At 35.2% G+C, this 63,205-nt stretch overlaps 7 protein-coding genes, 3 long non-coding RNA genes and 1 pseudogene across 28 annotated transcripts; 4 read left to right on the plus strand and 7 right to left on the minus strand.

Moving 5' to 3' along the window:
• Positions 1-2,070: 2,070 nt before the first annotated feature.
• LOC117625483 (receptor like protein 22-like) lies at positions 2,071-4,110 on the minus strand. Its single transcript, XM_034357032.1, has 2 exons — positions 2,538-4,110; positions 2,071-2,330 (listed from the first exon to the last, which is right to left on the minus strand). The coding sequence occupies exons 1-2, from the start codon at positions 4,108-4,110 to the stop codon at positions 2,071-2,073; spliced, it is 1,833 nt and encodes a 610-aa protein (XP_034212923.1).
• A 15,491-nt stretch (positions 4,111-19,601) lies between these two features.
• On the plus strand, positions 19,602-22,048 carry LOC117626256. 2 transcript variants are annotated; one of them, XR_004585529.1, is made up of 5 exons: positions 19,602-19,987; positions 20,206-20,337; positions 21,082-21,166; positions 21,376-21,568; positions 21,861-22,048. It is a non-coding gene; the product is annotated as an uncharacterized LOC117626256 (long non-coding RNA). The 2 variants fall into 2 exon arrangements; XR_004585528.1 differs by having other exon boundaries at positions 20,206-21,166.
• Positions 22,049-27,564: 5,516 nt separating this feature from the next.
• LOC117626254 lies at positions 27,565-28,606 on the minus strand. The gene is made up of 4 exons (XM_034357920.1): positions 28,244-28,606; positions 28,088-28,137; positions 27,913-27,994; positions 27,565-27,766 (listed from the first exon to the last, which is right to left on the minus strand). Exons 1-4 carry the CDS (start codon positions 28,491-28,493, stop codon positions 27,720-27,722), a joined length of 429 nt encoding a protein of 142 aa, XP_034213811.1. The 5' UTR covers positions 28,494-28,606; the 3' UTR covers positions 27,565-27,719.
• A 3,311-nt stretch (positions 28,607-31,917) lies between these two features.
• On the minus strand, positions 31,918-32,591 carry LOC117625484 (putative receptor like protein 25). The gene is made up of 2 exons (XM_034357034.1): positions 32,369-32,591; positions 31,918-32,261 (listed from the first exon to the last, which is right to left on the minus strand). The coding sequence occupies exons 1-2, from the start codon at positions 32,589-32,591 to the stop codon at positions 31,918-31,920; spliced, it is 567 nt and encodes a 188-aa protein (XP_034212925.1).
• A 1,469-nt stretch (positions 32,592-34,060) lies between these two features.
• Positions 34,061-35,930, minus strand: LOC117626259. Its single transcript, XR_004585534.1, has 2 exons — positions 35,603-35,930; positions 34,061-34,261 (listed from the first exon to the last, which is right to left on the minus strand). It is a non-coding gene; the product is annotated as an uncharacterized LOC117626259 (long non-coding RNA).
• A 465-nt stretch (positions 35,931-36,395) lies between these two features.
• Positions 36,396-39,453, plus strand: LOC117625485 (annotated as a pseudogene). Its single transcript, XR_004585431.1, has 6 exons — positions 36,396-36,457; positions 37,015-37,171; positions 37,794-37,985; positions 38,077-38,769; positions 39,038-39,230; positions 39,414-39,453. The product of XR_004585431.1 is annotated as a transcription termination factor MTERF9, chloroplastic-like (transcript).
• A 656-nt stretch (positions 39,454-40,109) lies between these two features.
• On the plus strand, positions 40,110-42,529 carry LOC117626255. Of its 11 annotated transcripts, none has more exons than XM_034357924.1 (6): positions 40,112-40,536; positions 40,984-41,067; positions 41,415-41,499; positions 41,674-41,720; positions 42,162-42,238; positions 42,410-42,529. In XM_034357924.1, exons 2-6 carry the CDS (start codon positions 41,020-41,022, stop codon positions 42,429-42,431), a joined length of 279 nt encoding a protein of 92 aa, XP_034213815.1. In that variant the 5' UTR covers positions 40,112-40,536; positions 40,984-41,019; the 3' UTR covers positions 42,432-42,529. The 11 variants fall into 11 exon arrangements, 3 of the variants coding, with proteins under 3 accessions (XP_034213815.1, XP_034213812.1, XP_034213813.1); XM_034357921.1 differs by lacking the exon at positions 40,112-40,536 and adding an exon at positions 40,776-40,906; XM_034357922.1 differs by lacking the exon at positions 40,112-40,536 and adding an exon at positions 40,776-40,906 and having other exon boundaries at positions 41,683-41,720.
• Positions 42,530-44,423: 1,894 nt separating this feature from the next.
• LOC117625486 (receptor-like protein Cf-9 homolog) lies at positions 44,424-46,832 on the minus strand. Its single transcript, XM_034357035.1, has one exon. The coding sequence runs from the start codon at positions 46,830-46,832 to the stop codon at positions 44,424-44,426; it is 2,409 nt and encodes an 802-aa protein (XP_034212926.1).
• Positions 46,833-49,152: 2,320 nt separating this feature from the next.
• LOC117626258 lies at positions 49,153-50,892 on the minus strand. Its single transcript, XR_004585533.1, has 2 exons — positions 50,570-50,892; positions 49,153-49,351 (listed from the first exon to the last, which is right to left on the minus strand). It is a non-coding gene; the product is annotated as an uncharacterized LOC117626258 (long non-coding RNA).
• A 1,500-nt stretch (positions 50,893-52,392) lies between these two features.
• On the plus strand, positions 52,393-55,889 carry LOC117623783 (transcription termination factor MTERF9, chloroplastic-like). 3 transcript variants are annotated; one of them, XM_034354758.1, is made up of 5 exons: positions 52,394-52,763; positions 53,386-53,577; positions 53,669-54,361; positions 54,620-55,336; positions 55,549-55,664. In XM_034354758.1, exons 1-4 carry the CDS (start codon positions 52,476-52,478, stop codon positions 54,935-54,937), a joined length of 1,491 nt encoding a protein of 496 aa, XP_034210649.1. In that variant the 5' UTR covers positions 52,394-52,475; the 3' UTR covers positions 54,938-55,336; positions 55,549-55,664. The 3 variants fall into 3 exon arrangements, with proteins under 3 accessions (XP_034210650.1, XP_034210651.1, XP_034210649.1); XM_034354759.1 differs by lacking the exon at positions 54,620-55,336 and having other exon boundaries at positions 52,393-52,763; positions 55,549-55,889; XM_034354760.1 differs by lacking the exon at positions 55,549-55,664 and having other exon boundaries at positions 52,393-52,763; positions 54,612-54,766.
• Positions 55,890-59,013: 3,124 nt separating this feature from the next.
• Positions 59,014-62,976, minus strand: LOC117626624 (zinc finger CCCH domain-containing protein 18-like). Of its 5 annotated transcripts, none has more exons than XM_034358401.1 (8): positions 62,752-62,976; positions 61,039-61,966; positions 60,778-60,945; positions 60,496-60,675; positions 60,189-60,265; positions 59,851-60,021; positions 59,624-59,741; positions 59,014-59,521 (listed from the first exon to the last, which is right to left on the minus strand). In XM_034358401.1, the coding sequence occupies exons 2-8, from the start codon at positions 61,950-61,952 to the stop codon at positions 59,473-59,475; spliced, it is 1,677 nt and encodes a 558-aa protein (XP_034214292.1). In that variant the 5' UTR covers positions 61,953-61,966; positions 62,752-62,976; the 3' UTR covers positions 59,014-59,472. The 5 variants fall into 5 exon arrangements, with proteins under 5 accessions (XP_034214292.1, XP_034214293.1, XP_034214291.1 ...); XM_034358402.1 differs by having other exon boundaries at positions 59,014-59,516; positions 61,039-61,917; positions 62,752-62,974; XM_034358400.1 differs by having other exon boundaries at positions 59,014-59,516; positions 59,851-60,012; positions 62,752-62,974.
• Positions 62,977-63,205: the final 229 nt, after the last annotated feature.

The following is a 63,205-nucleotide window of genomic DNA, read 5'->3' on the forward strand; positions in this document are numbered from 1 at the left end:
GGACCACAGGAGTCCAAGAGATTGTGGTCACCCACCGTTGGATATTAATCCAATGGTTCAAAATGATATATATAAATGCAATATGACATAAATGATTATTACCCGATTCAAGTCATAAATGAGTGAACCATTGAATTTACATCCAACGGTGAGTGACCATAAATCTCTTGGACTACAGGGGTCCAAGAATAAGGACTGGCCAACTTTATCCTTATTAAATGTATTCAATTTATTCAAAAACTTTCACAATTTTCTTACCATCATTTTTTTTTTAACGTCAATTATTTTATTCAAGAAAATGTCTAATTTTTTCAAAAAAGAGGAAATGTCGGTTTTTTTTTTTTTAAAACACAAAGGACTTTTTTTTAAAATAAATAATAAAAATATCTAAACCCTTTATGTTTAAAAATAAAAATTTTAAAAAAAACTAGACATTTCCTCTTAAAAGCATATATTTTCTTTCAAAAAATAATTGATGTTAGAAAAAAAAATTAATAAGATGGTAAGAAAGTTCAAAAAAAAATTTGGATAAATTGAATACATTTAATAAAGGTAAACTTGGAAAGCAAAAGTTAGCTTGTATAATATATTAATGACATTGTTTTAAGTGTAAGGAGAATGAGAAAAGGTCTAAAGGAGAAAGTTAGAGAGAAGGTTGCTAACATTCCCCTATAGCTAATGGCTCCAACTATATTAGCCTAGTTATGGAGGTCGGTTTGTCTTTCTGTACAAATAATACATGTTTTGAGAATTTTGATAGTGTAGGCGTAGAGCCTTCTTCTTATCCAGATGTCGCAATGTCCTTAAAATATATTCTATCTACACAAGTTCAATATATATAAAAATTTATAAAAACTTACATTTTCTTCAAAGTGTTCAGAAAACTAAATGGGGAGGTGATAATTGATTCTTTTTCTCCATAACATATTTCACGGATTCATTACTGAGATTTGTTTTGAGTAAATTAAAGACTTCAATTATATGAAAGTAACAAGTTGAGGACTTATAGTCAATTTTTTTAAAGTTCGTCCAATTTGCTATCAAAACATGTCACCCACACAATTACTTGTGGTGGATTAGTTTTTTTATTTTTCCTTTTAAAACTTTTGAACTGTTCAAAAATGTCACATGTTCTTATAAAAAGAATACACATGAAAATTTTTGAGTGATAGTATCACCAACTGACATAGTAATACCGTACTATTCAATAATTTCTGCACATTCTCTCTCTCCCCATTCATTTAATGCAAATTTTTATATAACAAAAATTCCAAAAGGTAATACTTGAGACGTTGATATTTATAACAAGCTTAGTTGTCCTGCATTTAAAATTTCCACTGTGCTAGGATGGCAAGTACTTGAGCTTCTTTCCTACAAAATCAGCAAGCATCTTTTGACATCGAGGGTAAAGCATCTATACTGTCACATCGAGGGTCCCAGTTTAGCTAGCTAGGAAATTATTGTAACTAGTTACCATTTTTTAGCATGGCAAGTACGCAATGAGTTTGTTTCATGGAAAATCAGCAAGCAAGCAAGCAGCTTTTGGAAAATTTTGCAACCAAGGCTTTGATTTGATATTTGGTCTATGGTCTTGGTAGGTATAATTTCTGCGAGATCAAATGGTTTTCACGTTTTGCCTCCAATTCCTATTAGTCAAAACTTGTTCAAATATCCAAAGGGCATGCCACGTACACTCCTCAATCAGAATTGATTAATTAATTGTCAATTGCATGGTCATAGTCAATTTTTAAGTTGATTCGTATTGTACCCTCAGTTTTATGGGCAAATACTAATCAATTATCCATGTTATTTAGTGATTTAATTTTTTTCATTTCCTCGTATTTTTTGAAATGAGAAGAATTATAGGAGTATATAACATAGTTGAGCCAAATTGCGTGTATTGATTGAATTGATTTGTCAATTGTATTTGACAAATTACAAGATGCACGAGCAATTATTATATTTTAACAAAAGTAAAGAGGATCCTCTTTTCAAACTCATGCATAAACTATGAAATACATAAAAAATGAAATACAATATGAAAATACATAAACTTTTGGAATGGTTTCTTCAAGCACGTTGTTGTGTCATTTTCACAGTTCTACGATATTGCTTTTTTCCTACCACTTTAACAAGCCAATCTGGTGTTCCATTAGAGAGTACAAGATATCCCACAGATATTCCAATTACCACCCCAGATGCATACCCCATCAACACTAGCTTCCAATCAAAACCATTCCCATGCTCCAAATCATCCTCTTGTTGGAATGACGATGGCGGTGATTGATGTGGTGCACTGCATGTTTTAGAAAGTGGAAATCCACACAATCCTGTATTTCCACTATATGAATCATTTTCAAATGTATCAAATTGCTTGCCATGAGGTATGGGCCCCACAAGTTGATTTTTTGAAACATTGAACTTTGATAGTGACGTCTAATTTGCCAGTTGCTCCGGAATATCCCCAACAAGTTTGTTTGAAGACAGATCTAACCATTCAAGATTGCTCATTTCGCCAAATGATGGTGGAATTGTACCTGTAAGCTCATTATGAGAAAAGTTAAGCCCCTTCAATGATTTAAGCTTACTAATTACACTTGAAATCTCTCCTCTAAAAGTGTTGTTTGAGAAATCAATAATTGTGAAGTATGTCAGGATCTTCTTCATTTCAATTTCGAAGCCTTTAATTGTCAATACCACAGTATCCTGATAGTAGAGCCCTCCCATATATTTCAGTCCATGTTCTTGCGAGTTTATCATGGCCGTCAAATTTTCAAAATATTTTGTTGGCAAGAGACCGCTAAACCGATTGTTGGAGAGGTCTATGATATGCATTTTTTGGAATGGAAACTTAGTTTTTGGAAAGCATATTTCACCAGAGAATTTGTTAGACCTCAAGATAAGAACCTGCAACTTCGGAAGAGATTCCAGCCAATTTGGGAATGTGTCTTGAATTTTGTTGTTTCCAAGGTCTAGAACTTCCAACTCTCTACATGTGAGCAAAGATTTAGGCAACGACCCTTCCAACTGATTTTCATTAAGATCAAGATTTCTCAAAACGTTTCCCTCTGAAAATGTGTCAGGAATCACACCATGAAATTTATTATTCCGTAGATTCAAAACAGAGAGGCTTTGACTGAAATTCCCTATGCATTGATGAATTTTGCCACTCAATTTATTACTAGACAAATCAAGGATTTGAAGGCTACTCAGGTTGCAGATCCTTAGAGGTATCTCTCCAGTGAATTGATTATTTGATATGAAAAAGTAAGATGCGGAAGGTGATGGAATTGGAAGCTCTCCTTGGAGAGAATTGTTGCGAAGGTCAAGATAGTAAAGATTTTTCCACCAAAGCGGTCCTACAGTGCCAGTCAAAGAGTTGTGAGAAAGATCCAAATAACTCAATGAATCTTTCCCCAAATCCAACAACCATTTGGGAATGTTGGCTTGGATTCGGTTGTGGGAAAGGGATAACGTGTGCAAATTTGGTGCGGCCCTTAGAAAGTATGGGAACTCACTTATGTTACAAGATGACAAATCTAGTAACTGAAGTTGAGGCCAGGTGTTGTTTCTCAAATGGTTGAAGCTCAAGGATAGATGATTAAAGGAAAGATTAAGCCGCCTGAGATTTTGGAGTTTGGAAAACTTTTCAAACTCCACAGTGCCACTCAAGTTATTGGATGATAGACCAAGGTACTGAAGATTCTCAAGTTCATAGATTGATCCTGGAATCAGGCCATCCAGCTTGTTATTCCTTAAAAAAAGCCATGACAAAGAACGAGATTGGAACTCAATGATATTACCGCTGAGTTGGTTATCTCCGAGGCCTAAGCCCTTCAATGATGGCAAACTACCTAACCAAGATGGTATTGTTCCGTTGAGTTGGTTCTCATATAAAATGAGCTTGGTTAAGTGTCGAGGAATATGACCCACCAGTTGTTTTGAAAAATCATATAAAGAAGAGTTTGATGTCGGGTTGCTATCAACTTCTGGAAATTGACCGACATAATTGTTGCCACTAAGATTCAACTCAACGAGGCTCTCAAGGTTTAAAAAGAACGACCATGGGATTTGGCCACCAAAACTGTTAGACGAGAGGTCCAACCGCATGATTTGTGTGAGGTTACCAAGAAATGCAGGATATGATCCTACAAAACTGCAATTTCTGAGAGACAAATCTCTCAAAGACTTGAAATTTCTTGTCAGGTGATGCCAATCTACTGAGATTCTTGTAGAAGAGAGATCCAAGGCATCTCGAGTGGACTGCTCCAGTTAGACTCGGGGAAATAACCTGTGAGGTTATAGTTGTAGCCTAAATCTAGGAGTCGAAGATTTGGTCGGTGGAAAATGCTTTCTGGGAATTTTCCTTGCAAGTGGCAATCAGAGAGTTCAAGAGTTTTCAAAGAAGAAGACAGATTTTTGAATGAATCAAGGTACAACTGATGACATATCAACTTCGTTTAGAACAAGCTCCCTAAGATTGGTTAGGTTTTGAACAATTCTGTTAAAAGTAAGAGTATCAACATGTGTCACAACTGGAAATGAATATTGCGAAAGATTGAGTGAAACCAAGGTGGAAAGGTGGGAAATTTCGGAAGGGATTGGGCCACTGAAATTGGAGTAAGAGAGGTCAAGGTGAGTCATACTTACAAAGCCACCAAATTTGGATGGAATTGGGGAACCTCTGAAATCATTTTCAGAGAGGTCTAGCCTCTTGAGATGGCCGAGAGAGAATAAGCTGCTATTGGAATGGATATTGCCTTGAAGCCCACCCGAACCAAGGTTGAGACCGATCACATGACCAGTCATCTTTTCACAAGTGACTCCACTCCATGAGCAACAGTCCTTGCCTTTCTGCCAAGAAATTGTCCTATTAGAATAGGAGTAATAAAGAGTATCAATAATAGAAAAGGAGTTTTTGAATTGAAGCAAAGCGGAGCTGTCTTCAGGATGGCATAAATGCCCTGAAGAAAGAGAAGAGGAAGAGTTTGATGATGAACAAGTAGAGTTGAATTGACAAGTAGTAGAGAGCAGGAAGAGGAGGAAGAACCATGACAACCAACCCATCTTTCTTTAAAAATCTAAAGTATATAGTTATTGTGAGCAATTCTATACTAGATATGTTGATATTTATAACAAGCTTAATGAATAGTAATTTATCATCTTTAAAGATAATCAAGTATCATTGTGCCCATTGTAACGATTGGATCCCATTGTCACACCGGTGTAGGTCCCAATTTGAAGTGCTGATAATTGACATTGAGGGTGAAGGCCTCAGTCTTTTTGGATTCGAGTATTTATTAACCTTAGTTGGATTCCACGGAAAGCCATTTGCAGCTTTGTATTTATTCGGAGACTTGTGCCTCCTAATAATGAAAATAAGCATTTGGTAGGCCTCAGTCCTTTAGTCCAATTTGTGAATGAACTTTTAGAGAAAATTCATAAACGAAAAAGAAATAAAAAAGGTACCAACTTTGCTTGTAGGAAAAGGTGGAACAACTTTAACGTTATTGCTTGCACATGAAGTGTTTATCACTCTAGCATGGGATTGGGGTAGGGGAGAAAGGGGTAGAGAGAGATGTCTCTTTTTTCTCTCTTTTATTTTCTTAAAAATGGAAAGACTAAAATACCCTTAAAAATAGATGAAAAGTTGGATTTTGCAAAATAAATGTGACATTTCTTTTAAAGTTTTCTTTAAGGTGACAAATTGAAATTGAGGTACAAGTTCAAGTGACATTTCTACCCCAAAAAAAAAAAAAAAAAAAGCACTAATGCTAATCACAATTAAGAATTGTACAATCACAAAATAATTTAGGAATCATCCATTATATACGTCAATTAACAATTGTAAAATACAACCATATTTTATTTTATCCTCTTCTTTACGTTCTTTCTGCTCATATGCTTCTATACGGCTTTGGTTGTTTTTCCACTCTTTGCCCTTACCCTAGCATTTGGTAGGCCTTAGTCCTTTAGCTTCTACACCAATTTGAATTGTTGATAATTGACATTATTGAGGGTGAAGGCCTAAGTCTATTCATCTAATTGGAAAAAATTTGCCCCAAGTCTTCGATATTTGGTCGTTTTTTGTCCTGGTACATACGTAGGCATTTCTGCGTATTAAAATGGGCACTTAATTTTCATTGACTTGCCAATCTGGGTTCATAATTGACCATCAAAATCGTTCTTATCTTCATTAGTAGTCACCAGTGACTTTTGCCCCCTTCTTCACGCTCTCATTAATTCTTCTCATCTGCTTCTCCATGGTTTTGCTTGTCTTTTCACATAGTTGGGTGTCCTGCAACATGTACTGATCAAGTTTTCCAAATATGATTAGTATTTGCGTATTGAAGAAGATGGGAACGAGTATCCATAAATTGATCATCAAAATCGTTCTTCACTTTTCCCCCCTTCTTCACGATCTCATTAATTCTTCACGGTTTTACTTGTCTTTTCACTTTATGTCTCCACCCTTAAGCATTTGATAGGCCTTAGGCTTTTAGTCCAATCTCTAAATGAACATTCAGAGTAAATTCATTAACAAAAATTTCTTTTAAATTTTCATTTATGAAAGTCCATTACATTTCTCTAGGGATAAAGAAAAGAAAGGAGTTAATAATTAAAGTCATCAACATAAATGTTTACACCATAATCAACCGAGCATACCCAGCATCAAAACAACTAACACCAAGGCAGACACGCCTCCTTCCCTGCCAAAGGAAGACACTCTTCCGAAGCGGCAGCCACCTATCGAAGCTCCTAACTGCCGAACCTAATCTCCAAGGACACGTGTACAAAGTCCCACATCAAAACTTTGTGCAAAGCTCCCATTTTCATTTCCCTATAAATAGGGAATAGTACTCAAGTAAAAAGGATAACTACTTTATCACCTTTATTATTACTCTGCCAAAGTTACCACTTATAGTTGACTTAAGCATCGGAGAGCCTTCGACAGGCACCACACCGGTGTCTGAAGCTTGACAACTGCTTCTTCCATTTTGTCTTCTGCAGGTTCTTCCCTTTCCGAAGGTCCTCACCTTCTCCCCTGTTGAAGACTCACAACATCTCTCTAAGAGGTATGGGCCCTACAAGTTGGTTTTCCGCAACGTTGAATTTTCAAGTGTTGTCAAATCTGTCAATTGCTCAGGAATCTCACCAACAAGCATGTTTGAAGAGATATCTAACGATTCAAGATTGCTAAAATTGCCAAATGAGGGTGGAATTGGACCTGTAAGATCATTATGAGACAACTTAAGTCCTTTCAATGACGTTTTAGGAAGGTCCAGAGAAAGCTGTTCTACTTCTTTTTGTGTTCGAGTATTTATTAACCTTAGTTGTATAATTAGGAGTTCATTATTAAAGAAATATATACAACAATTAATTTGTGTAAGTACAAGTAATTTGAATTTGGAAAAGAGTTGGCAATGTAATGTAATTTGGTTTGTTTCTTATCAAAACCAACAAACGAGTGACTTTAAGCAAATTTAGTGAAAATGCAGAGATGTTTGCTCAAGATAAATTCAAGCAAATGAAATGGAACATATTAATAAAACATTGACGGAGTCATCAAACTGGTCCAGAGAAGTTGTAAGAAGAGAATTGCTTGTCGCACCACTAATTAAGAAAATACAAGAGGGGTTTTTTTTTTTTTTTGGGGTCAAAAGTGTGCAAGAGGTTCTTTGCCATTTCCCCATGAGGCATGAACTACCAAAGCATTCAGAAAGACTAAATATGGCAATTAAATCTTTTAGCACTCACATATTAACGTGCTAGAGCTTCTTGTGCCTTCCATTCATTAGCGACCAAATTCCAAAACATGCCCTTCTCCCTGAGATACCTGAATATCAATAAAACATACAAAAGATTATAATACTAACTTTGAAAAAACATGACTGAAAAATTAAACACTACTCTCAAGAAACAATGGATGTACTGGAGATGCATTCTTACATTTGCCTCTTTATATCCAATTCAACAATTTGCTTTTACAAAAACCAATTAGAAGATTAAACCAAATTTTAAAATCAGAAATTAAAAATTGAGAACTTCATCACTTTTATGCATCTGGAGGTCCAATTATTATGGATTGCCAGTGTTAGTGTTGGTTTGTATTATTTGTTGAAGTTTGGCTCGCTTAAAACAGTGCGTATTAGGGAGGAGATGCAAGAGGCAACTGGTCGTTGGTTCTGGAACTGATCGATTTCGTCTCTGCAAAGAAGCAACCGGTCTCAAGGTAAAAGCAACCGGTCACCGTGTGTTTTCTAATTCGGCCTTTTTTTGGTATTTTACACGGGTTTTGGAGTTTTTTCTAGTCTCTTTGGGCTATGTTAAGTCTTCTATTCCTGTTAGGTTTGTACTTAAGTCCTATAAACTATAAATAGACACTTTAGTGCTAGGTTTTATTAACGTGAGAAAACTAAGACATCAAATTGGATTTGAGCCAAGGGTGAGAGAAAAGATAGTTAGGGTTTGATAGACAGCAAGATGAGTTTTTCATTGTAACCAAAGGTGTTGTTTCTTACTAGTGAATTTCTCAAGGATCACCAAAGAGGACGTGGGCACAAAGTCGAACCTCTATAAGTTATTGTGTTCTATGTGTGCGTGTTTAATTTTTGGTTCGTGTGTGTGCTTTATTTTTGCTTGACTTGTGTGTGGTAGTTGCGTAGTCCATCAACGACAAGTGCTCTTATAACTTTAAGAGCAACGGTGTGTTGACGATGACAGACGACAAGGAGGGAGGAGAAAGCTCCAAGAAGACGACACCACAAGTGGCGAGTATGAAGGTCGAGTTGAAGCTGTTCACCAGCAAGGAGAACTTCATGCTTTGGCAAAGAAGGATGACACACATCCTTCAGCAGCAAGTCTCAGCATAGTCTTAGAGTGTAAGGAAAAGAAGCCAAAAATCATGACGGATGCTGAGTGTGAAGAGCTTGCTAGAGGATTCATCAAACAACATCTTAGTGGCGAAGTGTTGTGTAATGCGATAAAAGACGCCATGAAGCATACATGGGAGAAACTTGAGGAGATGTTTGAGACAATATATTTGTCCAATAAGCTCTTCTTGAATGAGAAGCTTCACTCTCTAAAGATGGAGGAAGGCGCAAACATGATGGAGCATGTTAGTGTCTTTAATAGGTGTATTTGGACTTGTAGAGTTTGGATGACATTTATAAGTCAGAAGACAAGGCCGTGATGTTGTTGACATCCATGGCTCTGTCTTATAAGCACTTATGCATGACGCTTATAGGTGAAGGTCTTATAGCAGAGTCCAGAGAGAGAGGTCGATCAAGTAAGCGCGAAGGCAAGAAGAGCAATAGGGAAACATAAAAATCAACGGCGAAAGACGGTTGTTTTGAATGTGGGTCAAAATATAATTGGAAGAAGAATTGTCCCACATGGAACCCCGTGAAACCATGAAACCTCCTTAATGGTTTAGAGGGGAGACAGAAGCAATTCACTATGCTTTAAACATGAGTGAATGGATCCAACCACATTCCAAAAAGCAGTTGAGAGTTCGGAGTGGGAAAGTTGGATGGGTGCTACGATGGATGAGATGGACTCTCTACACTGGAACTCCTTTTGGGAGTTGGTTCGTAAACCCGAAGATCAAAAAGTGATTGGCTGCAAGTGGGTATTTAAGAAAAAAGAAGGGATAGGGATAGATGAGAAAGAGCCAACTAGGTATGAAGCTCGTTTAGTGGTCAATGAATACTTACAAAAGGACAGAGTCGATTATGATGAGATCTTCTCTCTAGTTGTGAAGCATGCTTCTATACAGTTGTTACTCTCCATAGTGGCACAATGGGACATGTAGGTGGAGCAAGTGGATGTGAAGACGGCATTCCTCCATGGACACTTAAAGGAAGACATCTACATGAGCCAACCTCAAGGGTTCATTGAAGCGAGTAAGGGAAATACGGTTTGTAGGTTGAATAAGTCTTTATATAGGTTCAAGGAATCTCTAAGACAATGGCACAAGCGCTTTGACACCTATATGCTACGGATTTGGTATAGAAGATGTGAATCGGATTGTTGTGTGTACTCTCATGATGCAGCAAGATATGAGGGATAGGGAGATAGAACGATAACCCTGCAAGTAACAATATCAAAATCCACCAACAAACTGGAATCCACCCGAGAAAATGAGTAAACCTCAAATATATTAATTGAAAATAAGATGAATAAACTGACAAATACAACACCCTGAGTTGGCTTAAATAGAAAACAAAGAAACCCTAAAACCATAGGAAACCCTCCATTCTAGAATATTCCTAAACTGAGCTAACACGAAAATAATAAAAATCATAGCTAAAATCATATTAGGAAAATAATATCCTAATAGATAACTTATTCTTCAAAATATAAAATTAAATATTAAATTAAATACAAATCTCGATAGAATCATAATTGCTTCAAAATTCCTCGATCAATTAGAAAATCCCAACGATACGCCTTCCTTCTTTTCCTAGCGCCATAATTGACATTTAATTGGAATTCTCCTCTCTTGCACGATTTCCTTCCAACTTTGAACCACTTTATTTTAATTAATTTTTCATACCATAATTGACTCATATTTCGTCTTACATGAGACCCCTTCACTTGTAAAGAACTCGACCTCGAGGTGTCTTTAAAATGAACTTGAGTAACATAGAACTTGATGTGTAAATAACCTCTTCAATTTGTGGTGTCTGAACTTGCTCATATTTGGATGGAATAATCATATAATTAATTCCATAAACAAGATTAGTATATGCCAGTTGAGAATCAAACTCCTTGTATAAATTATTTTCCTCTCCAAATTCAAATTTATCCATATCTTGAATTTCAAAGGAAATCCAATTGTTGTTCTTTATCTTTTGAAATATCGGTTTCAACGACAATAGGAATCTCTTCCTCCGTCTTGTGGATTATTAGATCTTCAATTAATTCAGCATCCATCACAGTTTCTTCCTTTTTGAGATCTTCCTCTATCTTTTCTTAAGTCACCATGATATTGGGTTGAGCAATCTTGTAATCATTCCTTAACAAATATATATCATATTCAAAAGGAAAGAATTTTTTCACAAAAATCTCTTCATCCAACGTCAGGAACTGATAAGATTCTTACTTTGTTGCTTCCTAGATTTTCACATCTGATCCCACCAAGAAGCGACACGGTCTTCTAAACATGACGCAACAATTTTCAACATCTTCTCTTTTGGGATCGCTATTGAATCAAATATTTCCTCCACGTCTGCAACACATTGCAGAAAGATTTCAATGCAGTCACTCCCCATGAAGTATGGAACAACTACAACATCAAATTCTCTAAGAGTGATTGGTTCCCCGTCTCCACAGGTCCTATCTTATTCGTCTGAACAAGCTATTGGAGGCACCTCGAGTTAGATAAAACCTGCTATGATAACAACTGACACAGCGAGATATAAGGGATAGGGAGATCAAATGATAACCCTACAAATAACAATTTCGAAATCCACCAACAAACTGGAATCCACCAAAGGAATTAAGTAAACCTCAAATATATTGATTAAAAATAAGATGAATAAACTAACAAATACAATGCCATGAGTTGGCTTAAATAGAAAACAAAGAAACCCTACATTCTAGAATATTCCTAAACTTAGCAAACAAGAAATAATAAAATCATATTAGGAAAATATTATCCTAACATATTACTTATTCTTCAAAATATAAAATTAAACATTAAATTAAATACAAATCTTAACAGAATCATAATTGCTTCAAACTTCCTCAATCAATTAGAAAATCCCAACGACGCATTCCTTCTTTTCCTAGCACCACAATTGACATTTAATTGGAATTTTCCTCTCTTGCACAATTTCCTTCCAATTTTGAGCCGCTTTATTTTAATTAATTTTTCACACTATAATTGACCCATATTTCGTCCTACATCATGTCATGTGTTCAAGGATGGGAAGGTCATCATGTTGATACTCTATGTGGATGATATACTAATCGCCTGTCAAGACATGTCAAAGGTCCAAGAATTGAAGACTTTGCTTAGGAAGGCGTTTGACATGAAGGATCTTGGTGCCGCACAAAATATCCTAGGAATGGAGATAATGAGAGATCGAGATAAGGGCAAGTCGTGGTTGTCACAAGGCAAGTACATATTTAAGGCACTTGAGAAATTCAACATACTAGATTGCAAGCCCATGAGTACTCCTTTGACGGAGCATTTTAGATTAAGTGCTCAAGAATGTCCTTCCAGTGACAAGGAGAAGGATGAGAAGAGTAAAGTTTCGTATGCAAATGCGGTAGAGTGTTTCATGTAATCAATGGTTTGCACGCGCCCTAACTTAGCTCAACTGGTTAGTATGGGTTCAAAATACATGGCGAATCTGCGTAAACAACATTGGAATTCGGTGAAGTGGATTATCCGGTATTTGAAGGGCACTAAGAAGTTTGGGATCTTGTTTGAAAGACGACAAGGAAAGGCATGTGTGTCGAGTTATGTGAATTCAGATTATGCAGGGGACTTAGATAATAGGAGATCACTATGGGGTATGCTTTCACTTGTGGTGAAGGACTGGTTAGTTGGAGAGCGGTACTACAATCGGTTTGTGCCTTGTCTACTATCGAAGTAGACTACATCGCGTTAACGAAGGCTTCTAAGGAAGCAATGTCACACCCCGGACCGGCTCCGCCGTAATACGATATTGTCCGCTTTGGGCCTGGCTACATTCTCACCAGCCCGCACGGTTTTGTTCTTGGGAGCTCACGAAGCAACTTCCCAGGGTGGTCACCCATCCTGGGATTGCTCCAGCCTCCCACTCGCTTAACTTCGGAGTTCCCAGTACTCTGAAGCCAGTGAGCTCCCAAAAGGCCTCGTGTTAGATGGATGCGAGGTGTGCCATATATAGCACATCACCCCCTCTCCGTTGGTCGATGTGGGATCTCACAATCCTCCCCCCTTAAGGGATCCGACGTCCTCGTCGGCACACTCGCACCCCACGGCAGAGTGGCTCTGATACCATTCTGTCACACCCCGGACCGGCTCTGCCGTAACACGATATTGTCCTCTCTGGGCCGGGCTTACCCCAGCGACCCGCAAGGTTTTGTTCTTGGGAGCTCACGAAGCAACTTCCCAGGGTGGTCACCCATCCTGGGATTGCTCCAGCCTCCCACTCGCTTAACTTCGGAGATCCCAGTACTCCGAAGCCAGTGAGCTCCCAAAAGGCCTCGTGTTAGATGGATGCGAGGTGTGCCATATATAGCACATCACCCCCTCTCCGTTGGTCGATGTGGGATCTCACAAGCAATATGGCTGCGAAGATTAGCACATGAGTTCAGGATAGCTTAAGACTTAGTAATGATTCAAAGTGACAGTTAAAGTGCTATATGCTTAGTTAAGAATCAAGTGTTTCATGGAAGGTCTAAGCATATTGATGTACGGTACCACGAGATAAGGGATTGGGTGAATCATGTGGATATTGCAATAAAGAAGGTTCATACATATGAGAATGCTTCGGATTGCTTGACCAAGCCAGTCACAACTGAGAAGTTCAAACATTGTTTGTGCTTGCTCAATCTTGCTGCATGCTAAATATTGAGGTGGAACTCTTGAGAATGACTAGAACGATTTCCAAAAGGTTTGAAGAGGTTTTAGGGGTCAATGATTTTCACAAGGAGTTGAAGCTCGCCAAGGTTGAGATTTTTGAAGTTTGGCTCGCTTAAAATGGTTTGGATCAGGGAGGAGAAGCAAGAGGTGACTAGTGGTTGGTTCTAGAAACGACCAATTGCATAAATCAAGGAAGTAACAGTTGCAAGTATTAGAGCGAATTCAAGTCTTTGCAAAGAAGTGACCGGTCACACGGTAAAAACGACCGATCGCCACGTATTTTCCTACTCACCGTATTTTCATATTTTACACAGGTTTTGGAGATTTTTTTCTAGCCTATTTGGAAGTCTTCTATTCCTATTAGGTTGTACATAAGTCCTATGAACTATAAATAGTCACTTTACATATGTCCTATGAAATATAAATAGGCACTTTAGTGCTAGGTTTTCATAACGTGAGAAAACTAAGGCATCAAATTGGGTTTGAGTCAAGGGTGAGAGAAAAGAGAGCTACGGCTTGAGAGAGAGAGCAAAGGGGATTCTTCATTGTAACCAAAGGGATTCTTTCTTACTAGTGAATTTTTTGGGAATCACCGAAGATGACGTAGGCACAATGCCGAATCTCTATAAATTCTTGTGTTCTTTGTGTGTGTGTTTAACTTTTGGTTCATGTGTGTGCTTTATCTTCGCGTGGCTTGTGTGTGATAGTTGCGTAGTCCATCAACAACAAAGTGTTGGAGTGTTTTTCACACAACATTATCTTCTACTTGCTAATTGAATGAAATGTCAAATTTGTTATAAATTTGGTCAATGGCAGCCTTAATATCTCTCAGCAGTCGTTTCTCGGTTAAAGCAGTCTTATTCACTCTCAAGGTTATGAAATGTGGTCTATTATTTTGTGTTTGTTACTGTATTTTGTGTTTACTCATCCCTTTCTCTCTTTATTTAAATTTTAAATTTGTGCTTTTACACATGTATATTATATTAATATGCCTCATTCTTTTTTACTTATCAAAATTCCTTCTTGGAGATGAAAATCTGGAATTTGAAGGTATGCTTGATTCTATTAACAACAAAAGCGTGCTCCGATCGCACTAGAAATTAAAAAAAACTTTATTAATAAGAGAGATTCGCTTAGCTTTGTTGATTTTAAATAGAAAGGCCAAATTGAAAGGGATTTTCTAAAGCAACTTTATTATCTATATTTTGAGATATTCTTAAATACTTTCATAGAGTTGATAAAAGTCACTAGTAAATTGGCAAGCTTTTTGCTCTTAACAATTAGCCTTGAAAGTATGCAAAAGTCATTCCATGAATAAGCTTTTTAAAAGTCATTAACTTTTTAGATACCACCAAAGCTTTAAACACTTTTTAAAAGTCACAACTGAATATAATCAAACTTTTAAATACATAAAAGAAAAGAAAATATTAAATAATTTTAATTGATGTGGCTGTCCACCTCAGCTGCCATATAAGATGGTATAAAAATGTGGTATAAAAATGTGGTATTCAAAATACTATTAGGGACAGATTGACAAATATTTTGGTACGAAGATGCTTCTTTGAGCCTGAAAATGCAAATATGTTGACCAAAACCAATGAATAGGAGAGATAGGCAGGAGTACGAGTAGCAACAAAATAGTCATTTACTGTTTAAGCTAATTTTGAGATATTAACTGCAGCATTATGATTAAATATCATCTTCTGGTTGTTGATGAGCACATTTTATATCTTAATTTATATTCCTAAAATATATTTATTAGTCCTTTTTGTCTGATAAATTTAGTATTGAGTAGAGTTAGAGACATAAGGTTAAATTTGGTGCACTACTTTGACCAACTTTGGCTTCTATTTGTTATTGTTGGTATTTTGCTTTTCTTTCTAATTTCATGTCTTTCTTTTTAAGGTACAATAGACACGCTGGCTGCACACTTATTTGGTAATATGTTGCAGGTATTTTTCTCTAACAACAAATGACTTGGAGAGATAGTCTAGAGTCCTGAATCTTTGCATCGTGAGGAGGATATGTTCAGTGGACAGAAAGTGCTGAAGCTTTATAGGCTGTTCTGTTTGAAAACCGCAGCTAGGTTGGTGCATATCTGTGTGTTTTTACATGGATTAATCAAAATGTTATTGGTTCTTGAATGCTTATGTGATCTTGATTTATCATTGACTAAAATAACTTCAAGAGATTATCTACATTGATTCCCATTTGTTTCTTCAATGCAAAATTTAACTGTTATATTGTCATGCTCATTCAAATCAGAAAGTTACTTCTTTTGTAACAATGGGTAAATAATCCTTTTATTATATGGTAAATAATCCAAGAAAACTTACTCTCTCGAAAGCATGATACCTAAGGAAAGGAGAGAATTGACTGCTTCTAGTTCTAATTTTTCTTTGGGGCTAGTTTTCATGGTTGGTTGTTTTTGGTACTATACTTTTGTCATCGTTTATTCCTATACTTTTGTCTGCAACTTTTTAATCGAAGTCCTTTCAGTTTCTCTGGTCATTGGTCTTTTGCCAAGTGAAAAAGAATTATCAGGGTCTTGATTGCTTCTAGTTCTAATTCCATAGGTACCAGAGAAGTGTCTCCACAGGAATATATTGGATTCAAGCTGATTGATTATATTAATTCATTTGCCAGCTAAGATGCTTAAAGCTAATACCTTGTGTTTATAACCAGAAACATAAACCAGCAATACCTTGTGTTTATAACCGTTATTGTGTTGCCTTCTAACTTAAGGCTGAAAAAGAATAGCAAAACTACTTGTCAGGAATAGAGCCCTTCCTTTCCTTGCTCTGTAGTTGTTTGCTAGGTTTATCAATTTTTGTCTTCTCTACTTTCTATATCGTTTCCTTGCTCTGTAGTTGTTTAATTCACACATATAAACACGTATGGCTATGTTAATGTTGATAACATGTTAACGAGGTTAAGACAGAAGCGTGCTATAGTGAAGAGAAGGAAAATTATTGTTTGTACAATGATCTCTTTTATGGTTACGGTAGTACAATGGTATTATGATAATTTTCGTGTTAACATGATTGGGATGAAGAAAGCCGATCTTATTTGAACCGTATGTACAATGGAAAAGAATTGATTGTATTGATCAATTTTGAATTAACAAAAGTGCATTAAAAAAGTTATGCAGAATTTTAGAAGAAAATGGTGGTTTGGTTCGAACAAGAAATATTTCAATTGAAGAATTTGTAGCAATATTTTTGAAAATAATTGCTCACAACTTGAAATACAGAGTCATTGGTTTTGACTATTACCGTTCAATCGAACAATTAGTTGGCAATTTAACAGAGTCTCATATGCCATGATGAGAATTAGTAAAGAATACATAAAATTCCAGCCAAGTATTGTTGGGAGTTCCAAAAGAAGCAAATGGCAGTGGTTTGAGATACTTATGTAACTAGAAAAAAAAATATTTTTATTTTATTTTTCAACTAGTTATCTTAAGTTTCGTACTTATACTTTTTTATATTTCATATTTAGAATTGTCTTGGGGCACTTGATAGAACTCACATTCCGGTAACAGTATCAGCAGAAGAAAGACCAAGATATCGAAATAGGAAGGGCGATCTCTCCACTAATGTTTTAGGGGTTTTTGCTCCAAATTTAAGATTTATTTATGTATTACCTGGATGGGAGGGCTCCGCATCTGATGCTCGTATATTGCGAGATGCTTTATGTAGGAACAACCGATTTCATGTTGCAAGAGGTAATTTTTAATACTAGTTTTAAATTGGATTGATATCTCCTTTCCTCTTTTTTTTTTTTTTTTTTTTTTCAATACAAACTCTTTATATCTAATTTGCTTTTTAAAATTTCTTATTGTAGATAAGTACTATCTTGTGGATGCGAGTTATACATGGACCGGGATTTTTAGCACCGTATAGAGGAACTAGATATCACTTGAGTGAATGGAGTGGGAACAATCACCCTGAAAATTACAAAGAATGATTTAATCTACGTCATTCAATTGCAAGGAATGTAGTTGAAAGAGGATTTGGACTATTGAAGAAACGATGGAGTATATTACGTACACCTTCATTTTTCAACATCAAAATGCAAGTTAGAATCATAAATGCATGCTTTGTATTGCATAACTTCATTCGAACTGAGCAAGCTAATGATCTTGTTTTAGAAGTTCAAGATTTGGAATTTAGCTTCTGTGGATCATGACATATCAAATCATTCGACATTGGAGGGAAATAATGTTCATGATAGGATTGCAAGTGTTCAAGTTACTTATCAATGGGCGAACTTTCGAGACACATTGGCAGTAGAGATGTTCCATAATTATCAAGTGCAACGAGGCATCATTAATTCTTGATTTATTGTTCACACTTGGACCTTTGTTTCTCTTGTTTCGTGTATTTCATGTTTTTTGTTTGTGGTAGAAAAAGTTAATTAGAATGATCATTACTTCTTAAGTAATTTGTTTCTATGAGTACTTGCCTATTCTATCACATGTTGTCATGCTTACTGATGTCCAAAGTTGGGATTCTTTACCTAATTTCCTTTCTAACGTGCAAAAGTGAACATGCAGGGGCTAAAGTCATGAATGGATTTGGAGGAAAGAGGCTTACAAAGGAAAGTCAAGGAAAAGGAAAGACAAACAAGGAGTTGAACCTGAAGGAGAAGACAAAAACTATTTTTGGTGGAATATAGCTATGGAACGTAAATTAGCTGTATACTTCGTGAGGAGCATAGCTTAGGTCACAAAGGAGATGGTGGATGGAAGGCAGTTGTTACAATACTGCTGCAAATATATTAGCTGCACAATTTAATCTCCAGATGAGTGCTGATAATATTAGAAATCGTGTTAAGTCATGGAAAAAGTTCTATGGAGTAGTGAGTGATATATTAAGTCAAAGTGGATTCAGTTGGGATTCAACAAAAAAGATGATAAGTGTAGATGAAGATCACGTTTGGGAAGAATATGTGAAGGTAAATATATTAAAAGTTTTTTTTCTTTATGTTATTAAAGAGTACTTATAAGATTCTTATTTGACTTTGATTATTTGTTTGGTAGTCTCATGATGATGCTAGAGGTTTCCGATTTAAAGTTATAGAAAATTAGGATGATATAGTAGATTTGTGTGGCGAAGATAGAGCCACTGGAGAGGGCTCTGAAACAGGTGCAGATGCTACTAAGGTTATGACTCCTACTAATGAAGTTGATCATGTTAATTTGGATGGTGATACACAAGATTTAGAATATATTCATGTTATTGATAATATTTCACCAACCTCAACAAATGGTCAAAAGAGAAGAAATCGTGCATCAAATTCTTCTGATATTCTTCCTACGAAGAAAAGAGGTGCTGTCAAAGATGTTATTACTGATTTGATTGCTAGAATGGCTTTATTATTTGAAGAGTTTATCCGTGCTGATACTAAGAACCTTGATCCAGCAGAGGTGTATGCTAAAGTACAAGCAGTACTAGGTCTTAGTGAAAATGAATAACTTAAAGCATGTGAGTTGCTGATGTTCTGATGTTCATTGCGCGTGGGGATTGATTTGGTTTGCTAATATGCTTTGTTTGTTTAAGTTGAGTTATTTAGTTCATCAAACGATATGTTATTTTATACTTCTAGGAATACCTTCTATGTCGGTTATCAGTTTTTTTGTTCTTTCGAAATATTTAATTTCTATCATTTATAATTTACATAAGCTATCTAAACATTGAAATTTTCAATTTCTGTCATTTACAAAATTCGACATACATAAATCCAAACACTGAAATCTTAAATTGCCAGAAATTGAAATGATGGAAATTTAAATTCCGTCATTTTAAAATTCTATTTTCCATCATTTTAAAATTCTATATAATTTACAATTCCTTCACCTAAACGGAACATTAAGGCACGGATAACTTAAAAACCATGCCTAAAAGCCCTCCACCGTGTCATCGTACTAAGTACCAACTAAAAATTTATACGTATACATCAGCGTCTACAACCACCCTTCTTTCTTTTACCCCTCAGATTTTAGATTTCTATTTTTTTCTTTTTCTTTTTCTTTTTTCAGCCAAGCAGAGCTCTCTCTCTCTCAAATCTTGAACCACCTCCTCCTCCCTCCCTCCTCTCTCTATCTCACTCAGATCCTCCGTTGTCTCGGATCGTTTGTCGTGGCTTCACAAGTTTCAATTTTTTCGATAACCTTTATGACGATATCCATTGGTCTTCGGCAATTGACACGCCGCTTCTCCATCTTATTCTTTAGTATATTCTCACAGCGCAGTCTTCCCTCGGCCTTCTCTCTCACCCTCTCAGTCCCGTTAATTGCCTCTTGCACCATCGAGTGACCCCACTGAAACCCAGACGAACAACCCTCAAATTTGACCCATAAATCAAACTCAGACCGCTGCCTCCTCTGCTCAAAGGCGAAAGGTATAGTTGTTTCTTTTCTCCACTTCTTTTTGTAATTTGATATGCATATTATAATTTGATAACTTTTGGAATGTTTGAAAATTTGAAAGCAGAACTATCTTGTGTATTTTAACGATTTCCTACATCATGACCTTAAATTTCCAGATTAATTTACGAATCCCTAGATCATGAGTTTCAGTTTCGAGATTAATGAACCAGTATCTTGTGGATTTTAACAGGTGCGAAATCTCTAGTTGTTTGGAACTCAGGTAAATTTGGTGTCGAAGCCACTTTTGAATATGTGTTTGTGATTCTGTCGAAGCCACTCTTGGCCTCTCCTTCTTTTCATTGTGAACTTGGACTCTTCAAAGGTGACATGTTTGAATCATTTCTAGGGTTCCATTTGACATCGCATTCGCACTAGCCCAAATTTCTTTATAATTAGGGAGTCTTTGAATCATTTTGCAATTCAAGTTATGAACTTTGCCCTTATCTACATTTGCACTAACCTTCAGTTGTCATCATAAATTTGCTACATTTTCCTAATGCTTGAATTCCTTGTGTTTTTTTCCAAGGTATTAACTGCACCATTATGATTAAATGTCATCTTCTGCTTTCCTCGAATTTACTAATTCATGACTCTTAGATTCTCTTCATTTTTGGTACTTCCTTGAGCTTGTGGATGTATCTTTTAAAAATATTCATTGTAGTACACATGGATGTTGAGGTAACCTTTCCTTCTTTTTGCTTTCCAAGGGTATGTTGAGGTAATTCATAAATTCATATAACAGGGGCACAAGTGCTCTACATGACAATCTTTTGCGATATTCCAGAATGCCTAAACTATACAAACTACAGCTACAAGCCATGTGTTATAATCCTTCACTGCCAATCTTTGGTAACAATAATTGTTTTGTCAGGTGAGAAGAATACATTTTGGGGTCATGTACATATGTATTTTCATATAAGAATGCGACATAACATCCTTCTATTAAATTTAGTTTCGTTTAAAAAACTGTAAAATTATAAACTCAAATTCTGTTGGTACCATTAGTTTTTACTACAATTGACATTAGGTACAATTTGTCTTACTATCTTGGAAATATTTGGTGTAGAGGAATGGAAAAAGGCTTGAAGATGAGCTGCCCATTGAAGCAAATGGAGACTACACCAAGTGAAGGAGGAGGAGCTTAATTAATGGTATTTTATGGTTGTTGATGAGCACATTTTATATCTTAATTTATATTCCTAAAATATATTTATTAGTCCTTTTTGTCTGATAAATTTAGTATTGAGTAGAGTTAGAGACATAAGGTTAAATTTGGTGCACTACTTTGACCAACTTTGGCTTCTATTTGTTATTGTTGGTATTTTTCTCTTCTTTCTAATTTCATGTCTTTCTTTTTAAGGTACAATAGACACGCTGGCTGCACACTTATTTGGTAATATGTTGAAGATATTTTTCTCTAACAACAAATGACTTGGAGAGATAGTCTAGAGTCCTGAATCTTTGCATCATGAGGAGGATATGGTTCAGTGGACAGAATGTTAAGGCCATGGGCTGAAGCTTTATAGGCTGTTCTGTTTGAAAACCACAGCTAGGTTGGTGCATATCTCTTTGTTTTCACATGGGTTAATAAAAATGTTATTGGTTCTTTAATGCTTATGTGATCTTGATTTATCATTGCCTGAAATAACTCCAAGAAATTATTTACATTGATTCCCATTTGTTTCTTCAATGCAAAATTTAACTGTTATATTGTCCATTCTCATTCAAATCAGAAAGTTACTTCTTTTGTAACAATGGGGAAATAATCCTTTTACTATATGGTAAACTGATATGTGATCATTGTCTTTTCCCTTTTTTTTATTCGTTACATTTTCTGGATGTCAGGAAGACGACTGCATAATCAATCAAGTTGGGAGACTTGGTGCTAAAAGATTGTCTGTTCTTGCAAAGTTCTTACCAGAGTGAGTTATACTGTGAAAACTCACTTTCAAATCTTGAGAGAACCACTCAAATGCATGATAATATGCAAATTAGACTGGTTTCCAATTTATAAGCATGCTGTTTGTATTTCATTTATATTGATAAGTGATTTATAATTCCTTTGCTACAAGCCACAACGCATCATCATGGCAAGCCATTCATGGTCTTATCTCCCGACTAATATCTTAACCAAAGTCGCCGAACGTCTCTCATATTGAGTCCGCAACTTTATTAAATTGTTTAAGAATGATTAACTTTTTTTTTCTTCTTAATTTTTCTTGACATTATTTTTGTTTCAATACCCATGATTTAATTTTCTAAACATTTTAACCTAAAAAAATTAAAATTCCAAAACATAATAGAATTTCACCTAAAAATAAAAACAAGTACAACACCATACGTATGCCCAGAATAATTTGAACCCTTCATTGAAGCCATTGCCATAATTTTCTTCCATTTTTTACTTTTACTTTTACTTCATTGGATTCCTTTATCCTCATTCAATAATGTTATGAACTTTTGCCCACCTCCACTTGTGTTCTTTAATTATTTTCTGAACCTCGTCCTATCTCCTATTGTCTTGTTTCAATCATGCTCTGAACCACTGCTCAACTTTGTCCATCTCATTTTATTAGATTCCCTTATCTTTCCTTATCTTTTCCTATCTTCATTCAATTATTTTCTGAATCATTTCCCATCTTGTCTTGTTTCAATCAAGTTCTGAACCATTGCCCATTTTTGTTCATCTCACTTTATTGGATTCCCTTATATTTCCCTATCTTTTCCTATCTTCATTCAATTATTTTCAAACATGTAGGTCATTTCATTCTCTTGTCTATTTAAGAAGTGTTATTCTACTGAATTGACCACACAATCTCCTTCAATTCTCCTTCTTACAATGAATTCACGTGGGAAGGCTATACAAAATTTCTTCAATGATGATTTTGATGATGATGACCTTCATCAACAGAGGGTTGCAACGGCTGTTCAACACTATACGTTTTTGCTGGAGCAATATGCTCAACAATCCAAACATGGTGGTTCTGTTGTAGGCCATGAATACAAGAATCGGAAGAGAGAAAAACATCATAAGAGTCTCATGGAGGACTACTTCTGTGAAAGATCACTTTATCCCCCAGTGGACTTTTGCAGGCGGTTCCGCATGAGAAGAGAGCTTTTCTATCGCATCTTGAATGATGTTGTTGCACATGAGCCATACTTTACCCAGAAGATAGACACTTGTGGACAACAAAGTCTATCCTCAGATCAGAAGCTAACATCCATTTTTTGAATGCTCACATATGGATGCTTGGCAGACTTCATCGATGAGTACTGTAAATTGGGTGAATCTACAACCCTTGAATGTTTGCGAAAGTTTTGTTTTGTTATTAAAGCCGTGTATGGTCATTGGTACCTCCACTCCCAAATTCGGCAGAACTTTACAGGCTCTTGCACAAGGCTAGTCGTAGAGGATTCCCATACATGTTAGGCACTGCATGCATTGGGAATGGAAGAACTGCCCCACTACTTGGACATGCCAGTTTATCAGCTACAAGCATAAGCCAACTATCGTTCTAGAGGCAGTGGCCTCGTATGACACTTGGATATGGCATGCCTTTTTTGGAATCGCTGGATCGAACAACGATATCAACGTCCTAGCTCATTCCCCGTTATTCAATGAGGTAGTCAATAGAGTGTCTCCTCATATCCAATATGTTGTCAATGAAAAGGAATACAATCTAGGTTATTACTTGGCTGATGGTATCTACCATTATTAGGCTATATTGGTTAAGACGATTTTCCAACTGGATACTCGAAAAAAAGACTATTTGCCCAAAAACAAGAAGCTTATAGGAAGGATGCCGAAAGAGCCTTCACAATACTTCAGGCTCAATGGGCAATTGTTAAGGGATTTGCACGTATGTGGGGTAAAGAACAACTTTATTCCATCATGATGACGTGCATAATATTGCACAACATGATTGTTGAGGATGAGTATGAGGATTTAGATGCAGACTGATGATGATTATATTTGTCTATGAACATCTAGAAGAGCAAGAGCAAGACTTGCTTATGAGCTTGAGCCAACTATCACGTACGATATAAACCGAGACAGACAAACTATCTCAGACTACATGGTCCGTCATAATAAAGTTCGTGCTTCACAAGTGGATCACAATCTAATAAATGATTTGATCAACCACATTTGGAGATGCGAAGGAGAGGGGCAATGAGCTATGTTGTGTGTTTTAATTATGAAAGTGCGTTTAAATTATAAAAGTGCTTGTGTGATTTTAATGAATTATATGGTTTATCATTGAATTTTTTTATAAAAAAAACTAATCATAGAAAAAAAAAAAAATCATAAAAAAAAGATAAACGATAATTATAAATAAAGATAAACAACAATTACAAATAAAGATAAACGATAATAAAAATAAAGATAAACAAGAATTACAAATAAAGATAAATGACAATTATAAATAAAGATAAACAACAATTACAAATAAACGTAAATTAATAACCACTATGTGGAGGGCTTGGATAATAGTCTCCAGAGTTGTCTTCTGGATTGTAGGGGGAACTTGTATTCATCTGGGCCTCAATAATTTCGTCTTGCTTATTCCCCTCAATAATTTGTGCATTGCATCATATTGCATTCATTAGATTTCTTAAGATTATGACTAGTCATCTTGTTTTCGTATGACTAATCATTTTTTGCATCAGTAAGTTTTCCAGCTGGATCCTACCAAACCTTTTTGTCTTATTCTACGAATTTTCTCAGTTGCCATGTGTACTATTCTGACCTAGGAATTTTTTGGTAAAAGCCAAATGATTCCTCATTTGGTAGGGGTCAATTTTGAGGTGAGGTTTTGAAAAGGTTTCTCTATCCTTTTGCTTCTTCTTCTTCCTCAAGAGAAAACCACCATTTTCATCTATGAGTTTTCTAAATTAATTTTCGAAAACTGCTTTTGAAATATTAAATCTGCATCTAGTTAGAACAAACACATTCTCTATACATCTATGTCAGATTCAAGATTGGTTTCTTCAAGAGTATGGTTTCTTGAAGAAATTGGTATTTTCTCCTTGAATTCAAATTGTTGGTTTCTGTTCAAGTTTGAGCTGGCTAGTTGGTACCGTGGGATGAAAAAGCCGAAGAAGGAGCTGCCATTGCCATGCAGGACTAAACTACTAGCTTTGTTAAGTTGGAGAAAAAGATTGCACAAAGGAGGTATAGCTTATCTTCCTAAATAGATCTAGGATCTCTTGAGCTTGCTTGCATTTTTTTTGTAAGAATCTTCTTTGCTTAGTAGATTGCCTGGTCGGTTGATGACCCCCAAGTTTTTCCAGTGGTGGGTTTATAGGTGGACAATTTCTAGTTTGCAGCTTCATTATTTTCTGGATTTTTGTTCTTGATAGTTGACTAGTCATATTGCATGATGTTCATGCATTTCTGGGTTTGTGTTTTTACGGTTGACTAGTCATCATTATTTGCTGTTTGTTGTTTATTTGATTATGATGTTTTTTTCACACACTTTCACCGTAGTGATTGCTAGCACCTGGGATGCCTAGACTGAAGGGTCCTTTTGAGTGCCTAGGTTGTCACTAGTAATTTTCTAGGCTTGCAGGTACATATTGTTATGCTCTTTGTGTGTGTTCTTCGTTATGGTTTATCATGACTAGCAGTTGACTAGTCATAAGTATATTTGGTCAAGGTTTAAAGTGTGTGAAATCATTGTGTTTGCTTGAATAGCATTTAAATTTACCCATCGTCACCTAACTACCAATTTCATATTCATCACGAAAAGATTGGACTAGAGTTAAAACTTTGGGAAAGAGAGTATTGTTTTTGCGGCGTTCTTCCTCAATTGCCAGTCCAGCAATCAGGGTGGTGAGTGAATTTGCAAACATGATATTTTGGCGTAATTATGATGGTTGCTACAATTCTTGTACTTGCAAAACAGAAGGAGAATGGAGAGGTCATCAAAGATTTTAAAGAAAAGTTGATATAGATCCAAATTTTCATTGAGGAGTTGGGTTTAATCATCAAATTTAGTGACTTTGATCTAAGTCCTTTGACTTTTGTGCCACATATGATTACATTTCTTTTTAAATATTTTCTGATGTAATCTTTTTATTTATTTTTGTTCCAATGTTGCCCCTTATAACTTGAATCGGGTCATAGTCATTTATGTCATAATAATTAGCTATTTACAACATTTGGCATTGAATAGAAAAGGAAAATATAGCAAACATATCCCAAAAATCACGTTTTTTTACCAACAATCATGCTCCTTCGAACTCTAAATGTTTTGACAAAGGAAAAAATGCATTTGTTTACGGTGTCCTATTGCATAGGTATATATGGTTTTGTTTTTGTTTCTCATATTTTCGACAATGTTTAATTTATGTTCTAATTTTTATAGGTAACATAAAATTTTATTTGTCTATTTTTGTATCTGACTTATAGGTAGTCTTCTAATTTATGTTCCTAATTTATAGGTAGTCTTGTAATTTATGTTCCTAACTTATAGGTAACACGATTTATCAAGAATATAATTCAAAATTTAAATTCTGAAATGTAATTATAAGGAAATAATGCATTAAATTTATATTTTAAATGTGTTTTCCTTATTTACATTGAAGAGTAAAATCGAAACAAAAAAGAAGAAGTAATAAACGTCAAAGGATCTACATCTAAAATAAAAAATGCATGGACTAAACCCAATGATAGCTAATCGTTTTGGACCTAGATCTAAGAAGCCCAAGATTTTATTCTTTCGATAGCATAGTAAACGTAAATTGAACCTTTTGAATTTTTATATGATCATATTCATTTATTTTTTATTGTAATTATATGGCCACAGACAATTGTCTATCTTAAGTTGATTCATATATTAATATTCTTAGTACCATTCACAAACTCAACTTATTTTACTCTTGGTTTTATTTTATTGAGAATTTAGCCAAAAATTTAGCCATTATGGGATTGCATTCATAATTTAGCCAAAAAAGACACTAACTATAAAGGGCCAAAAAGTCACTAGCCACAAATTATGGGATTTTATATATGCTGTTTAGTAATTTAGTAATTTAGTAATTCTTTTAATATCCTTCTATATAAGATCGAGGGACCCAAAAAAAACCACACATTTTGACACACTTTCTTAGCCTTTAGATATACTACAATCCATGACAAAGGTTTGGTGGTTGGCGGGCTATCATCCCTTAAATTGAATTGAAGAGGACTTGCTACTTAAGACCATCGCATATGACTTTATTCAAAATAGGGAGAAACTCTATAACTTATTTTTTAGATAAATAATATTTGTCAAAGTTTGTTAGAACCTCATTGGTGAGTTCAATTGTCACATTCCCATTTTTCCTTTATCCACCCTATCGTTTACTTTTAATTTTTAGAACTAAAAATTTGGAAAACGTGGAAGTATCATTCTCATAAGAATGGCTTAGATGATAATTTGATACTCCATTATACTCCTTCAATACAAGATTTTAAGTTAGAGAAAAGAAAAGGGTGAGTTGAGGATTAGAGAGTTAGCCAAAGAGTGGGAGTTAGTTGGTGGTTCTACAATTTGGGTATCCAACATATTTAATGTTTATTTTTTTATACAGATGAGTATGACTGTTGTTTTCTTAAAAAATAAAAAGAAAAATTTTATGTTGAAGCATAACATTGAATAAAACGTCCCCAGTCGAACTTTATGGAAAATGTATTAAGGGTAGGAAAAAAAAAAAATTATCTTAGCCAGAAAAGAATCTTTTCCATGACTGCCAAGGGAGAAATCCACCTGGAAAAAAAATTTACGAAGAATGTGAATTAAGTTGACCAAAAAAAAAAAAAAAAAACCGAGGGGTTCAATCCAGAAAAATTATAAATAATAATGAGAAACAGATTTTTTTCAGCCCTTTGAAAGCACGGGATCTGAACACATACCACATCCAGGACATTTGACGTAGTCTTCTTTGGTCAAAACAAGCCCTGACCCTCCACATACCTCACATCTTTTCTGTGCTATCTAATATATATATAATATATATATGCATAATCATCAATACCATATTATCACTAACAAAAATAAATGATTAATTATGAACTCTGGAAAACTTACTATTCTTTTGCTGAATTCAATCCCAGCCACCACAAAAGGTGTAACTCCAGCTGCGCATGCACAAAAAACAAAAAAGAAAAAGAAAAAAAGAAATTCAAAATTCAATAATTCAGAAAGAATTTACAGTAGTTATATAATTTAAGAGTGAAAATATACCTATGGCTCCAACAACAATTTGCCAAGTGATGGCAACCGGCGTTGGATCCGCTACAACCGGAACATGATGAATTGCTGCAACCCTCCAAGCTTTTGTGCTTGGTTTTTTCATAGCTAGCTGCTGGTTCTGGTTGCTTGGTTTTCTGGTAAAGCTTGCATGTTTTGAGATGTGAAGGCTTCTTCCTAAGAGAGTGTTGTTGGAGGAACTTGGAGTCGCCATTTGTGTGAAGGAAGAGACTGAGGCTTCCATATTTGGTCGTGTGATGAGTTGAGAGAGAGAGAGGGTATCGGCTGAATTGAAAGTCACCACTGCTTCATATTGGGCCACGTTGCAACTACGCACTCACCCACTCATTAGGCAATGTGGATCAGACATATATATTTGCGCTTGTGCCTTTTTCTCTCATTTTTGCCCCAAAAAAAAATTCCCTCAATTTTGATAATTATAATCTTATAGTTTTATAATTTTAGCAATTAAGTCCCAATTAAGGGTAAGCATTTGTTTTTCTCCGTAATATATTACACGGATTTATTACCGAGATTTGCTTTGAGTAAATAAAAGACTCCAATTATATGAAAGTAACGAGTTGAGAACTTATAGTAAATTTTTTTAAAGTTTGTCCAATTTACTGTCATAACATGTCACCCACACACTCCAATGGGAGTTAGTGTATATTGTCACATAGGTGTAGGTCCCAGTGTTAGCTAGCTAGGAAATTATTGTAACTAGTTACCATTTTTAGTATGGCAAGTACTTGAGTTTTTTCATGAAAAATCAGCAAGCAAGCAAACAGCTTTGGAAAATTTTGCAACCAAGGCTTTTATTTGATATTTGGTCTTTGGTCTTTGGTCTTTGGTCTTGGTAGGTATAATTTCTCCGTAGTCAAAAGTTGTCCAAATATGATTCACATTGTGTGTAGACCAAATATGCAAAAAAGTTTGGACAAGGAGAAAAAATTGTTTGGATTTTTTAAGAGGAATCAAAACTTTCGTTGAGCATTCTTTTCTTTTTTTAGCTCAGCAATTTTACTCACTCACTATCTTCTTCATATTAGCTCTGTCAATCTACTTTGTTAGTTTTCTGAACTTATTTTAAGTTGTTTTGAATGTTTTTCATTTTATTTTATATGAGTTTTGATTTTATTTTTTTTTATATATAAATTTTATATGTGCTTTGAATGTTTAGTTTAGTTTTATGTGATTATATTTGAAGGGAAAAAATACCCAAAATTCAGGTGTTATTTCTCTATTTATTAGTTAAATTATTAATGTTGAACCTTTCATGCTTTAGTGTGATTGATCATATTTTTAATTGATTCGTATATTGTACCCTAGTTTTCAGTTGTGGGCAAATACTACTTTCTTTTATGCATGCTATTTGGTGATTTCATTCTTTTCATTTCCTTGTATTTTTTGGAATGAGAATATTTATAGGAGTGTATAACATAGTTGAGGAAAATTGCATGTATTGATTGAATTGATTTGTCAGTTGTGTTTGACAAAGATGCACGGGCAATTACTTTACTTTAACAAGAGTAAAAAGGATCCTCTTTTCGAATTCATGCATATTTATTGGTGCTTTGACATAACACAATATTCATAAGAAATGATATACAATATGAAAATACATAAACTTTTGGAATGGTTTCTTCAAGCATATATAAATTTTTGGAATGGTTTCTTCAAGCACGTTGCTGTGTGATTTTCACAATTCTATGCCATCACTTTATGCCGACCACTTGCACAAGCCAATCGGGTGTTCTGTTAGAGAGTACAAGATATCCCACAGATATTCCAATTATCACCCCAGATGCATACCCCATCAACACTACCTTCCAATCAAAACCATTCCCATTCTCCAAATCATCCTCTTGTTGGAATGAGGACGGCGGTGATTGATGTGCACCGCATGTTTTAGAAAGTGGCAATCCATACAATCATGTATTTCCACTATATGAATCATTTTTAAATGTATCAAATTGCTTGCCTCGAGGTGTGGGCCCACAAGTCGATTTTTTGAAACGTTGAACTTTTCAAGCGATGTCAAATTTGTCAATTGCTCCGGAATATCACCTACAAGTCTGTTTGAAGAGAGATCTAACCATTCAAGATTGTATATATCGCCAAATGATGATGGAATTGTACTTGTAAGCTCATTATGAGAAAAGTTAAGCCCCTTCAATGTTTTAAGGCTTCTTCCTAAGAGAGTGTTGTTGGAGGAACTTGGAGTTGCCATTTGTGTGAAGGAAGAGACTGAGGCTTCCATATTTGGTCGCGTGATGAGTTGAGAGAGAGAGAGAGAGAGAGAGAGAGAGAGAGAGAGGGTATCGACTGAATTGAAAGTCACCACAGCTTCATATTGGGCCACGTTGCATCTCCGCACTCACCTACTCATTAGGCAATGTGGATCACACATATATATTTGCGAATGCTTGTGCCTTTTTCCTTCATTTTTGCCCAAAAAAAGATTCCCTCAATGTCATTTCAATTTTGATAATTATAATCTTTTAGTTTTATAATTTTAGCAATTAAGTCCGAATTAAAGGTAAGCATTCTTTTTTCTCTGTAACATATTTCATAGATTTATTACCTAGATTTGTTTTGAGTAAATTAAAGACTTTAATTATTTGAAAGTAACGAGTTGAGGATTTATGGTCAATTTTTTTGAAATTTGTTCAATTTACTATCAAAACATGTCACCCACACAGTCACTTATTGTGAATTAATTTTTGTATTTTTCTTTTTAGAACTTTTGAACTGTTCAAAAATGTCACATGTTCTCTACATAGTCTCTCTCTCTCTCAAATAGAGTCTCTCCAACTCCATCCATTTAATGCAAATTTTTTTATATCAAAAATTCCAATATGTAATACTTGAGAAGTTGATATTTATAACAAGCTTCGTTGTCCTTCATTTAAAATTTCCACTGTGGTAGGATGGCAAGTACTTGAGCTTGTTTCCTGCAAAATCAGCAAGCATCTTTTGACATCGAGGGTGAAGCATCTATATTGTCACATGGGTGTAGGTCCCAGTGTCAGCTAGCTAGGAAATTCTTGTAACTAGTTACCATTTTTAGTATGGCAAGTACATGATGAGTTTGTTTCATGGAAAATCAGCAAGCAAGGAAGCATCTATATTGTCACATGGGTGTAACTAGGAAATTATTGTAACTAGTTACCAGGCTTTGATTTGATATTTGGTCTTTGGTCTTTGGTCTTGGTAGGAAATTATAATTTGTGTGTTCAAATGGTTTTCATGTTTTGCCTCCAATCTCTGCTAGTCAAAATTTGTCTAAATATGATTCACATTCTGTGTGTGGTCCAAATATGCAAAAAAATGTTTGGATAAGGAGAAAAAATAAATTTTGGATTTTATGCATGCTATTTAGTGATTTAATTCTTTTCATTTCCTTGTATTTTTTGGAATGAGAAGATTTTTAGGAGTATATAACATAGTTGAGCCAAATTGCGTGTACTGATTAAATTGATTTGTCAATTGTGTTTGACAAATTACAAGATGCACGAGCAATTACTCTACTTTAACAAAAGTAGGATCCTCTTTTTAAATTCATGCATATTTATTGCGCTTTGACATAATACAATATTCATTAAAAAAATGATATACAATATGAAAATACATAAACTTTTGGAATGGTTAATTCTTCAAGCACGTCGTCATGTGATTTCAACAGTTCTACGACGTTGCTTTCTTCCTACCATTTTAACAAGCCAATCTGGTGTTCCATTAGAGAGGACAAGATATCCCACAGATATTCCCATTACCACCCCAGATACATACCCCATCAACACTACCTTCCAATCAAAACCATTCCCATGCTCCAAATCATCCTCTTGTTGGAATGACGATGGTGGTGATTGATGTGCATTGCATATTTTAGAAAGTGGCAATCCACACAATTCGGTATTCCCACTATATGAATCATTTTCAAATGTATCAAATTGCTTGCCATGAGGTATGGGCCCCACAAGTTGATTTTTTGAAACATTGAACTTTGATACTATGTCAAATTTGCCAATTGCTCCGAAATATCACCAACAAGTTTGTTTGAAGACAGATCTAACCATTCAAGATTGCACATATCACCAAATGATGGTGGAATTGTACCTGTAAGCTCATTATGAGAAAATTTAAGCCCCTTCAATAATTTAAGCTTACTGATTGCATTTGGAATCTCTCCTCTGAAAGTGTTGTTTGAGAAATCAATAGTTGTGAAGAAAGTCATGATCTTCGCCATTTCAATTACATTGCATTTAATTGCCACTGCCACAGTATCCTGATAGTAGCCCTCTCCCATATATTTCAGTTCATGTTCTTGCGAGTTTATCATGGCCGTCAAATGTTCAAAATATTTTGTTGGCAAGAGACCGCTAAACCGATTGTAGGATAAGTCCATGATACACAATTTTTGGAATGGAAAGTTAGTTTTCGGAATGCCTATTTCACCATAGAATTTGTTAGACCTCAAGATAAGAACCTGCAACTTCGGAAGAGATTCTAGCTAATTTGAGAATGTGTCTTGAATTTTGTTGTTTTCAAGGTCTAGAACTTCCAACTCTCTACATGTGAGCAAAGTGTGCGGCAACGACCCTTCGAACTGATTTACATTAAGATTAAGATTTCTCAAAATGTTTCCCTTAGAAAATGTCCAAGGAATCACTCCATGAAATTTATTATTCTGCAGTCAAAGTGGTTCACCGACCACTACATCGATGAAAAATCTCTCCAAAATCTGCTCTTTGATCAGTGATTCACCTGCCACTACATCCAGGATCCCACCTAAAAACCAATCATCTGCTTGTTATTGTTCCCTTTCTCTCTCTCTAAGACTAAAAGAGTGAGGAAAAGAAGCAGCTTTGGCAGCTATTTTTGGGTAGAAACTAGACATTTGTAGTGTGTGTGTGTGTGTGTGTGTGTATATGGACTTTACCGTTGTGGCCTTTACTGTATGATCTATTATTGTGAACTCAGTTTTGTTATGCAGTTGCTTTGTACTCATTTGTTCGATGATAAGAATTTGTTTTCGATTGTTGAGATTTATCAAAATAGTATGTTTAATATAATTCTGATAATGTTTATCAAAATATCTTAATTATAAAAAATGAAGAAAAAAATTGTTTTTAAGAACTCTACCAAACAAGTTTTCAAATTTTAAAGATTCAAAAACAGTTTTCAAGTTGTATACCAAACAACTTTTTGAATCTTAAAAAATGGATTTGAGAACTCCTTGTTTTTTAAGAAAAATAACAATTTTTGAGTTCTCTACTTGGATAGAATACCAAACATGCCCTTACTCACTCACTATCTTCTTCATATTAATAAATTGACCACCATGTTCTGTCAATCTATTTTCTTAGGACCCGTTTGGTATTCTATCCAAGTAGGAAACTCAAAACCTTAGATTATTTTAAAAAATAAAGAGTTCTCAAATTCATTTTTTAAGATTCAAAAACTCGTTTGGTATGCAACTTGAAAACAGTTTTTAAATTTTTAAAATTTAGAAACTTGTTCGGTTGAATTCTTGAAAACAACTTTTTTTTTTCTTTTTTTTTATAGCTAAGGTATTGATAAACATTATTGAAATTATACTAAACATACTTATTTTAATAGTCCTGATCTCTTGGACTATAGGGGTCAAGAGATTTGTGGTCACTCATCGTTGAATGTAAATTCAACGGTTCACTCACTCTTGCACTCCTTTTAAGAAACTTTTTGAACCATTGGATTAATATCCAACGGTGAGTGACCACAATCTCTTGGACCACAGAGAATCGGGACTGCTGATTTTAATACCATACATAAATAATGATCGTCAAACTCAATTGATCTTCAAGTCTTAAATAATACATATTAAATTAAAATATTCTATACTAAATAAATTCTAGACTAATGATATTGCTCCGGCTATTTAATCTCTTGCATCACTAATTTCATTAGCATTGTCCTCACTCATGCAAATGGGTGTGTTCCCTGCTTGATTTGCGCAAGAGCTTTCTTCATCTACCACATCAAGATCATGCAAATTGTGCAAAATTCCATTAGGGCCCCAATAATGTCACTTCAGACACCATCATATTTGTATATAACCAAATTGCAAAATTGGAATGAGAATAAATCTTCACAATTCTCCAACTAAAATAGCAGATAAAGAATTCCATGATATAGCTGAGATACAAAATTGCTACCACACACAACACAATCCATGAATAAAGAATTCCATGGTAAGGTATGCACTGTAATATTTCCTTCTTAGACTCTGTCAAATCTAACAAGCCTTCTTAGAACATAATCTACATGGAACCCAATTTGGGCAAGCTCATGACAACTCTATTCAAAGCTTGATTTTTCATAACAGTAGAACAACTTACTATAACCTTCAATATGGTTCACTAGCCATATCCTTGACAATACCAGGAAAATCCAAACTATGGCCACACAAATATAAAGAAACAATAAAACTGGCTATATATAACTTAGAGAGAGAGAGAGAGAGAGAGAGAGAGAGAGAGAGAGAGAGAGATGTGGATGAAGAGAGAGATACCTCTGTAATGCTCAACCAGTCCAAAACAAAACTCACAAAATCCATAACCAAAGGGCACCCTACGGCTAAACATTGACATTTGATACCTCTATAATGTGTCTATGAAATTGATCAAAATGAAAACTTGAGTAGAAAACTTCTTCTGTAACAATTCCTACTAGTTTGAACAAATGTCTAAGAAAAAACTTGTGTATAAAATACATGATATTTACTGTCACATACTGAACAAGCTCTTATCAAAACTTGTCAAGTTAAGTGAAACGATCAATCACAATAAATTGAGTTAATTTTGACTGCAGAGCTCATACTAATGGCAAGCTGATGTGCAAAAGACTACATATTCAAGAATTCTTTTTAAATAGAATATAGAAGTTGATTAACATATTAATACTTCTTTTATGGACCAATACATGAAAAAAAATTGCAGAGAAGCATCAAATGAACAATTCAACATAAGCAGGATCTCAGAAATTACAACCCATATGAATAGCATAACTGAGCAAATATCCTTCAGACTTCTGAGTGCTAGAGACTTCAAATGAGATAATAAAAACAAAAAACAAAAACAACTGAAAAAATTGAAACCAATGAATTCTATAACCAGAATAGGGAACACAATGGACCCATAATGTCAAAATCTAAAAGCATTTCATCACTTTCTATGAAAAAATAATCAATCAGGTTACACACAAGAATTCATATAAATAAAATCAAATTAGATATAAATAAGCTATAAATCCAAATGAAAAAAAAAACTCCAATCTTCAGTTATAAAGGACAAAAAGGGAACTAAAAATTACCCGATTGTAGAGATCGGAGATTAGCAACTCCAGCTCACGACGAGCCAATGGTGCGCGCCTGTTCGGTGGCGTGTGACGCCGAGATTTCAACTGACAGAATCGCAGAGACGAGAGGAGGCGGCGAGGGCGGTGCTCAGATGCCCAGCCCTAAAAGTTACTGATGAGAGAGAGGGACGAAGAGATAGATTGAGAGAGACAGGGAGCAACAAAGCTTCAAGCTTCTGCTATGGAGGCTTGAAGCTTGAGCTCAGAGCAAGCGTTGCTCGAGCGATGAGACGAGTAGAAAAAAAAAATTCGAAAAAAACAGAATTTTTTATGTTTTCTAATTTGTTGGTGTTTTTGAGTTTTAGTTTTTAATAATGGCCTACAAAACGGATTTTTTTAGCTTTTAATTTAAAATCTGTTTTTGATATAAAATTATATTCAAATCGAATACCAAACATGGCCTTAGTTTTCTGAATTTTTTTATATTTTAAGTTGCTTTGAATGTTTTAAATTTTATTTTATAAAACCTTTGAATTATTTTTATAATTTTTATACGTGCTTTCAATGTTTCATTTAGTTTTATATGATTATATTTGAAGGGAAAAAAAAAAACTCAAAATTCAAATGTTATATCTCTGTTTATTAATTAAATTATTAAAGTTGAACCTTTCATGCTTGAGAGTAATTGATCATATTTTTAGTTTCTTTATTGATATTGCCTCTATTTTGATGTGGTGATTGTTGAGTTTTTTTTTTTTTTTTTTTTTATAGAAAACCTCGACGGAACGAGAAAAACTTTATTGATAAAATGAAGAATTACAACGAGAGGAACAATAAGTCTGACCCTGACACAAAAAATCACATAACAGGGTGTTCTAAATAAGATCATCAAACCAAATAAAAATATCCACATTATGCAGACGGAATCGAGCAAGTCAGTGTGCAACACCATTTACTTCCCAATTAGTAAATTAAAAAAGAGATCCAGGAATCTCAAATAAAGTTGAGGATTTTATTGTTATTAGTTGCTTTTAAAACTCTGGAAACCTTAAAAAGACATTACTCTAAAAAGATATTTGGATTAATATTTTCTTTAAAAAAATCGATTAGTTTATAAAATAAAATAAACAAACTACAATTTTAGTGATTAATGTGTTCGTACATGAGCACACTTTAGACTTTTACCCTGGGCCTTTGAGAGTTGAGAACCGGCCATGCCTTTCATAATAAAATTGAATATCCCTCATGAATTAATAAAAATCCTGTTTTATTTTGTAATTGCTAGTTATGCTATGTAATTGCTAATTTCTAATGTTGGTGATTGCTTAATTTTTTAAGGCATAAAATATATTTTCATTTTAAATAATTCCAAGCCAATGAAAGATTTCTTTTTTTGGTAAAACGACCTGTCGTTCTTTTCCCACCAGCTGCCGTCTCGTGGTGCTCTCAACCCACTCCAACCCCAAAATTCTCAAGTCCAATCGGAGGTCGTGCTATGGCCAGCCTCTGTCTCCTTACGACCAAGATGACGACGAAGAGGTTTCTCGTGCTAGTGATGTTTCGGATGACGATTGGTTGCTCAATGTGAGTTTCTGTTCTGGCTCTTGTGCTTGAGCTGCTCGACTTGGTGGTTGTCCTTTCGGAAAGTGTTTTTTCTTGCTTTTGAAAGCAGATTTTTTTTTAAATTAAATTTAATTTTTTATAGTTAAAGTTCTACTTGGATTTGAAGTACCTTTACTTTTGTGAATGTAGTAGCATTTGGTTTTTCAGTTTTTTATTAAAATTTTAACTTTAATTTGAGGCATGGATAGTAACAATGGTACAATTATGCTCACTGTGAGGTACCCATGTTTTGAAATACGTTAATTTGTAGTTTTTCTTTGTGGAATTCTTGATTGTGCCCTTCATTTGGTTGCTTAGGGGTTTGAGGTAAATATTTGTTTGTGGGTCTTTTTCAATGTAAGAAGCGCATGCCAGTTTCTTTCTGATTTACAAAGCAACGTGCAAAGAAAGATTAAGAGTTCAAGTTTTATCCGTTTTCTTTTTGCATTTCATTATTGAAAATATTGCAAAATTGATTCTTGGACTTGTGGTAATTTATTTTCATGGAAAGATTAGTTTGGTATAAGTGTTTCTGTGACACAACTATCTTGGGTTTCCTTTGTTTGAAACATCATCTGGCTTTTCTTGTGGGTTGCTTCTCCAGGATGACTTTGCAGAAATTTCAGAGTTTGATGTTAATAGAAAGAGGTCCAAATCACACAAGGGATTTGCGAATGGTCATTCGGATGGCAGAAACAGTAAGCACACTCTAGAGAAAAGTAATGCTGCAAACTACTACAATAGTTCTAATCAAACAAATGGTGTCAGTTCCTTGGATGTACCTCGTAAGGGAAAGGTATCTTGTAGAGTGATATGACGAGCTGTCAAATTCTGTCATCAACTATACTATTTTTCCGGGAAGTGCTTATTTATTTTCTTTGATGCAGCAGTCTACAAGGAAAGCTATGGAGGATAGATTTCCTCGGCTATCAGAAGAGGTTGAATTGGATGAGAAGTGGTTACCTCTTATTGATTACCTTAGTTCATTTGGGCTTAAGGAATCACACTTTATTCAAATGTATGAGAGGCATATGCCTTCTCTTCAAATAAATGTGTGCTCTGCAAAGGAAAGGTTGGAATATTTGTTGAGTGTTGGGGTCAAACAAAGAGATGTAAGAAGAATGCTTTTGAGGCAGCCACAAATCCTTGAATATACAGTTGAGAACAATTTGAAGTCCCATGTTGCTTTCCTCATGAGTTTGGGTATTCCAAGTTCCAGAGTCGGGCAGATTATCGCTGCTGCTCCATCCCTCTTCTCTTACAGTGTTGAGAATTCATTGAAACCCACCGTGAGATACTTAGTTGAGGAGGTCGGGATTAAGGAAAAAGATTTAGGTAAAGTTGTGCAGTTAAGCCCTCAAATTCTAGTTCAGCGGATTGATATATCATGGAATACTCGTTTGAATTTTCTTTCTAAGGAGATAGGAGCACCCAGAGATAGTATTGTGAAGATGGTTAAAAAACATCCCCAGTTCCTCCACTATAGCATCGATGATGGACTGTTCCCCAGGATCAATTTCCTTAAGAGTATTGGGATGTGTAATGCTGACATCTTGAAAGTCTTAACTAGTCTGACACAGGTCTGCTTACTTTCTTTTATGCCCATCAGAGTACTTTTACATTGTTTCTAATTGCTTGGGATTTATTTGTACTTGTGTCACAAGAAATAGTTTTTCTTTCCATATGCATGTATGTTAGTATGAGTTTCTACTTCTTTTACTGAACTATCATGTTCTTAAGAAGAAGAAAAATAGCTTTCTTGCTGCTTCCCACTTAACAAGTTAATTTTCTGAATCTTTGACCATTTTAAAGTTCCCTTTTGTACATTTCTGACATGTAGCCTTGCAGGGACTATCCCTATCACTGGAGGAGAATTTGAAACCCAAGTACAAGTACTTGGTCAATGAACTCCATAATGAAGTGCATTCCTTGACCAAATATCCTATGTACCTAAGCTTGTCTTTAGACCTGAGAATTCACCCCCGACATAGGTTCTTGCTTTCTCTGAAGAAGCTCCTAAGGGGCCATTTCCTTTAAGCTCGTCTTTACAACATAACAAAGAGACTTCGAAATTCATTTAAATTACAAAACTGCCATCAATGTCTTAGAGACACTAATAAAAAGGTATCATCTGTTGAATGTCATTAAATACTGATAAAGCAAACAGTCGATAAAATACTATTAGTGACGTATTAATAAATTTTGTGACTAATTATTTGAATAGGTTACCAAATAAGGCACAGATAACTAATAACCGTGCCTAAAAGCCCTCCACCATCTTCACTAAGAGGAATGCTAGCAACCTTCTTTCTAACCTTCTCTTTTGGATCTTCTCCTTCTCTTTATGACAAGTGTCATTTTCCTTACACTTAAAATAATGCTATTAATGCATCGCACAATTTAGTTTTTGTTTTTCAAGTTTACCCTTTTAAAATGTATTGGCTTTTATATTTCCTTCAATTTATTCAAATTTTATTATAACTTCTTTAGCACATTGTTAAAAAATAAATAATAAGAAAAACGTCATATTTTTAAAAAAATAAAAATAAGGTTTGTTTCATGACATTGTTATCATCTTTATTTTATTTTTAACAAAACACGCGCCTCTTTGGAAAAATTAAAAATTAAAAAAACTTCAGTTTTTATTTTCTTATTTAATTTTTAACAAGAGGTAAGAAAGTTATTTAAAAAAAATTAGCTTGTTATTAAAAAAAAATTAATACATGTAAAATTGGAAAACAAAAACTAATTTATGTGATATATTAATACATTATTTTTAGTATAAGGAAAGTGACACTTATAATAAGCAGAAGCAAGAAGGTCCAAAAGCAAAGATTGCTAGCGTTCTTCCCCTTTCACCGTGTTATTATACCAACAAAACTTGTAAGTACACATCATCGTCTACACCCTTCCTTCCTTCTTTTACCCCTCATATTTTAGGTGTGCTTTTTTCAGGCAAGCAGAGCTCTCTCTCTCTCTCTCTCTCTCTCTCTCTCTCTCTCTCTCTCTCAACTGTTGAACCACCTCCTCCTCCTCCCTCCCTCCTCTCTCAACCTCTCTATCTGACTCAGATCCTCCGTTCTCTCGGATCGTTTGTCGTGGCTTCACAGGTTTCAATTTTTTCGATAACCTTTATGACGATGTCCGTTGGTCTTCGGCAATTGACACGTCGCTTCTCCATCTTATTCTCACATTGCAGTCTTCCGTCAGCCACTCTCTCACCCTCTCAATCCCGTTAATTGCCTCTTGCACCATCGAATGACCCCCCCGAAACCCAGACGAAAAACCCCCAAATTTTACCCATAAACCAAACTCAGACCGCTGCCTCCTTCGCTCAAAGGCGAAAGGTATAGTTGTTTCTTTTCTCCTCTTCTTTTTGTAATTTGATCTGCATATTATTATTTGATAACTTTTGGAAGGTTTGAAGATTTGCTACATTTTCCTAAGGTTTGAATTCCTTGTGTTTTTTTTTTCTCTCTTTTTTAAGCAGATTAATTAATTAGTTAACACATTCATTCAAATGAAGGAATGAGGCAGTTTTTGCAACAAATAATCTGGTACGAAGATGCTTCTTTGAGCCTGCAAATATGTTGGCCAAAACCAATGAATAGGAGGGATTCGCATATTAGATAGGAGTGAGGGTAGCAACACAGTAGTCATTTACTGTTTAAGCTAATTTTGAGTTATTCCCTACTCTTTTACCCATTTATCTCTATGGTAGGTATTAACTGCAGCATTATGATTAAATGTCATCTTCTGCTTTCCTCGAATTTACTAATTCATGACTCTTATAGATTCTCCCCATTTTTGGTACTTCCTTGAGCTTGTGGATGAATCTTTCAAAAATATCCATTGCAATTGTGGTACACATGGATGAGGTAATTCATAAATTTCATATAACAGGGGCACAAGTGCTCTACATGTCAATCTTTTGCGATATTCCAAAATGCCTAAACTTTACAAACGACAGCTACAAGCCATGCGTTTTAATCCTTCACTGCCAATCGTTGGTAACAATAGTTGTTTTGTCAGGTGGGAAGAATACGTTTTGGGTCATGTACATATGTATTTTCATATAAGAATGCGACATAACATCCTTCTTTAAATTTAGTTTTGTTTAGAAAACTGTAAAATTATAAACTCGAAATCTGTTGGTACCATTAGTTTTTACTACAATTGACATTAGGTACAATTTGTCTTACTATCTTGGGAAATTTTGGTGTAGAGGAATGGAAAAGGGCTTGAAGATGAGCTGCCTTTTGAAGCAAATGGAGGCTACACCAAGTCAAGGAGGAGGAGCTTAATTAATGGTACTTTATGGTTGTTGATGAGCACATTTTATATCTTAATTTATATTCCTAAAATATATTTATTTTGATGACATTAGGTTAAATTTGGTGCACTACTACTTGACCAACTGTGGCTTCTATTTGTTATTGTTGGTGTTTTTCTTTTCTTTCTAATTTTATGTCTTTCTTTTTAAGGTACAATAGACACGCTGGCTGCACACTTATTTGGTAATATGTTGCAGGTATTTTTCTCTAAAAACGAATGACTTGGAGAGATAGTCTAGAGTCCTGAATCTTTGCATCATGAGGAGGATATGGTTCAGTGGACAGAAAGTTTTATAGGCTGAAGCTTTATAGGCTGTTCTGTTTGAAAACCGCAGCTAGGTTGGTGCATATCTGTGTGTTTTTACATGGGTTAATCAAAATGTTATTTGTTCTTGAATGCTTATATGATCTTGATTTATCATTGACTAAAATAACTTCAACAGATTATCTACATTGATTCCCATTTGTTTCTTCAATGCAAAATTTAACTGTTATATTGTCATACTCATTCAAATCAGAAAGTTACTTCTTTTGTAACAATGGGTAAATAATCCTTTTATTATATGGTAAACTGGTATGATATGTGATCATTGTCCTTTCCCTTTTCTTTTTCTTTTTTCACATTTTCTGGATGTCAGGAAGATGACCGCATAATCAAGCAAGTTGGGAGACCTGGTGCTAAAAGATTGTTTGTTCTTGCAAAGTTCTTACCAGGGTGAGTTATACCGTGAAAACTCACTTCCAGATCTTGAGAGAACCACTCAAATGCATGATAATATGCAAAGTACTTTGGTTTCCAATTTATAAGCATGCTGTTTGTATTTCATTTGTCTTGATATATACCTTATAGCATATAGAGAGTACCTTACAATTACCTTCTGGCCAGAGGAAAGCCAATACTCAGTTGAGTGGTTGTGGCAAATCCAACCAAGCAAGGAGAAACTCAATGGCAGTTAATGGTGAATAGCAAGGAGGAGTTTAATGAAATTCTCAATTTTTTCTCTTTTCCAAGTAAGTTTTTTGGTTTTTAATATCATAACTGTAATATCCTTGTTACAAAGGTTGACCACTTGCAATACTTGGTCTATTTTTTTCAGTATGAAAATATCCTGAGGATAGGTCCAGCACTTGCAACACTTTCTGTATTTTCATTATGAAAAGATTAATGGAATTATTGTGTATGGTGTATTCTCAATAATTTCGGAAGTGTTGAATATAAATATTTCCATTAGGAATGTAATTCATTTATTTGTAAAACAATGAATATTTGAAAACGAAAAAAAAAAAAAAAAAACCAATCAATGTTTGAAAGGCACGGACTGAGGCTGGGTTGCTAATGTTTAAATATATGAAAAAACTTTTAAAAGAATATTTTTTACAAATAATATTAAAAAAATACACAAAACAAACATAAACATATCAAAATAATGAAAATGTTTTTCTATTTTAGTAGGGACTGATGAGCATTCTGTGCCTTTTGATTATATTAGCCACGGATGTATTTGGGATTCATGCACGGGTATTGGGTGCTAGGAATGTGGGATCCATGGTAAAAATTAGGCACTGATTTTTATAATCAGTGACATTTTTCAATAGAGGACCCCTTTAAAAATCACTGATATATATCAGTCCCTAATTCTACAATATGTACTCTTTCAAGTCCCTAAAGAAGTCAAAAGGGATCGATAGCACTCAGTCTCTTTTGAGTCTTTTTTAGTAGTAACTTTATAGGACATCAAAGTAATTTAATAATGAAAATTAAATTCCATAGAGCCAACTATCATTTTTTGATTTTTTTTTTTTGTTTATGTTATTTGTGCTAAAAATGGATATATTTTTCTTTAGTTCTGTTGTTAATGGTGAGTAAGTTGGATGTAGAACTTAAAGTTTGGGTGGATTGTTCTACCTCCTCAGGGATACAATCCTATCCAATATTCTCTTACCTGGTTGAGTCTGATGCGAAACTCTTATGGAATTTTATCATCGCGATCATGTCGAAGGTTATTTGGCATATTTACCAGCTTGATTCATCACCAAAAGATTGGACTAGAGTTAAAACTTTGTTTTATTGGAGTTATATGGCCACAGTCAATTGTCTATCTTAACTTGATTCATATATTAATATTCTTAGTACCATTCACAAACTCAACTTATTATACTCTTGATTTTATTTTATTTTATTCAGAAATTCTAGAATTGTATTCATAATTCAGCTAAAATAGACACTAAAGAGTTAACCAAGGAGTGGGAGTTAGTGGTGGTTCTACAATTTGGGTATCCAACATATTTAATGTTTAATTTTTTTGATGCAGATGAGTATAACTGTTATTTTCTTAAAAAAATAAAAACCCAAATTTTAAGAGGTATCAAAACTTTCGTTGTTTGTTTTTCATTGCCCACTCAAAAAAATCAGCAAAAAAACATCGCACCTTATCCAAACGATCTGGGAACTTGCAGCCACGTACACTCCTCAACCAAAATTGATTAATTAATTATCAATTATATGGTCATAGTCAATTTTTAAGTTGATTCGTATTGTACCCTCAATTTTTTTGGGCAAATATTACTTAATTATGCATGCTATTTACTGATTTAATTCTTTTCATTTCTTTGTATTTTTTGGAATGAGAAGATTTATAGGAGTATATAACATAGTTAAGCCAAATTGCGTGTACTCATTGAATTGATTTGTCAGCTGTGTTTGACAATTACAAGATGCATTGGCAATTACTCTACTTTAACAAAAGTAAAGAGGATCCTCTTTTCGAATTCATGCATATTTATTGGTGCTTTGACATAATACAATATTCATAAGAAATGATATACAATATGAAAATAGATAAACTTTTGGAATGGAACCTTCAAGCACGTCGCTGTGTGATTTTCACAATTCTACGCCATCACTTTATGCTGGCCACTTTCACAAGCCAATCGGGTGTTCTGTTAGAGAGTACAAGATATCCCACAGATATTCCAATTACCAACCCAGATGCATACCCCATCAACACTACCTTCCAATCAAATCCATTCTCGTGCTCCAAATCACCATCTTGTGGTGGTGATTGATGTGGACCACATGTTTTTGCTAGTGGAATTCCACACAATCCTACATTTCCACTGTATGAATTATTTTCAAATGTATCAAATTGCTTACCCTGAGGTATGGGCCCCACAAGTCGATTTTTTGAAACGTTGAACATTTCAAGTGATGTCAAATTTACCAATTGCTCAGGAATTTTACCAACAAGTCTGTTTGAAGACAGATCTAACCATTCAAGATTGCACATATCGCCAAATGATGGTGGAATTGTACCTGTAAGCTCATTATGAGAAAAGTTAAGCCCCTTCAGTGATTTAAGGTTACCAATCACGTTTGAAATCTCTCCTCTGAAAGCGTTGTTTGAGAAATCAATAGTTGTGAAGAAAGTTTGAATCTTCGCCATTTCAATTTCGCAGCCCTTAATTGTCACTCTCACAGTAACCCAAATGTAGTCCTCTCCCATATATTTCAGTTCATGTTCTTGCAAGTTTATCATGGCCGTCAAATGTTCAAAATATTTTGTTGGCAATAGGCCGCTAAACTGATTGTAGGAGAGGTCCATGATACGCAATTTTTGGAATGGAAACTTAGTTTCTGGAATGCCTATTTCACCATAGAATTTGTTAGACCTCAAGATAAGAACCTGCAACTTCGGTAGAGATTCCAGCCAATTTGGGAATGTATCTTGAATTTTGTTGTTTCCAAGGTCTAGAACTTCCAACTCTCTACATGTGAGCAAAGATGGTGGCAACGACCCTTCCAACTGATTTCCATTTAGATCAAGATTTCTCAAAACATTTCCCTCAGAAAATGTCCCAGGAATCACGCCATGAAATTTATTATTATGTAGCTTCAAAACAAGGAGGTTCTGACTGAAATTCCCTATGCATTGATGAATTTTGCCACTCAATTTATTATTAGACAAATCAAGAATTTGAAGGCTATTCAGGCTGCAGATCATTGGAGGTATCTCTCCAGTGAATTGATTATTCGATATGGAAAAGTAAGATGTGGAAGGTGATGGAATTGGAAGCTCTCCTTGGAGAGAATTGTTGCGAAGGTCAAGATACTGGAGATTTTTCCACCGAAGCGGTCCTACAGTGCCAGTCAAAGAGTTGTGAGAAAGATCCAAAGTGCCACTCAAGTTATTGAATGATAGAACAAGGTACTTAAGATTCTCAAGTTCAAAGATTGATCTTGGAATCAGGCCATCCAGCTTGTTATCACTTAAATCAAGAACTGACAAAAAACGAGATTGGAACTCAATGATATTACCGCTGAGTTGGTTACTTTTGAGGTATAACACCTCCAATGATGGCAAACTACCTAACCAAGATGGTATTGTTCCGTTGAGTTGGTTCCCATCTAAAAAGAGGGTGGTTAAGTGTCGTGGAATAGGACCCACCAGTTGTTGTTTTGAAAAATCATATAAAGAAGAGTTCGATGTCGAGTTGCTATACATTTCTGGAAACTGACCGACATAGTTATTGCCACCGAGATTTAAGGAAACAAGGCTCTCAAGGTTTAAAAAGAACGACCATGGGATTTGGCCACCAAAACTGTTAGACGAGAGGTCCAACCGCATGATTTGTGTGAGGTTACCAAGAAATGCAAGATATGATCCTACAAAACTGCAATTGCGGAGAGACAAATCTCTCAAAGACTTGAAATTTCTTGTCAGGTGATGCCAATCTACTGAGATTCTTGTCTGAGAGAGATCCAACATCTCGAGCGGACTACTCCAGTTAGACTCGGGGAAATAACCTGTGAGGTTATAGTTGTAGCCTAAATCTAGGAGTCGAAGATTTGGTTGGTGGAAAACGCTTTCTGGGAATTTTCCTCGCAAGTGGCAATCAGAGAGTTCAAGAGTTTCCAAAGAAGAAGACAAATTTTTGAAGGAATCAGGTACAACTGATGACATATCAACAGAGGCCAAATAAAGCTCCCTAAGATTGGTCAGGTTTTGAACAATTCTGTTCAAGCTAAGAGTATCTAGGGTCACAGTAGCTTGGGAGAGATTGAGTGAAACCAAGGTGGAAAGGTGGGAAATTTCGGAAGGGATTGGGCCACTGAAATTGGAGTAAGAGAGGTCAAGGTGAGTCATACTTACAAAGCCACCAAATTTGGACGGAATTGGGGAACCTCTGAAATCATTAGAAGAGAGGTCTAGCCACTTGAGATGGCCGAGAGAGAATAAGCTGCTATTGGAATGGATATTGCCTTGAAGCCCACCCGAACCAAGGTTGAGACCGATCACATGACCAGTCATCTTTTCACAAGTGACTCCACTCCATGCGCATCAATCCTTGCCTTTCTGCCAAGAAATTGTCCTATTAGAATAAAGAATTGTTCCATTATATAGTTCACGTTTAGAAGAGGTATCAATAGAAAAGGAGTTCTTGAATTGAAGCAAAGCAGAGCTGTCTTGGGGATGGCATAAAGAAAGAGAAGAGGAAGAGTTAGATGACGATGAACAAGTAGAGTTGAATTGACAAGTAGTAAAGAGCAGGAAGAGGAGGCACAACCAACCCATGTTTCCTTCAAAATCTAAAAGTATCTATTCTTCTAAATAATTTTGTGAGTAGCTCTATCCTGGAGTTGTTGATATTTATAACAAGCTTTGGCAACAGTGATTTATCTATAATGTCACGACATGAGTCAAGTCGGCGTGGCATAAGGTTGTTCTGCATTTAAAGTTTCCACAATGCTAAGATGGCAAGTACTTTTGTTTCATGGAAAATCTTTTGGAAAATTTTGCAACCAAGGCGTTGATTTGATATTTGGTCTTTGGTCTTTGGTCTTGGTAGCATAATTTCTGCATGTTCAAATGGTTTTCACATGTTACCTCCAACTTCTACTAGTCAAAGTTGTCCAAATATGATTCACATTCTGTGTGTAGACCAAATATGATTCACATTTGCCCCTGATTCTTCTCATCTCTATGCTTCTACTAACTTTGTCTCTGCCCCTAAGCATTTGCTAGGCCTTGGGCCTTTTGTCCAAAAAAGCATTTGCAGCTTTGGCCCCTTCCTCACGCTCTCATCTGACCCTTAAGCATTTGGTAGGCCCTAGGCCTGTAGTCCAATCTCTTTATGAACTTTCAGAGCAAATTCATAAACAAAAATTTCTTTTATGAAAATCCATTATCTTTCTCTAGGGGTAAAGAAAAGAAAGGAGTCATCAACATAAAAGTTAAAACAATCCTTTAGATAAAATCTAAATAATATAATAATTAAACCCTATATAAAGCTAGTTCCTATATAGTAATAAAAAAAACATATTGCAACTTAATTATATATAGATAGTACTGGGAGTAAGTTACCAACAAATTAATGGACATCACTTTGTCCGACTTTAACTTGATATAAAGGCATTTGCAGCTTTGTATTTATTCGGAGAATTGGGCATCCTAATAATGAAAATAAGCATTTGGTAGGCCTTAGTCCTTTAGTCCAATCTGTGAATGAACTTTCAGAGAAAATTCATAGACCAAAAGAAAAAAGGTACCAACTTTTCTTTGTAGGAAATGATGGAACAACTTTAACTTTATCACTTGCACATGAAATGTTCATCACTCTAGAGTTTGTTCCACGGAAAATCAGCAAGCAAGCAAGCAGCTTTTGGAAAATTTTGCAACCAAGACTTTGATTTGATATTTGGTCTTTGGTCTTGGTAGTCAAAAGTTGTCTAAATATGATTCACATTTTGTGTGTAGACCAAATATGATTCACATTTGCCCTCTCCTTCACGCTGATTCTTCTCATCTCTGCGCTTCTGCTAACTTTGTCTCTGCCCCTAAGCATTCGGCAGGCCTAGGCCTTTTGTCCAATCTATGAATCAACTTTCACAGCAAATTCATACAGGTAAAAAAATAAAAAATAAAAAGCATTTGCAGCTTTGCATTCTCATTTAGGATCACCTTCAGAACTATATAGAAATTATAGCTAGTACATATGTCAATTGAAAATGGTTTTGAGATTAATTAGATGTGCATGCTCTTCATATGTCTTTTGTTTGGCCTGGTTTCCTTCTCAGCCTCTGATGTTTTCTTTGGCTTCTTCGTCGTTTTTTAGTACAAGTTTGGATAAAGAGAAAAAATTGTTTGGATTTTGAAGAGGTATCAAAACTTTCGTTGTTTGTTTTGTTGCTCTTTCTTTTCCTTTTGGGTTGGTTGAGCATTCTTTTGTCTTTGGCTCAGCAATTTTTTTTTTTTTTTGGTAAAAAGGCTCAGCAATTTTACTCACTCACTATCTTCTTCATATTAATAAATTGACCATCATGTTTTGTCAATCTACTTTCTGAGGGCCCGTTTGGTATCCTATCTAAGTAGGGAACTCAAAACCTTTGATTATTTTAAAAAACAAAGAGTTCTCAAATCCATTTTTTTAAATTCAAAAACTTGTTTGGTATGCAACTTGAAAACAGTTTTTTAATTTTTAAAATTTGGAAACTTGTTTGGTTGAATTCTTGAAAACAACTTTTTTTATTATTATTATTATTTTTTTTTTTAAGCTAAGGTATTGATAAACATTATTGAAATTATTCTAAACATACTAATTTTAAAATCTATATATTAATACCATACATAAATAATGATTGTCAAACTCAATTGATCTTCAAGTCTTAAATAATACATATTATATTAAAATATTCTAGACTAAATAAATTCTAAGACTAATGATATTGCTCCGGCTATCTAATCTCTAGCATCACTAATTTCATTAGCATTGTCCTCACTCATGCAAATGGGTGTGTTCCCTGCTTGATTTGCGCAAGAGCTTTCTTCATCTACCACATCAAGATCATGCAACTTGGGTAAAATTCCAATAGGCCCCAATAATGTCACTTCAGACATCATCATATTTGTATATAACCAAATTGCAAAATTGGAATGAGAATAAATCTTCACAAGTCTCTAACTAAAATAGCAGATAAAGAATTCCACGATATAGCTGAGATACAAAATTGCTACCACACACAACACAATCCATGAATAAAGAATTCCATGATAAGCCTTCTTAGATTCTGTCAAATCTAACAAGCCTTCATAGAACATAATCTACATGGAACCCAAATTAGGCAAGCTCATGACAACTCTATTCAAAGCTTCATTTTTCATAACAGTAGAACAACTTACTATATCCTTGACAATACCAGGAAAATCCAAACTATGAAACAAATATGAAGATAAAACTGGCTGAGATGAAGAGAGAGATACCTCTGTAATGCTCAACCAGTCCAAAACAAAACTCACAAAATCCATAACCAAAGGGCACCCTACGGCTAAACATTGACATTTGATACCTCTATAATGTGTCTATGAAATTGATCAAAATGAAAACTTGAGTGGAAAACTTCTTCTGTAACAATTCCTACTAGTTTGAACAAATGTCTAAGAAAAAACTTGTGTATAAAATACATGATTTTTACTGTCACATACATACTGAACAAGCTCTTATCAAAACTTGTCAAGTTAAGTGAAACGATCAATCACAATAAATTGAGTTAATTTTGACTGCAGAGCTCATAGTAATGGCAAGCTGATGTGCAGAAGACTACATATTCAAGAATTCTTTTTAAATAGAATATAGAAGTTGATTAACATATTAAGACTTCTTTTTTGGACCAATACATAAAAAAATTGCAGAGAAGCATCAAATGAACAATTCAACAAAAGCACGATCTCAGAAATTATAAGTAACCCATATGAATAGCATCACTGAGCAAATATCATTCAGACTTCTGAGTACTAGAGACTTCAAATGAGATAATAAAAGCAAAAAACAAAAACAACTGAAAAAATTGAAACCAAAGAATTCTATAACCAGAATAGGAAACACAATGGACCCATAATGTCAAAAATCTAAAAGCATTTCATCACTTTCTATGAAAAAATAATCAATCAGGTTACACACAAGAATTCATATAAATAAAATCAAATTAGATATAAATAAGCTATAAATCAAATCTTCAGTAACAAGGACAAAAAGGGAACTAAAAATCTACATGATTGTAGAGATCAGAGATGAGAAACTCCAGCTCACGACGAGCCAATGGTGCGCGCCTGTTCGGTGGCGTGTGACGCCGAGACTTCAACTGACAGAATCGCAGAGACGGGAGGAGGCGGCGAGGGCAGTGCTCAGATGCCCAGCCCTAAAAGTAACTTATGAGAGACAGGGAAGAAGAGAGAGATGGAGAGAGAGAGAGGGAGCAACAAAGCTTCAAGCTTCTGCTATGGAGGCTTGAAGCTTGAGCTCAGAGCAAGCGTTGCTCGAGCGATGAGACGAGTAGAAAAAAAAAAAAAAAAATCGAAAAAAACAGACTTTCTATGTTTTCTAATTTGTTGGTGTTTTTGAGTTTGAGTTTTTAATAATGGCCTATAAAATCGGTTTTTTTTGGCTTTTAATTTAAAATCTGTTTTTGATATAAAATTAGATTCAAATCAAATACTAAACAGGGCTTAATTTTTTGAATTTTTTATATTTTAAGTTGCTTTGAATGTTTTTAATTTTATTTTATACAATCTTTGAATTTTTTTATAATTTTTATACGTGCTTTCAATGTTTCATTTAGTTTTATATGATTATATTTGAAGGGAAAAAAAACCCCCAAAATTCAAGTGTTATTCCTCTGTTTGTTAATTAAATTATTAAAGTTGAACCTTTCATGCTTGTAATTGATCACATTTTTAGTTTCTTTATTGATATTGCCTCTATCTTGATGCGGTGATTGTTGAGATTTTTTTTTTTTTTGGTTGAGAGAATCTTGATGAAATGAGGGAAAATTTATTAATAAAACAAAGAATTACAACGGGATGAACAATAAGTCTAACCCCGACTCAAAAAATCACATAATAGGGTGTTCTAAATAAGATCATCAAACCAAATAAAGATATCCACATTATGTAGACCGAATCGAGCAAGTAGGTATACAACACCATTTGCTTCCCTATGAGTAAATTGAAAAAGAGTTCCAGGAGTCTCAAATAAAGTTGAGATTTTTATTGTTATTAGTTGCTTTTATTATAAAATTTAAAGAATAATACTAGTCTTACCACATTTTTTATACCACATGATGTGGTAGCTAATGTGTACATACCACATCATGTAAAATATTAGTTTCTGTTTTTCTAATTTTATTTATTAAAATACACTTCATTTATTTAATTGATGTGGCATATGATATGGATATGCCACATCATGTGGTATAGAAATGTAGGATAATAATGTGGTCAGTGTAGCATTACTCAAATTTAAAACTCTAAAAACCTTAAAAAGACAAAAATAAAAATAAAAAGAAGACATTGCTCTAAAAAGATCTTTGGATTAATATTTTCTTTAAAAAAAAACCGATAATTAGTTTATAAAATAAAATAAACAAACTACAATTTTAGTGATTAATGTGTGTGTACATGAGCACACTTTAGACTTTCGCTCTGAGCCTTTAAGAGTTGAGAACCGGCCCTGCCTTTCATAATAAAATTGAATATCCCTCATAAATTAATAAAAATCTTGTTTTATTTTGTAATTGTTGATTATTCTATGTAATAGCTAATTTCTAATGTTGGTGACTGCTTAATTCTTTAAGGCATAAAATATATTTTCATTTTAAATAATTCCAAGCCAATGAAAGATGTGATTTTTTTGTAAAACGACCTGTCGTTCTTTTTCCACCAGCAAAAAACCTTTTTTATTTTTATTTTTATTTTTTTTTGGTGGTAAAAAAAAATACCAGTTAATTAATTATATAATTAGGACAAAAAGACTTAAATACAGATATTCTGTGTCTGAAACTCATAAAAAGAAAAGATAAAGATATTTTTGGAAAGCAGAAGAAGGAGAAGAAGATAATGATATTGATAATAAATAATTCCGTAGAAGGGTTTTAGGGTATATTCTTTCTCTCTCTAAAAATGGTACCTTTCTCTCTCTGCCCCTCTTCCTCCTATCCTCCTCCCCCTTCTTTCAAACTCTACCACAAGTCCCGATTCACTGTAACCACTCTCTCCGGTCTATGTGGTCGTAAAAGAAGGTCCGGTTCCAGCTGCCGTCTCGTGGTGCTCTCAACCCACTCCAACCCCAAAATTCTCAAGTCCAATCGGAGGTCGCGCTATGGCCAGCCTCGGTCTCCCTACGACCAAGATGACGACGAAGAGGTTTCTCGTGCTAGTGATGTGTCGGATGACGATTGGTTGCTCAATGTGAGTTTCTGTTCTGGCTCTTGTGCTTGAGCTGCTCTACTTGGTGGTTGTCCTTTGGGCAAGTGTTTTTTCTTGCTTATGAAAGCAGCAATTTTATTTTTTATTTTTTACTTATATAGTTAAAGTTCTACTTTTGTGAATGTACCTTTACTTTGTGAATGTAGTAACATTTGGTTTTGTCAGGTTTTTTATTAAAAAATTTTAACTTCAATTTGAGGCATGGATAGTAACAATGGTACAATTATGCTCACTGTGAGGTACCCATGTTTTGAAATAGGTTAATTTGTAGTTTTTCTTTGTGGAATTCTTGATTATGCCCTTCATTTGGTTGCTTAGGGGTTTGAGGTAAATATTTGTTTGTGGATCTTTTTCAATGTAAGAAGTGCATGCCAGTTTCTTTCTGATTTACAAAGCAATGTGCAAAGAAATATTAGGAGTTCAAGCTTTATCCTTTTTCTTTATGCATTTCATTATTGAAAACGTTGCAAAATTGATTCTTGGACTTGTGGTAATTTATTTACACGGAAAGATTAGTTTGGTATAAGTGTTTCTGTGACACAACTACCTTGGGTTTCCTTTGTTTGAAACATCATCTGGCTTTTCTTGTGGGTTGCTTCTCCAGGATGACTTTGCAGAAATTTCAGAGTTTGATGTTAATAGAAAGAGGTCCAAATCACACAAGGGATTTGCGAATGGTCATTCAGATGGCAGAAACAGTAAGCACACTCTAGAGAAAAGTAATGCAGCAAACTACTACAATAGTTCTAATCAAACAAATGATGTCAGTTCCTTGGATGTACCTCGCAAGGGAAAGGTATCTTGTAGAGTGATATGACGAGCTGTCAAATTCTGTCATCAACTATACTATTTTCCCGGGAAGTGCTTATTTATTTTCTTTGATGCAGCTGTCTACAAGGAAAGCTATGGAGGATAGATTTCCTCGGCTATCAGAAGAGGTTGAATTGGATGAGAAGTGGTTACCTCTTATTGATTACCTTAGCTCATTTGGGCTTAAGGAATCACACTTTATTCAAATGTATGAGAGGCATATGCCTTCTCTTCAAATAAATGTGTGCTCTGCAAAGGAAAGGTTGGAATATTTGTTGAGTGTTGGGGTCAAACAAAGAGATGTAAGAAGAATGCTTTTGAGGCAGCCACAAATCCTTGAATATACAGTTGAGAACAATTTGAAGTCCCATGTTGCTTTCCTTATGAGTTTGGGTATTCCAAGTTCCAGAGTCGGGCAGATTATCGCTGCTGCTCCATCCCTCTTCTCTTACAGTGTTGAGAATTCATTGAAACCCACCGTGAGATACTTAGTTGAGGAGGTCGGGATTAAGGAAAAAGATTTAGGTAAAGTTGTGCAGTTAAGCCCTCAAATTCTAGTTCAGCGGATTGATATATCATGGAATACTCGTTTGAATTTTCTTTCTAAGGAGATAGGAGCACCCAGAGATAGTATTGTGAAGATGGTTAAAAAACATCCCCAGTTCCTCCACTATAGCATCGATGATGGACTGCTCCCCAGGATCAATTTCCTTAGGAGTATTGGGATGTGTAATGCTGACATCTTGAAAGTCTTAACTAGTCTGACACAGGTCTGCTTACTTTCTTTTATGCCCATCAGAGTACTTTTACATTGTTTCTAATTGCTTGGGATTTATTTGTACTTGTGTCACAAGAAATAGTTTTCCTTTCCATATGCACGTATGTTAGTATGAGTTTCTACTTCTTTTACTGAAATATCATGTTCTTAAGAAGAAGAAAAATAGCTTTCTTGCTGCTTCCCACTTAACAAGTTAATTTTCTGAATCTTTTACCACCCTTTTGTACATTTTTGACATGTAGCCTTGCAGGTACTATCCCTATCACTGGAGGAGAATTTGAAACCCAAGTACAAGTACTTGGTCAATGAACTTCATAATGAAGTGCATTCCTTGACCAAATATCCTATGTACCTAAGCTTGTCTTTAGACCAGAGAATTCGCCCCCGACATAGGTTCTTGCTTTCTCTGAAGAGAGCTCCTAAGGGGCCATTTCCTTTAAGTTCATTGGTCCCCACTGATGAATGCTTCTGCCAGCAGTGGGCTGGAACTAGCTTAGATAAATATCTGGATTTCCGGCAGAGATTACTGCTCAAGGAGTTTGCCAAAAAATATGAAAGAAAGGGATAGCATCTTCTCCAAAAGGATGCCCGAGGTTACTGACACAAGTGTTTGATGAGCAGAGCAGCCTCCCTTTGCAACTTCGTCTGCGAATGAATTTCAATGTATGCCACTGTTAACAATAACCTCCATGAAGTTCAGAGTTTCTGGTTATTATAAACCTGGAGTAAGCAAGTTTCCAGGTTGTTGACAGTTTCCCGTTGGGATGGTTAGTTTGTTTCTCATGTAGGGTATATAGGTGGTACCTCACTCCACTCCAGTGCTATTAGTTGTTCATACAGGAGCAGCTCCAGTTTTGTATACAACGTTACATTCTCAGGTCAAGGCATCTAGATGAGTATTATTTTTGAGGTTCTAACTGCTTGTGACCGAAAAGACAATAGACGACACGACAATCTATGCTTTAAGGTGATTTATTTTTTAATTGAACAAGAAAGGGTGGTTTCCGGGATAATGGATCTACCTTTTGAATGGTCGCATGTTTGATTATTTGTGCTGTATTCCTTTATGCTAGTAGACAAGTACAACATGATGCATCTCTTCCTTACTGCCATTGGATGTCCGTATTACATTGTTTGATATGATTTTATACTTTCTAATGGTTAATTAACTCATTGCAGGTTAGTAGTGTATTTGCATCTTCTCAACTCTCAAGTGGACAAACGAGAAGCTTTACTAACTGCGGTTTATTTAAAACAGGAGCGTTCGTTCTTCTACTGTATGCGTTCTAAGTCGGATGAGTTTTTGTTACTTGTTCATCCTCAAAATATACCCAGAGAGCAGGACTACTAGCTATGAAACTTTTGACAGGTTTTTTTTTTTTTTTTACTTTTTTTTTTTAATTCTTTTTTCAGCAGACTGTTATGTATATTTTGGCCCTAGTGCTATGCGCCCAGAAATGAGTCGACGTACTTTTTTTCAAAGCTTACAACACCATGTTTATGGAACTCATTTTATTTGATCTTGCCTCCTAAAAGGCCGAGTTGTTTTGCTGTTTGGGCTTTTTATTGGAATTTTAGAGGGAAAATTTGTCGACTTTTTAGTTTGGAGATTCAACCCAACAAGTCAAGGTCATCATCATATTCGATCAAATTGGATTTAATTGGTTAATTTGAGTGGATTGGATTGAGTTTTAAACAATACTAATAAATTTGGGACGCGAGAAGCTAACACGAACTAGATTGGATTGATGTCAAACATATAACTATAGAAACTCAACTTTAACAATTGGATTGAGTTTAAAACAATCCTAATAAATATGTAACAATTGTGTTGTATGAAGATAATTACTTCTCTTATTTCCACCATAACGTGATTAATAAGCAGCTCTTGTTAGTATTTATCTCGTGATGATACATCTAACTTAATAAACATGATTAACATTGATGAGTATTTCATAACTATCACAATGCATTTGCTTAACCTAATTGACTTGTGAATGGTTTGTAATTTAAGTGATTAAGAGCATTTATCCCTGCATTTGAGGTCTTAGATTCGATTCCCGCCTCCTCAATATGTTTGTATAATATATGTTTTATTTTATTTTTTAAAATGGTTTGGCACATCAACGATTGAATTTAGACACCAACAATAGACCCTTCAACCAAACAAGTGCAAAGATTTAGACAATATGACCACTTCCCTCCTTTGGCATTGATATGCAAGTCTAAACTAGGCTAGACTGTTGACAAACAATATGACCAATTTCCTCCTTATCGACAATATGACCAATTTCCCCCTTATGCTGGTCAACGGTGTGCCTATGTTGCAAAACCACTTGCCTGTGGCAAGTCCTCCAAAAACAAGCGACTGTTTTACCTCAACTTGCGGCCAAGTTGATCCAGTTTCTGGCTAGAAGCTTGCACGTTATCCTTTCAGGGTCGGTTTACTCAATACAAGATTATCATAAAAACCCAATCATTTATTTATAGGGTAAACTACAGTTAACTCTCCAATCTACAGTTAACCCACCAAATAGGCCTCTACAGCTTCCTGAAGCGCAAGCACAGCATGACTCTGGAACATGAGGTCAGTCTCGAAGTCTTGAGCGATTTCACGAACCAGGCGTTGGAAAGGTAGCTTGCGGATCAGAACTCAATAGCCACCCCTCCCCCACCCCAAAACCGAGCAGCCCCCTACATCCTAGCTCACCCACCATGCTAACCCCCATCCTCCTCATATGCCAATCCAGCCACCCCAACCGATCCATCTCTCTTGCTGGACAAATCAAATTCCTCAAAGCACAACAAATTCATTTTCTCAACTCTCGCAGATCTCCTTCAGTTCAATACAATGACAAGAAAAAATGGAAATAAAAAAAAAAGGAGCCGATCTATCTTCATTCTTTGGGTACACAAGATCAATCAGAGAGAGGGTGTTGCTGGGTTGTTTTACAAAAGATCAGTATAATAAATAATAAATAAAGAAAAATTCAGTCCAGCCCCCTTTTCTCCCCCTTCCGCTTCCTCCAAAAACTCCGACGCACATCCCCACCCCTTCCGCCACCACCTCCCCATTTCATACTGTAGATCACCACTCATATCCCTTGACCACTCATCTCCCAGATCCAAACGCTTTCTCTCTATCTCTCTCTCTCTCTCTCTCTCTCTACAGCTACAGTCCCAATCTTCATATACTAGCTTTACAACCCACACCAAATTCGAGCCCCACCACAGTCAGTCTCCCCTCATGCCTTATCTATCTCTCTTTGCAGCCCCCACGACCACACAAATGGTTTCTGAGATGACGAAGACAACGGCTATGAAGACGATGGTGACAACGATGAGGAAAATTATACCAGTTTTGCTGGTTTCCTATTTCCAAATACAATCACAGACAAATCTGGGATTGGTTGTTAATTACAGACAGGAATTTTTAGAATAATTGTGGTTAATTAAATCTGGGTGGGGGAAGAAATCTGGGGAAAAGAAATTGGGAGGAAGGGGGAAGAAATCGGGAGAGAGAATCTGGGTAGGGTTTTTAATTTTTAATTTAATATGTTTAATTTATTACAATAATTTAAAAAATTAATTTTTTTTGTCCACGTGGAATCCAACGTTAATTAAAAATGAATCACACAAATGCCACGTAGGCAGATAACGGATTTCTTGACGGATTCGCTAATGGAGGGAGCAATCTGTAAGTTTTCCGCGACGTTAAATATGTACTAATAAATGTCCCCAAAATCGGATATGAACTCATAAATAACTCCATAAGTTGGGGAGTTTACTGTAATTTATCCTTATTTATATAATAACTGAATTTGGTGGTGTCAATTTCCAGAAAGTTGTTCAAGGAAAGAGACAGTGAATGAGACAAACTTGGACACCGCATGCAGGTTGTGTTTAGAGTCTCAAAGCTAATGGCTCCAACTTACCAACAGCTACTATATTAGCTTAGTAATTGAGATCAGTTTGTCTTTCTGTATAGCTTTCTTGTACAAATAATACATGTTTTGAGACTTCTGATTGTGTAGGCGTAAAGCCTTCTTCCTATCTGGATGTCACAATGTTCTTAAAATATATTCAATCTACACAAGTTCAATAAATAAAAAATTTATAAAAACTGACATTTTCTTCAAAGTGTTTAGAAAACTAAATGGGGATGTGATAATTGATTCAAAACGTGGGCTATGATAAACATAAGAGATCTACACTTACGAACACGAAAAATTTTGTATCTCGGTCTTTCAAAGTTACGGTCTTTCAGAGTCACGTAATGAGTGATGTAGACATAAGCGTACATGTAAAGGCCTTTTTGTTTTTCGGGTGTTTCTCAAGTTCAACAAAAACGGATTAGGTTTCTAAAATTTTAAGAAAGTTTTGTGATGAAAACACTTTGGCTTTTAGGAAGAAGACGAGTTAATAGAAAATGAATTTATGCCTTTAATACGTATTCGTTAGCAAAATAATAAAAAATTACAAGAAAATTCTGAGCTACATGCTCTGGAAGCCTCAAAGACAGTGCTCCCTCTAAACTAAGCATTGTCATATGGAAAGATACTGCAGTTTCATCTTTCCAACTAACACATCGAATTCATGGGAAAAAAAAAAAAAAAAAAAAAGGGATTAGAAAAATGGTATATCTGCTACTTAACTTATAGTTCAAGTGATTTCATATTTGCTCAATGTTACAGAGATTTTCAAAATATTTAAAACTCTCCGACACATTTGAAATATTCTAGATCCTTTCTTCAACTAAAAGACTAAAACATTACATCAGATTCTACTAAAGATCTAAATCCCTTGCCTTATTTCTGTGACTAACATTAAGAAACTGTAAATCTTTCTTACATATACTTCTATGTATCCAATTCTTCTTTTCTACGTCCGTCAACCCGAGTGATAGGGAGGAGTGTCATCTAATGTTTCTTCTGTGGGCAGTATGTACTTGCAGGAAACTTTGGCAAAACGCGGATGAAGCCAAAGAAAAGGAAAGAAAGAGAGCTGTTATGTGTCGAACCAAATATGTCGCCTTTGAACGGTACCTAACTCTATAATCTTCTTTGTGTTGCTGAACCTATATGACTGCTGAAATGCCACTAGCTACTGAAGTTGCAAATGGGCTATCTGGGAGATTAAGTCCTTGGCTGTTCTAAGCAAGAACGGGAGACCCTTGTCAGAAAAAGCAATGCAAATATAATAAAGAAACAATAAGAACTTGAGATCCTCCAGCAAGAGGAGATATAACTTATACCTTTCATGGTCAGTGTAATTGGTGTCTATATGCTTGTGTTTATCATCACTTGTAGACCCACTGTTTAGAACATCAAACAGATAATTGAAACATTCCGCAGATGGGAAGTTGAAATTATCTGCATTAATTACAACAGTAAGAAACATACTAAACAAGAAAAGAGAAGTTAATGGAAAAGAAAATTGCTCTCTATGTGGAGAAGTTAATAGTGGATAGAAACTACGGACCTTCTGAGAATTTGTGCCCATCCATGAAGTAACTAGAATGGGGATGATTAGCCACAGGCTTTCGTGCAAAATGCAGCCCTGCCAGCCTCATCCTCTCAAGTTCAATAGCATATTCTTGCTCTTCCGCAAGCTTCTTCCTTAACAATCTAGAGTTGTCACAGCCTACTGACACTGAAAATTTATGCATAAGCCAACATAACAACTCTATGACCAATAGACACACCAAAAGAGATGAATTTGATAAAAGAAGAAACAAAGGCAAAAAAATAACCAACGATGTAAAGAATCCTCATAGGAGCTTGAAATCTCCAATCAAAGAAATTTTATGTGCCACTCACTTGAATAAAAATCTGATTCCATGTCCGCGTGGTGTGGAGATAAATATGCCGCAGGATCCATTCTCTCTTGGTGCTTTCTGCACAAAGCAAAGACAGGTGAGATTGAGAAAGAAGTCATTAATATGGATGAGGAGAGGAGTCCTTCCAGTAGCATTTTAACTGCAGCAAAGTACTCTGAAGCAAAAAGGAATCTGTATTTTTCACTGATACAAGCTACTTCACAAGCACAGATTCAAAAACTGTATTGACAACCATACAATAACTTTGACAAGTTTGACTCAGAATGTTCAAATCATTCTATTGTTACCTGTCAACAAGCTTTGATTTTTCCCTGTAAGGTTTCACAAGAACACGAGACCCACAAACATAATGTGGATTTCCTTTTGCCAAAATCATTTTCACAGTATCGGCATGGACAAAGGTAACAAACCCAAACATCCGTTTCTGTTGGCAGGGAATCCTGACATCTTCAACAGGGCCAAAGGTACTGCAAAGAAAACCAACACAATGAGAAAACTATTAAAGCCTGAAAATTTATATTGCAAAAAATCATGTACCTTCCCAAACATAGTTAAAAATTTTGACTTGCCTGAAGTAGTTTGAGACATCATCTTCACTGAAAGTGCTCTCAGCTGGAAATGTTAGATATATCTGTCGCGAACCGCTAACAATAGGACCAGGATCACCTTTCTCATTCCGATGATCTGCGTACTTTGGAGAGTCTTCAGCCAAAATTACTGCATGCTGCCCATGAGGCCTGTAAATCACATAATGCACTGGTTATATACCAATATATGAAAGAGTATCAGTCTATCAGCCATGAACACTAAACAAAGGCCAAAATTTTCACCTGTCAATCAGCCGAATACTGCTTCCCAGTCGAGCAAGAAGCTTTGTCAAGCTGTAACCAGCCTTGCCATGTCTCTGGCTTTCAGTGAGGTAGCCTTCTGCCTGAAGAGATTTTCCAAATTTGTCATAATACATCATTGGCAGAGAAGCAATTGAAATAGGAATTCCTCTTCTTGATCTAAGCAGCTCAGTGATTTCCCACTCCAACTTCTCAAGAGACCCCGGTGAGATTACATGATCATCATTAATGCAATCATTGCCATACATCTGAGAGAAGCTCTCAGGAATCACTTGTCCGTGGTAATACCTACAGCTACTTCCATGCTTACAAAATCCCTTATTGAAATAGTGACAAATCTTAACTGGAAACTCTGTCACGCTTGAAAATCGTCTACCAGCTCTAACACTTAAGTTGTCTATTTCAGCGTCCCGATAGTAATCATTAGAGAATCCAGAAATCCCAGAATTGAGTGGTTCTATTTGATCCTCCAAACTCAAAAACTGAGCCTGGTTTTGCAGTTCTGCAATAGAGGAGTCAGGGTAACCCAATGGCATAAAATCTGGGCTTTGTTTAGCAACTAGTTGGGCATCCCAAAAGGCAGTTGGGACTCGAATGGCTGCCGGAGACGAGAAAGGCCTCGACGAAACGGGCAAATAAGGAGCGAAAGCCCCTGTTACTGGGTTCAAAGAAGGTGAGATCGGGGATGCCACTGACTTGGCAGCCAACTGCTGAAGTTCAGTCTTGGCTTTGAGTATCACTTGGTGAATCAAGTGCTCTGGAGCCATAGCCAACCGAGCCATCTCCTGCTCACCATAGTCTTGTAAAAGAAGATAGCCTATAATCTTTGTAGCATTGTCTGGTTCTAGTTTCTGGATTCTACTGTAAACAGCGTTTGTATACTCAGAAAAATCCATCACCAATCTATTTACTGCAAAAAGATCAGGTATTTAAAAACCCAAAGAGAGACAATCACAAACCAAGAGAAAATAAGTGTTCTCAATCAACCAGTGCAACAACAACACAGATATGCCAAAAACACAGAATCTAAGCCCTAATATGTGAGAAGAAAAGTTGAGAAATCCAACAGCACTAGGTCAAAGATTCAGTGAATGAAAAATTTTGAGGTTTATTTATCTTCTGTCAGAGGATTCTTACCCCTTTTTCCCTTGCATCCATTAAAGGAAATTTAATAAAATAAAAAGTAATTGGTCTTATCTCAACTAGGAAAAGCTGTAAAGATTGCCAGAACACACCACCAGAGCCAGAAATGGACATTCCTCCAAATCTGGATATTTATGATTTGCATAAAAATAACATGCTTAAAAATTTTTGCTTCCAAATTTATTCACAGAAACAAAGAGCCCCACTCACTTTTAAGAAAAGATTGCACAGCAAAGTGTATCTTCAAGCACAAAAAAAGGAAGAACAGCTTCACATCCGAACCCAAAATACATTTCCAATTTTGGAAAAAGCTTACTTTGCATCCGAAACCAAAGAAATTATTCTTGACAATAAAATGACAAGGTTGAACTTTTATACATAAAATTCTTAGAAGTTGAAGTCTTTTCCAACTCAAAAACCAACTTGAAAATAATCCCCAAAAAAATTACTGGAAGTTATTTCTTAATTCCATAACCCAAAAACATAAATAAATAAATAAAATTATTTGTAAAAACCAAAAAAGTTTGTGCTGAAAAATAAAAACATACTCACCAATTCATTCAGCCCAACTGCAGCAGAAACAAGTCTATTTCCTCTACTCTCTGAACCCTTCTTCTCTCACTAAACTTTATCCAGAAAAGTTTTTGAAAAATAATGTTAATCTCAAAACCATACTGACACAAATGATGCTTTTAAAGCACATACTTTGAGAGAGTTCAAATAAATAAAAATTAATTTTTAATTAACAAAAACATGACAGTTAATTAATTACCATTTTGAAGACTTTGTTTCTTAAAACAAAAAAGATTTACAGTTGGATTTTCATATCACAAAAAATTAGGCAACATATTTTCCATGATTTTCGACTAGTTGGTTTACAACTGCTTCAAACAACGTAATTACATAAATACCCTTTTTTATATATCCGAAACCACGTGAATTTAAAATTGTAAAATATTCAAATTAAAAATTATAATTCGGAAATACCAATGTGCTAAATTTTAGA

Source organism: Prunus dulcis, chromosome 4 (assembly GCF_902201215.1).
Source record: "Prunus dulcis chromosome 4, ALMONDv2, whole genome shotgun sequence".
Lineage (NCBI taxonomy): Eukaryota > Viridiplantae > Streptophyta > Magnoliopsida > Rosales > Rosaceae > Prunus > Prunus dulcis.

What these genes read in the sequence shown, in the direction of transcription:
- LOC117625484 (XM_034357034.1), bottom strand. Translation starts at nt 32,591, where the DNA reads ATGATAAACTCGCAAGAACATGAACTGAAATATATGGGAGAGGGCTAC. An exon ending in TTCTCATAATGAGCTTACAG is followed by an intron (nt 32,262 to 32,368) that starts GTACAATTCCAC and finishes AATTTGACATAG; the next exon opens with TATCAAAGTTCAATGTTTCA.
- LOC117625486 (XM_034357035.1), bottom strand. Translation starts at nt 46,832, where the DNA reads ATGACTGGTCATGTGATCGGTCTCAACCTTGGTTCGGGTGGGCTTCAA.
- LOC117623783 (XM_034354758.1), top strand. Translation starts at nt 52,476, where the DNA reads ATGGTACCTTTCTCTCTCTGCCCCTCTTCCTCCTATCCTCCTCCCCCT. An exon ending in ATGACGATTGGTTGCTCAAT is followed by an intron (nt 52,764 to 53,385) that starts GTGAGTTTCTGT and finishes TTGCTTCTCCAG; the next exon opens with GATGACTTTGCAGAAATTTC. An exon ending in TCTTAACTAGTCTGACACAG is followed by an intron (nt 54,362 to 54,619) that starts GTCTGCTTACTT and finishes GTAGCCTTGCAG; the next exon opens with GTACTATCCCTATCACTGGA.
- LOC117626624 (XM_034358398.1), bottom strand. Translation starts at nt 61,952, where the DNA reads ATGGATTTTTCTGAGTATACAAACGCTGTTTACAGTAGAATCCAGAAA. An exon ending in AGTATTCGGCTGATTGACAG is followed by an intron (nt 60,946 to 61,038) that starts GTGAAAATTTTG and finishes TGTGATTTACAG; the next exon opens with GCCTCATGGGCAGCATGCAG. An exon ending in AATTACACTGACCATGAAAG is followed by an intron (nt 59,517 to 59,623) that starts GTATAAGTTATA and finishes TGCTTAGAACAG; the next exon opens with CCAAGGACTTAATCTCCCAG.
- LOC117626255 (XM_034357921.1), top strand. An exon ending in GAGGAGGAGCTTAATTAATG is followed by an intron (nt 41,500 to 41,673) that starts GTACTTTATGGT and finishes TTTCTTTTTAAG; the next exon opens with GTACAATAGACACGCTGGCT. An exon ending in CTTGCAAAGTTCTTACCAGG is followed by an intron (nt 42,239 to 42,409) that starts GTGAGTTATACC and finishes CCTTCTGGCCAG; the next exon opens with AGGAAAGCCAATACTCAGTT.
- LOC117626254 (XM_034357920.1), bottom strand. Translation starts at nt 28,493, where the DNA reads ATGGAAGCCTCAGTCTCTTCCTTCACACAAATGGCGACTCCAAGTTCC. An exon ending in AATTGTTGTTGGAGCCATAG is followed by an intron (nt 28,138 to 28,243) that starts GTATATTTTCAC and finishes GTGCATGCGCAG; the next exon opens with CTGGAGTTACACCTTTTGTG. An exon ending in TTGAATTCAGCAAAAGAATA is followed by an intron (nt 27,995 to 28,087) that starts GTAAGTTTTCCA and finishes TATATATATTAG; the next exon opens with ATAGCACAGAAAAGATGTGA.
- LOC117625483 (XM_034357032.1), bottom strand. Translation starts at nt 4,110, where the DNA reads ATGCGGTTGGACCTCTCGTCTAACAGTTTTGGTGGCCAAATCCCATGG. An exon ending in TTCTCATAATGAGCTTACAG is followed by an intron (nt 2,331 to 2,537) that starts GTACAATTCCAC and finishes GTGGAAATACAG; the next exon opens with GATTGTGTGGATTTCCACTT.